The sequence below is a fragment of the Pelodiscus sinensis genome, chromosome 3 (genome assembly GCF_052426305.1).
Source record: "Pelodiscus sinensis isolate ZL-2025 chromosome 3, ASM5242630v1, whole genome shotgun sequence".
In the NCBI taxonomy this organism is placed as follows: Eukaryota; Metazoa; Chordata; order Testudines; family Trionychidae; genus Pelodiscus; species Pelodiscus sinensis.
Genome location: NC_143054.1, coordinates 163,309,954 through 163,381,889, shown reverse-complemented (window position 1 = coordinate 163,381,889; position 71,936 = coordinate 163,309,954). Strand labels below are relative to the sequence as shown.

General features: G+C 44.7%; 1 protein-coding gene across 5 annotated transcripts; it reads left to right on the top strand.

The window, feature by feature from the left end:
• Positions 1 to 42,433: 42,433 nt before the first annotated feature.
• FOSL2 (FOS like 2, AP-1 transcription factor subunit) lies at positions 42,434 to 66,893 on the top strand. Of its 5 annotated transcripts, XM_075925372.2 has the most exons (5): positions 42,434 to 43,931; positions 44,742 to 44,800; positions 55,215 to 55,469; positions 59,542 to 59,649; positions 61,090 to 66,893. In XM_075925372.2, the coding sequence occupies exons 3-5, from the start codon at positions 55,230 to 55,232 to the stop codon at positions 61,597 to 61,599; spliced, it is 858 nt and encodes a 285-aa protein (XP_075781487.1). In that variant the 5' UTR covers positions 42,434 to 43,931; positions 44,742 to 44,800; positions 55,215 to 55,229; the 3' UTR covers positions 61,600 to 66,893. The 5 variants fall into 5 exon arrangements, with proteins under 5 accessions (XP_075781487.1, XP_006115677.1, XP_006115678.1 ...); XM_006115615.5 differs by lacking the exon at positions 44,742 to 44,800 and having other exon boundaries at positions 42,452 to 44,677; XM_006115616.5 differs by lacking the exon at positions 42,434 to 43,931 and having other exon boundaries at positions 44,661 to 44,800.
• Positions 66,894 to 71,936: the final 5,043 nt, after the last annotated feature.

Below are 71,936 nucleotides of genomic sequence, written 5' to 3'. Positions count from 1 at the left end.
TTCCTTGGGGGAGTTTTGCCAACGAGCCTCCGCTGATCAATGAATCACTACCTGAATGAAAGGAGATGTATAGTCCAGGAGCAGATTGCTATATTGAAGCAGGAATCTGCACAGTATCACAAAGAAGAACAAAGTCCGTGTTTGCTCCACGGTAGCTAGCATTTTTCACTTATTCAGAGACTGAGAAATATGGACATGTTATTGCTGGCATGTCAAGAGCTGGAAAAATTTAATCAGCAACACCTTGGAGCTATTAGGCATACCAAGTAGTATGATAAAATCACAAATAATGAAATTCTGCAAAGAGGTTGCACAACTGAAGTACTGAAGCAATGTTAATAAAACTCATCTTCACTGGGCTGGACATATCCCCTGCACAGAGGACTCCATTCTCCCAGGGCAATTGTTGCATAGTGATTTTGTTCTGGGCAAAAGATCAAGCAGCAAAGGAAATTCAAATATGTCCTGAAAAAGAACCTCACCCAGTGTGACATCAGTATCAACACATGGGAAGCTAACGTGGCAAACAAATCAATCAGAACATCTAGTGCAGAAAGCTGTGAAGAGCGATACGCTACTACAAATAGGTTGGTTGCCTGTCCTATCCTCACCATAATACATGGACCACAGATTCATCCCCACACTCCTTCTCTTCCTAAGATTTGATTCTTTTGGTAACTCAAAAACAATAATATGATATAAAGATGAGACTAAGCTTCCTCTCCATGCTTGATTGTTCCTAGGGAGATACTGGATTTCTTCTGGCCAGGCCAATATTCCCACCCCTTTTATATCCTGGTTGGAGCTAAATTGACAAACCTGCCAGTAATTATCCTGACCCTTAATGCAAGTTTGTAGCACTCGAGTCTAGGATAATTCTACAGAAGAGCCCTGCATTAGAGTCCCCAATTCTGTCACAGTCAACAAGAGAAGGAAGGAAATATGAACATACACCACTGCAGTCTCCCACCCAGCTTATTGAAAGGCCGGTAAATCAAGAATTGGGCTCATTACCCATCCAAGAGTCCATAAAAGCTTTTGATAAACAACCTATTTTTGACATAGAGGTCATCAGGCCCAGATTCTCATTTCTCAAACACTTTATTCAGCTCAGGTTTAAATAGTTCAAGTGATGAGACTTAGAAGACCATCATACAGCCTAATTCATCTATAGGTATCATTTTTTAAAATTATGTTTATATTTATAAGCATTCAAAACGAAACAAGTCCATGCCCCAAAGAGCTTTCACTCCAGCTCAACTTAAATACAATCAATAAAAAATTAGTTGTGGGACTGAATGCAGGGAGAATCAGATCAATCAGTCTGTTTGCAGCTGCTTCAACAAAGCCTCATTAATGCATCGCTGCAGGATGTGTGCAAAGATGCACAAACTGCGTGCATCACAATCTTTTTTACTGTTGCGGTTTTTTTAAGTGCTTACCCTACTTTCTCATAAAAACAACAGAGAACTTGCCAACCTGGAACATCAGGGGGTAGCCGAGTTAGTCTGTACAGGATAAACTTAAAAATCAACAAATGATCTGGGAGCACTTTATAGACTAATAAAACATGTAGATGGTATCATGAGCTTTCGTGGGCACAGCCCACTTCTTCAGATGACCAGAATATTGAGTTTAGGATGTGCAGACCCAAAATAAATAGGGGAGAAGAGATGGGGGAGGAGGGAGGAAAAAAAGGAAGGTGTGGGAAACAAGGAGCAGAGGGTATGAAAATATCAAAGGGAAAAACAAGTAGGCAGAACTGGTAATCTATAAGCACCTGAAGATTGGATAGTCAAAAAGAAGCAGATAAGGATCAAAGGATAGCAATTATATAGGAAGGGTACTAATGCAAGAATCTGCACAGACAAAGAGCTGTTGGCACCTTCACTGAATGTTAGGTTGACAATGTCCCAGCCATCCGTTATCTCAATTATCAGTGGAGGAATTGAATTTGTGGATGAATTGTAATTTCAAAGCCTCTCTGTGTATTTGGCTTGTAGAATTGGTTTGTGACAAGACAGCCACCTGGAGATCTTTTAAAGAGTGATTAGGTAGACTGAAGTGTTCTCCAACAGGTTTCTGTATTTTCCCTTTACGTATATCTGATTTGTGTCCATTGATTCTTTCCAGTAGGGACTGTCCACTTTGTCCAATATGTATAGCAGTGGGGCATTGTTGGCATAGATCAAATTGCTGCATGTGCACTTGAATGATCCTCTGATTTGGTAGCTTATGTTGTTGGCTCCAGTGATGAATTCACTTGTATAGATATGTGGGAAGAGTTGGCACCGCAGCTGATTGCAGGGCTGGGTTCCTGGATGCTTATGATGTGGTTGTGTAGCATGGTTACAGGAATTCGTTTCAGGTTGGGGGGTTGTCTGTAAGCGAGAATAGGCTTTTCCCCCAAGGCCTCTGAGAGTGAGGGATCATTTTCCAAGATGGGTTGTAGATTGTGGATAATGCGCTGGAGCATGTTCGGGAAAGCAAAGTACATCTAGGTACCTGAGTGGTTCTCAAAGCCTCACAAAGAAGAACAGCTCTGTTCAAGTCTTCACTAATCTGCTCAGCATCCCTGCCCCCAGGCCAGAAGCCAGAGCTTTGGGCAGTTGTGGGGGGCCAAGAACCCTCCACCTGCCCCAAACAGGGAATCTAGGGGCAGGGACACAGGCTGAGAGCTGCTCTCAGGCTCCCCCACCCCTGGCAGGCTTTGGCTTTAAGCTTAGCCAGGGTGTCAGGGCTTCTATGGAAAAGGAGGAGTAGGGGTAAGGCCTTATGATCGTCCCTTCCACACAGGGATTTATACTGATATAACTGTCGTGAATAACTATCCAGTATATTTATCCTAATATAACTGGTAAAACGATCCTATATAAACAAGCCTTAACAAAGTGTGACTGGCCAATGTAGAAAAGGACCTACTTAGAGCCTACTGTAGATCATAGCCAGCTAACATATTTTTAAACATCACTGCCCTTGTTTCCACTGGTTGCTAAGTGACGTTTCAGAACAGACCAATTCCACAAGCCAAATACAGAGGGAAGGGTTGGAACTACAATTCATTCACAAGTTTAATTCTCATGCCAATGGTTTGAATCAAGATACCGGATGGCTGGGATGTTATCAACCAAACAAACAATGAAGGTGCCACAATGGTTCTTTGTCTTTGTAGATTCTGGTGTTAAAACTCTTCCTCTCTAATTGCTAACTAATGGTCCTTATCTGCTCCTTTTAACTATCCAGTTTTTAGGTGCTTATAGACTATGGCTACGTCTACACTGTCATGATTTTGCGCAAATACTTTTAATGCAAGAGTTTTTGCATTAAAGTATTTGTGCAAGAGAGCGTCTACACTGGCATGTGCCTTTGCGCAAGAGATGTGCTTTTGCGCAAAAGCATCCATACCAGTGTAGAAACTCTCTTGCGTAAGAAAGCGCCGATGGCCATTTTAGCCATCGGGCTTTCTTGCACAAGAAATTAATGTTGCCCGTCTACACTGGCCTCTTGCACAAGAACAGTTGCACAAGAGGGCTTATCCCTGAGTGGGAGCATCAGAGTATTTGCGCAAGAAGCACTGATTTTATACATTAGAACGTCAGTGTTCTTGCGCAAGTACTCACGGCCAGTGTAGACAGGTGGCAAGATTTGCGCAAAATGTAGACACAGCCTATCAGTTTTGCCTGTTACATACCAGCTCCGTTTTCCCTTTGCTATTTATACACCCACCGCCTCCTTTTGTTTCCCCCCTCCCATTTTTTTCCTTTCCATCCCCCATACCATCCTCTCCCTTCTCCCCTATTTATTTTGATTCTGGACATACAACACTCCAGTCATCTGAAGAAGTGGGTTGTGCCCACGAAAACTCATGATACATCTACATGTTTTGTTAGTGTTTAGAGTGCTACCAGACTATTTGTTATTTTTTAAATTTCAGAACATGTTATCTATCTAACGCAGGTTAAATAACACGTTTTAGGACACAAACCTATTTTCCTCATCTAACTTGTCCATAATATAGCCGATGTATTGTTTTTGTTGAGGGTATTTTACTTTGACATTCTTCATTTACTTCCAGACAGCAATTCTAGGCTGTAATTCCACTCAAATCCTCATGTTTAAAGCTAAAGGAAACCAAAGTGCTTTTCTACACAGGCCAGGTAGGTAGGTAGGTAGGTAGGTAGGTAGGTAGATAGATAGATAGAAGGGACGTGGAAGTGATACAAGGACTGGAAGGACAACAATAGTGCAGAGATGCAAAGAATCAAAATGTGGCTAAATGGGGTATGTATTTATTGTATATGGATGTTTATATTGTAATCAGATTTTAAAAAATAACTGTTTGGTTTCAGAAGGCAGTTGGACAAGGAGCAGTGGCCTAACCTAGAGAAGCGGTGTAAGGCAAATAGGAGAAAAAGTTCTTAATGCTAAGAATGAGAGGGCAATAAAATGAATTCCCAAAAGAGATGGCAATGGTACCATCACAACAGCAATTCAAGGGCAGGATAGAGGAACTTGAGGTAGTGAGTCCTGCAAAGTGCATAGTGGGTGGTGTCAGAATTAATGACCCATAGGGTCTTTTCTGGTCCCTCCTATTTATCTGTGAAAGTTACTTTTCTGCCACCCTTACCATAGTAAGCACCTCAGAGTCCTCTTGTCTGGTACGTAATCTGCAGATTAAACACCCAGTTTGCCAAACTCTCCGTGCTATTTTGCATGGGAGTTCTACAGGGGGAGCAGCTCCAGAATCCAGTCAACAGCTAACAGACACAACAGTGAGAACTAACTAAATAGTAGCTAACATGATTGGACTCAACACAAGTCATTGAGCTCATTATAGGAGCAACTGGATGAAATTCTGTGTTCCTCTACCAACTGCTCAAAAATAGCACTATACTCCTCAGCGGCTACATGATTGGCAGACTTTTGCTCACCGCTGATATCTAATTTACGGATCCCACGCCGATCCTTAAAATTACGCAACCAACCTTCTGAAAACACACATGATTCGCTAATATTCATTTGACTGTGAAACTGTTTTGCTTTTTCTATGAGCACTGGCCCAGTAATGGGCTTACCTTCAGAACGCTTTGCACTGAACCACTTAAACAAAGCTACATCCAACTGTGCCATCTTAGGCATTTTCAGAGTTTGCCGTAGCTCAGTACATTTAGTAGGTGCTTCACTTTCAGCAACAAATGCTCGCAATTTATCCTTCTGTTTCATTGTCATAGATTGTCAAAGATCCAACGTTAAATTTACTCATGATAACGTTCCGATTTATGCCTCTTTCTAGCATCTTTATAATTTCTAATTTCTGGTTCAGTGTCAGGGTTATATGCTTCCTTTTTAAAGTTTTCTTACCACAACTACTAGCACCTTCATTCACTTTTGACTCCATCACTATGTACACTCTAATGGGCAAAAATATTCAAAAGTCAAAACAGCACTCTCCAGTGGGTCACAATGCTAATGGCAGACTGACTCAATGCCTTCCGGTTCACTGGGTTCAACTGCTGCCTCTGGTTTTTTGCGCAAGCTCACTCACTTGATCTTTTGATCCTGGACTATCGGTCTACTGGTAAAAGCAGCAGGGACAGGGAGGGGAGATGCTCTCTTGTGAGTTTCAGCAGCAGCCTGTCACCTGCGGATCTACCAGTTCCCACCCTCCCCCCCCTCCCCCCGCAGTAGAGAGGAAAGTTACATTAACTGTGTGTCGGCTGTGGATCCAGCCGGAGTGACTGTAACTGACCAGAACGTCCTGAATGCGGCTGCTTTGGCACACCCTCGCTCCCTCCTCCTCCCCCTCCCCCTCTCCCACCGACCCCTACCTTCCCCTGCTCCCCCCTCCTGGCAGTAGAGAGGAAAATTACATTAACTGCGTGTGGGCTGTAGATCCAGCCGGAGTGACTGTAACTGACCAGAACGTCCTGAATGCGGCTGCTTTGGCACACCCTCGCCCCTTTCCCCTCCCCCTCTCCCACCGACCCCTACCTTCCCCTGCCCCCCCTCCTCCCAACAGTAGAGAGGAAAATTACATTAACTGCGTGTTGGCTGTGGATCCAGCCGGAGTGACTGTAACTGACCAGAACGTCCTGAATGCGGCTGCCTGCCTGTCACTGCCTCTCCTCTTCCGCTCGCAGGCTCTGCCTCCCTGCAGCAGGAGGGAGGGTTTGGCACCCCCCCACCCCCTCCCCCGCTTCTCCTCCGATGCGACCCACCCCTGCCAGAGTACCTCCTGATAGTCCGGCATTTCTGATAATCTGGCACCACCTGGGTCCCAACGGTGCCGGATTATCGGAAGTCTACTGTACCTAATTGCCAGCATCTCAGAGGCAGGTAAACTCTTGTTCTGTTGTGTTACTTTCTACACTGCTACCTCTTTACTTCTGTCCTACATTTCACTTTCTTGGCTTTCCATAAGATCCTGGCACTAACTGCATTGTCTCAGCACAACGAGATAAAATGTACGTTATCTTGTTCCATCTTAAGCGAAAGAAGCCAACCAGATGATGTCCCTGACTGGAATGTGAGTCAGGGTCATCAACTTGCCAGACAAAGTATTCCCTTGTAATCTACTAGCCATCCAGTGTTCTAAAGACACCAGTCAAGGCCATATTTCCCTCATCTCCTCTTTCCAGTCATACAATCATAGAGGATTAGGGTTGGAAGAGGCCTCAGGAGGTCCTCTAGTCCAACCTCCTGCTCAAAGCAGGACCAACCCCAATGAAATCATCCCTGTGGTTATGTCTACACTACCCTTCTAGTTCGAACTAGGAGGGTAATGTAGGCATACCGCACTTGCAAATGAAGCCCGGGATTTGAATTTCCCGGGCTTCATTTGCATAAGCGGGGAGCCACCATTTTTAAAACCCCGCTGGTTCGAACCCCGTGCAGCGCGGCTACACGGGGCTCGAAGTAGGTAGTTCGAACTAGGATTCCTATTCCGAACTACCGGTACACCTCGTGGAACAATCAAGGACAATAAAGCCATTGCGGAGAAACTAAATGATTTCTTTGCTTCAGTCTTCACGGCTGAGGATGTTAGGGAGATTCCCAAATCTGCACTGTCCTTTGTGGGTGATGAATCTGAGGAACTCTCCCAGATTAAAGTGTCATTAGAGGAGGTTTTGGAACAAATAGAAAAACTTAATGTCAACAAATCTCTGGGACCAGATGGCATTCATCCAACGGTTCTAAAAGAACTCAAATGGGAAATTGCTGAACTATTATCTGTGGTTTGTAACCTAGCCTTTAAATCGGCTTCCGTACCTAATGATTGGAAGGTAGCTAACGTGACACCAATATTTAAAAAGGGCTCTAGAGGATAGAAATGGTGTCCCTGGCCTCTGTTTGTCAAAGGCCAGAGAAGGATGGCAGGAAACAAATCGCTTGATCATTGTCTTCGGTCCACTCCCTCCGGGACACCCGGTGCTGGCCACTGTTGGCAGACAGGCTACTGGGCTAGATGGACCTTTGGTCTGACCCAGTATGGCTGTTCTTATGTTTTTTTGTAACACTCCAAATGTGGCCTCACCAGTGCTGAATAGAAGGGAATTATCACTTTCCTCAGTCTGTTTGCAATGCTCCTATTCATTTCTTGTTAGCCTTCTTGACAACAAAGGCACACTATTGACTCATATCCAGTTTTTCGTTCATTGTAACACCAGGTCCTTTTCTTCAGAACTGCTGCTTAGCCAGTCGATCCTCACTCTTTAGCAGTGCTTGGGATTCTTCTGTCCTACGTGCAGGACGCTGCACTTGTCCTTGTTGAACCTCCTTTCTTTTGGCCCAATTTGTGTAGGTTACTCTGGACTTTATCCCTTTGTTCCCTGCCCCCTGCTCTGCCTCCCAGCCCCAGCAATCCCAATCTCTCAGTGCTCCAGGTATCCCAATCCCCTGGCTCCCTGCACCACCTACCAGCACTTGTGTTCACAATCCCACCCATCCTGCTCTGCAACTCAGGCAGGCAATACCACTCCCCCTTCCACCTGCTCCTCCACCAGCCTTCCTGCCCTGTTCTTTCCCTCACAGATCCTGCCTCCACAGCTAATGCCCATGGAATTGCCACACACACAGACACCCAGCAGGGGATGGGAGTGCAGGTGCTCAGGCAGCATAGGGCACCAGAATATCATAAGGACAGCCCTGCTCCAAGTGTTTCAAAATGGAGTCCTTGAGGACTCGCTCCATTATTTTTCCAAGGACTGAGGTGAAGCTGACTGGTCTGTACTTTCCTGCATTTTTCTTCTTCCCTTTTTTAAAGATGAGCCCTACATTTGCCTTTTCCATTCATCCGGGACTTCCTCCAGTCACCACGAGTTTTCAAAGATATAACCAGTGGCTCTGCAGTCACATCAGCCAACTTTCTCAGCACCCTCAGATGCCCCATGGCCTTTTGTATGTCCAGCTTTTCTAAACAGTCCTTTCACCACTGACGGCTGTGCACGTCTTCCCAGGGCCGGCCAGGGCTTCCCAGGGCCCCCGGGTGCCCGGCGCATGCATGGCATCGCCCCCAGGCACCCGGCGCATGCGAGGTGCCACCCCCACCCAGCCCGGCAGCCCCGCGCTGCGCCCCCTACAATGGGGTGCCCCTGGCGGTAACCCGGTTGGCCCGTACCTTGGGCCAGCTCTGCGTCTTCCCCATACTGTGCTGCCCAGTGCAGCAGTCTGGGAGCTGATCTTGTCGGAGAAGACTGAGGCAAAAAAAGCCATCTGGTGTGAAGTGAATATCTTCAGACACCCAAAGAGAGAGTAAAATTTCAATCAAAGAAAGATTCTTCGGAAAATAATAAACTCTAATATTGTGTCTTCAAAAAGAGAGAGATTTCAGCAGCTTTAATTACATTTGTTTTGAGTAATTGCTCAATTTAGGTTTCAATATAAATGCTTGTCTCCTAATGGCTGCCACATTTCTACTCTCACAGTGCTTGTCTCCTCTCCCTTTCTGGACACCTGGGCTGCGTCTAGACTGGCAAGTTTTTCCGCAAACGGGAGCTGCTGTAGACAGCTGCTTTTGCGGAAAAACTTGCCAGCTGTCTACACTGGCCGCTTGAATTTCCGCAAGAACATTGACTTCCTACTGTCTGAAATCAGTGCTTCTTGCAGAAGTGCTATGCTGCTCCTGTTCGGGCAAAAGCCCTCTTGCACAAATGCTTTTGCACAAGAAGGCCAGTGTAGACAACGCGGTATTGTTTTGTGCAAAAAAGCCCCGATCGCGGAAATGGCGATCGGGGCTTTCTTGCGCAAAACCGCGTCTAGATAGGCACGGACTCTTTTCCGCAAAAAGTGCTTTTGCGGAAAAGTGTCTGTGCCAATCTAGATGCTCTTTTCCGCAAATGCTTTTAACGGAAAACATTTCCGTTAAAAGCATTTGCGGAAAATCATGCCAATCTAGACGTAGCCCTGTAGTACCTGGGCTGACTGACTAAGGAGCAGGTGTGGCCGATTGGATGGGACATCGGACAGAGTCTCAGGAGGCCTGGATTCATTTCTTGGCTCTCCTGCTAGTTTGCTGAGTGACCTTGGTTATGTCATTTCCCTTCCCTGTGAATTCCCATCTCCTTTGCAAAGAATGCTGAGAGACATAGATGAAAATGGCTGCACAAGAGCTAGGTATTACTACAGGGCGGCAGTCTGCAGGTGAGTAAGTGCTTTGCATAACTAATTACAGACTATCTGTCCTACAGGAAACCAGCAGCATTTCCTGGGCAGGCCCAGAGCACAATACTTCACATGTAGAGGAAGATACATAAGTTAACTCTGAAGTGCTATAGGCAGCAGCTATACAATGCAATATCTTCAGAGATTAAAAAACCTTTAACTCTTCCAGCCACACCATCATCTTGCAGCTTTGTGATGTGTGTGCACCATGGTCCTTTCCAGGAACCAAGTGCAGCAGTAGCTCTGGGATTCAGCCAGTCTATAATGTAAGTTTCCTCCTCACTAGGTGACCCTCTAATGTTGCATCCATGAAAGAAGCCAGGATTTATGATTCTGGCAAAAGGAATCTTGTGATTTCAGGTTATTCAAATTAACACAGCACAGTTTGCTTGGGAAACACAGGACTGAAAAACCTGCACCAAATAGCAGCTCTCTGTGATGAATCCTTTCCAATCACGCAGATACCCGTGGCAAAGCAGAGCGGGGGGACGACTGGCAGGGAGCTAGTTACTGCACATTGATTCTCTGTCAGCACATGTGCCCATTGGACCCATCTCTGGAGCGGCTTTAACCTGTGCCAGCTAACAGCAGTCCCCAAGGGTCCATTCACCAGCTGAGCATAGTCAAAGCACTAGTACAAGAAGCAGGGCCAGGTCCCACCTCTTTGTCTCTCATAAGTGACCCAAAAGGGAAGGAATTCAGCAGAAAATCTGGCTCTCTGCATCCTTACTCAGTTTGCACCTAGCCTTCACTCAGGAAAAAAAATCCCATGGAAGCCAATGCAAATTTGCCTGCGTAATGATTTCTTAATAACTTGAGAACTGAACCACTGTTTTGTAACACATTTCATAAGCATGTGTTTACAAGAAAGTTACATTTTGGGTCTCAGCTCAAGGAACTGTGCCCCCTTTAAAACAGGCTGGGATGTGGGTGTGAGGCTTTCTTTGAACATTAAAATGAGTAGTGAAAGTCACAGGGCTTTTTTCCTTTATACAATTGAAGCTGAATTTGAGCAATAACCCTTCTGATTTCTGTGGAGGAGGGGACATGACGTCTTGAGGTAAACCACACATCCCGTAACCACCAGTGTCGTTTGTACAAGCTGCTTCTCTGCAGAAGTGGCAGAGTTGCTTTTCAGCAAAAGTCACACATTTGTAAGAGAGGAGTAATTCCAGTCAAATAGAGATTGGGCAGCAAAAAGGAAGAAAGCTTAACCACAATAAAGCCACCATCGAACCTGAAAGGAAAAAGACGTCAGCAGCTGAGGGCAGGGGCTCTCCTTTTCCTGGTATCTAGCTCACTATAATTATGTGGAAAGAAATTGTGGGTGGGACTGTTACTAACTAGCTGAACTTTGTAACCTAACTCATACACCAGATTACAGTATGGATCCAGGGGCCAATCCTGTGAGGTACTGAACTCATTGACTTCAATGGGAGTTGCGATTGCTGAGCACTTTTGACAACCAAGAAATGTATTTGGGTGCTGTTACCGGGCAGGCCCATCTGCTTCTAATTGTTAGTCTCCTTAGTGATGGGTTTGAGCCTAGGTCAAGGGTTGGATCAGGCAACCAAGCATCAGATGGCATTAGACCAGCGTTTCTCAAACTATGGGCCACGGCCCAGTACTGGGCCGCAGGAAAAAAATACCGGGCCTCAGTGGAGTGCCTGTGTGGCGCCGGGTCCCCCAAACCCTTGGCCGGCCTGGGCAGAGTCTGCAGCTGGATCGTCCGGCTCCCGGTAGAAGCGTAGCTAGGGGAGGTCGGAGGAGAGTGGGGGAGGAGAAGGAGGAGGAGGAGGGGAAAACTGGCCATCGGCAGCAGCACTGGATGAGGGAATCGGGGCGGGCTTTGGAGATTTGGGTCGGGGGGCAGCCGGCGGAAGCAAAGCTGACCAGGGGGCAGGCAGCTGACTGGGAGATTGGGAGGAGGAGTAGGGGAGAAGCGGCCACTGGAAGCAGGGCTTGCCTGGGGCATCGGGACTGTCCGGGAGAGATTGGGGGGCTGGCGGAAGCAGGGCTGCCGGGGGGCGCAAGGTTGGGGGTCGGGAGCTGGCCGGAGAAGATGTGAAGGGGGGGGAAGCAGCCGCCGGAAGCAGGGCTACATACGGGCAGCGGGGCTGGCTAAGGGAGATTGGGAGGAGAAGCAGGGGAGAACTGGCTGTCTGGGAGGGGGTTGGGGGAAGTGGGGCTGGCAGGAGGCACAGTGCGGGTAGCGAATCAGCCAGCGGGGAGCGGGACTGACCCGACCATATGCGATCTCAGGGCACTGCCCCCTTCCCTCTCCTCCAGCAAAGCATGAGTGAGTTCGGCCCGGGGATTTTATTGTGCCCCCTGCGCCCTCGAGTAGTTGCGAACTGTCTGGCTGGTAGACACACTCATGCAGTCTGAGCACATTTACCAGCCAGGCAGTTCGAAACTACAAACTGATACATCTAGTAATAATAAAACTTATCTAATGAGAAAATACCAGACATGTTATATGTCTGGTACTTTCTCAGTTTGTTTTTTATGTGTTTATATTTTTGGGCTGCAAAAAACAGTACAGGAAAAAAAGGGTTCCAACTAAAGTAAAAAGTTTGGGAAACCCTGGTCTACCCAAGCGACGAGGAGTCCTGTGGCACCTTATAGACTAACTGAAGTGTAGGAGCATAAGCTTTCGTGGGCAAAGACCCACTTCGTCAGATGCATGTAGTGGAAATTTCCAGAGGCAGGAATAAATATGCAGGCCAGGATCAGGCTGGAGATGAAGAGGTGGATCCAATCAAGGAGGATGAGGCCCACTTCTAGCAGCTCATCTGGAGGTGTGAATTCCAAGAGAGCAGAAGCTGCTTTTGTAGTTAGCAAGCCATTCACAGTCTTTGTTTAATCCAGAGTTGATTGTGTCAAACTTAAAGATGAACTGTAGCTCAGCAGTTTCTCTTTGAAGTCTGGTCCTGAAGTTTTTTTGCTGCAGGATGGCTACTTTTAGATCTGCAATTGTGTGTCCAGGAAGATTGAAGTGTTCCCCTACAGGTTTTTGTATGTTGCCATTCCTAATATCAGATTTGTGTCCATTGATTCTTTTACGTAGGGATCCACCTCGTCATCTCCAGCCTGATCCTGGCCTGCATATTTATACCTGCCTCTGGAAATTTCCACTACCTGCATCTGACGAAGTGGGTCTTTGCCCACGAAAGCTTATGCTCCTACACTTCTGTTAGTCTATAAGGTGCCACAGGACTCCTCGTCGCTTTTGCAGATTCAGACTAACACGGCTACCCTTCTGATACCTGGTCTACCCAGTTTTCTGTCTGTCTTACACTCCATTTATCTGATCCATATTCCTGAACTTGCTGGCAAGAATATTGTGGGTGACCATATCAAAAGCTTTGCTAAAGCTGGCACTGGGGGCTTTGGGAGGACCAGAAATAACTTATTTGAATATTCATCATTTGACTAATGAATATGCAAATATGCAAATGAATGTTACCATGAACAAAAGTTCGTGAATGGATTTACTGGTCCCCGTGTCAAAAAATTTGGGAACCCCTGCATTAGACACTAGAGGTATTGCTTTCTGAAGAACAGGTCTACTGTAGGGAAGTTCTCCTATATGGTAGTAACTGCTAGGAGCCCATCTGCAGTGGGTTATAGAGATGACCAGGGAAACCGCTAGAAAGGAAAGAGGCAGGGGAGGTCTGAAGTCAGACAGGTACAGCTTCCCTCTCAAAGGGATCTGAAGAACTGACAGAGAGCTGGGGCCAGAAGCCTGATGCAAGAATGAATAGGAAGCCTGAAGAAGGAATCAAATCTGTGATACAGAAGTGACTGAGAGGTCCTTGAGAGGGGCCCAAAGGCATTGGAGAACCAGAGCTTAGGGTGAAAACTTGAGGGCTCTTGTCTTGTTTGGCTTTTTTGGTTACCCTGGACGAGACCGCAGGCTCCATGATTTGGCCAAGGTGCTAAATCATTTTGAGATAGGAGAATTGGCACATCCCAAAGCAGGAGATGGGAAGTGCCTGGAGCTAGGAGAGAGGAAATCAAGGCACAGCGCACCCAGGTACTAGTTGATCTTGATACAAATGCCTAACTATGGATTTGAGTGCCTAACTAAACACCTAAGTTTAACCTGTTAGCTACAAGATTGACTAGCCCCAAGTTACTGCAAGCTGGGCAGAGATCCTACATCACCTGCACCCAGTGCTCTGCCCCCCATCCCTAAGTCTGTTTAAGCAAGCCCTGGCAGAGACGTGTGGGAGTTGCCCTGAGGTACGTTGGCAGATCTCCGTCTAACCCCATGCTTAGAAAAACAGAGGGTCTACAGATAGCTACAGATGAGAATTGGGAAGCACTGGCAAAGTTATATGGGAATTTGTGAAATTGGAGTAGTTTGGCGAGCTGCAGGGTCTGGGTTCAGGTGCATTGACAGACTTGTGTTGCAGAAGGTTGTGCCGTACGGGGCTTTGGGGAATGCCTGGATATTTACTTTCATAAGTACTGTGTTTCCTTTCCCAACACACAGAGCCGAGGATTCTAATCCCTTTACAATTCGTCTGAAAGGGTGATGATTTCAAGCATGTGTGAAGGAGTCCCCACGGTGCAATCTGGATTGTGGGATCACTCAGCTCTCTGTCCTCGCAACCTGGGATATCCCTCTCATCCTGTGATGCTGTTATTAAGCCACAAACCTCTGGCTGGTGCTGCACTTACACAGACATCCACAGGCAGGGATACACGTAGCTGAGTTACAAGAATGCTTGGCCAGCTACTCATGGGCCAGCAACAGAGAGGCTCTCCAGCCAGTTCCTGCCAGCTCCCAAGCCTTCTAACCCAGAACTGTACTGTCTTGTCCCGGTTAAAAGACTGACGGCTGCGTCTAGATTGGCATGATTTTCCAGAAATGCTTTTAATGGAAAAGTTTTCCGTTAAAAGCATTTTCGGAACAAAGCATCTAGATTGGCACGGACGCTTTTCCACAAAAGCACTTTTTGCGAAAAAGCGTCCATGCCAATCTAGACGCGCTTTTCCGCAAAAAAGCCCCGATGGCCATTTTCACGATCAGGGCTTTTTTGTGGAAAACAAATCTGAGCTGTCTACACTGGCCCTTTTGCGCAAAAGTTTTGTGCAAAAGGGACTTTTGCCTGAACAGGAGCAGAATAGTATTTCCGCAAGAAGCACTGATTTCTTACAGTAGGAAGTCAGTGCTTTTGCAGAAATTCAAGCAGCCAGTGTAGACAGCAGGCAAGTTTTTCCGGAAAAGTGGCTGATTTTCCAGAAAAACTGGCCAGTCTAGACACAGCCGACCAGTGTAGAAGTTCATTACCCAGTCTGCCCCTCCTTCAACATGGAGAGGACACAGATTAGCCTTTGTAAACTGAGCTGAAGTTTCCCAAGAATTAAACCCAAACACGCTGTTTTAGGTAAACTGTAATACAAATGTCATGTTAACTACACAAAGATTTGAAGTGGTTATAAATAGGCAACAAGATCAGAGGTGGTTACTTAAGAAACAAAAATGCATTCACTATCTGAATTTTGCAAACTGAAGAGAATTTGAATCAAGCAATGGCTCACGCTGGTAGATGGTACAAGCAGGTTCCAGAGCCTCAGTATACAAGCCGGGATTCTTCCAGCCTATGATCACCCTCTCCAGGTCAAAATCTTTTTCCTTCATATGTTTGTTTCGGGGGTTGAGTTTTGGGGAAAGTGGGGGAGGAAGGAGGGAGAGATCAAGTGATGATGTCACTTCCCCTCTTTTATAGTTTCTTCCAGCGTACTGGAAAGATCTGTACTTGTGAAGGGGGAGTTGGCCTCTTCCTGACCTGATCCACAACCTCCCAAGTGTGCTACATCCCTCCTTCCCCCTCCACCCCAGAACCTCCTTCATGCCACTAAACAAGCTGATCATGGTGAGCAGGAGAAGCTGTGTGGGGAGGTGCTGATTGGTGAGGTTAGTAGGGAGAGCTAATTGGTAGTTGCCATTGGTTGCTTTTCCCCATGAGTGCTCCAGCACAGGGGCACCCACAGAGTCAGCGAGTAGGCCTGGGATAGAGGATTCTTTCCCTGACTGGTGTTGATGAGCCATTAACTGCTGTCTGGTTACTCTACACCTGAAAGGCTGATTTTGGGTGTTCCCATCCTCCCAACACATCTCAGTCCCACACACAGCAAAATTTCATAACTGCACATACAATGACGGCACATACAACCCAACAGGATCTTAATGTCCAACAGATGAAGACTTTTAAAACGATATCTCACAAGGCATACTTCCTACAAAACTTTTCATAATTATAGGACAGTAGTTGATATTGGGTTTCCAGGGTGCTGCTTTGTGGTACAGGATGACATGAAGACCATTGTGTTGGTGCAGAACTAGCTCTCATTGTCACTATTTCTGTGGATAAGAGGTGTGAAAACTATTAAGCAAGTGCAAAATCTAGGGCACTCTTATTTTAATGTCAAACAACTTAGATTGTGTCATTCGAAAGCAAAACCCATCACACTCCAAAAAAGGCTCAAAGTTTACAATGGCATTTCTATGGAAGGATTTCTACTGTCTTTTGTTACCATGAGAACATTTAAACAAGAATGAACACAAGGAAGTAGAGGAATGATGGGTTAGTATCTCGCTCGTCTTTCTACTCCCTGAGTTCTGAAATGAAACTGAACCCCGGGTCACCTCAGCCTTGTCAAGCTGCCAAGAAAAAGACACAGTAGGTGCTTCCAGCCTTTTCTGTTCTCTCTCATCATGCAGGCTTTAAAGAGCCTTGCAGCAGAGCTAGCTGCACGGCCAGCAAATGCGTTGATGGTATCTGATATGCCAGTGCGTTGCCTTCTGTGCAGGGATGGTAGGTGGCTGAACCTAATTGTGTTGTCTTAAGGGCTCTGGCAAGCATTCAAGAACAAAAGTGAAGACAGCCAGTTCCCATTCGTGGGCATGTCCCTACACTTTATGTGGCAAACCTTGTGATTTAGTAAGTGTAAGCCCTGCACCCTACGGCTTTAAAAACATTTTTTACAAAAACTGACAAGACTTCTAGCAAAATGAGGAAAAATATAAGGAGAAATGGCTGTAAATTCAGATCTGGATTTTGAACATTGCAATCTGAGAACTTGGTTCAGGGCCATTTGAGAAAACCCAGGGATCTAGACTTGAATTTTTTAAAATCCCCTAAGGTTTGGGAGCATTTGCACCCATCACTGATGATATTTTACATGAATAAGCCTTTCTTCCCAAGGCAAATGCATCCCTTTCTGCATTGAAAGGTAGCTGTCCATCATCTGTTCGTAGCGTGCTATGCAACAATAGAAAGGCAAGAAACATTGGCCAAGTATACCATAGCCGAACCCCAATCTTACTCTAGGTGCCATAGCATGTTTGCAGCCTGATTTTGAATACTGGCCTCCAATTTTGTGCCTAGATTAATTGTGAGCACAAAAATGTAGGCTCAACTAAGTGAGTGTGCCAATGGTAAGACTTAGACTGGGTCTCTAAAACTAAGCTAGGTCAACTTAAACTGCCTTGCACTAGCCTAGTTGTGTATGTGCCTAACTTAAATTTGTTTCCTCCTGATGTAAGTGCCCCCTTATGGCAACATGGTGACACTATCTCCCCACACAGTGTTGATGGCAGAGCTATGGTAGATGTACTGCCATCAACACAGCACAACTGTAAACACTATACCTGCCCATGTCAACTGAACAGTCCTCCAGCAGCTCTCCTGCAATGCCCCACACTCACTGCTCTGGCCACTTTGTGAACTCCTCTGCTCAAGGGCCACTGAGACCAGAAACCCTCTCTCCTTCCTATAAAGCCCAGCACATTTGTGAAATACCTTTTTCTGATTGCCCCGCTTGGCGATCATATCTAGTGGGTCTCCACTGTTGTGTGCAACTGCCAAGCTGACCTTGCTGACTACACACGCTAGACACACTTCTGCCTGCAGGATGAGATGGGAGATATTGACTCTCCTAGACTGTGGGAAGAAGAGACTGTGCAGGCATAGAAATGTAAAATGCAAGGGGGTGCAGGAGAAAGGGCAGGACAGGGACCAGCAGAAGTGCTGTGTAAAATAGAAGGAGGTGTGGCAGGACTCGGAGTACCAGAAGGCCATGGAAGCCAACACTCAATCCAGTGCCAAGCTACAGACTTACCCCTTTACAAAGAGCTGCATGCCACGCTTGGGGAAGACTCCATTGTCCTCGCACAGACAACTGCCGGTACCTCTGAGGAGTCTGCGAGACAGATCCCTGCCATGAACAGTGAGCACAAGGAAAAGGAGAAAGACGATGGGGCAGTTAGAACGTAAGAATGGCCATACTGGGTCAAACCAAAGGTCCATCCAGCCCAGTATCCTGTCTGCCGACAGTGGCCAATGCCAGGTGTCCCAGAGGGAGTGAACCGAACAGGTAATGATCAAGCAATCTCTCTCCTGCCATCCATCTCCACCCTCTGACAAACAGAGGCTGGGGACACCATTCCTTACCCATACTGGCTAATAGCTATTTGTGACCAAAGTGGGGTCCATCTATGCCATGATCCAGGACCTGTTTGAGACTCCCGTGCAGTCGAGTCAGTCCTAGCAGTCGAGCTTGTAAGTATGCATGGGTGTGCCCTTGTTACAACAATGCACACAGCTATTGACTTTTCATTAATTTACTCCTACTAGGAGAGGTCACATTACCACCCAAGAAGTAGAGATGTTATTGGCTTTTCATTTCCGTGTAGAGTTGGGTGTAGGGGAGGGCATGTGGAGCAATTTATTTATGTGCACAGGGATGTTCCTTCAATCCTTTTGAGAATTCTTGATTACTCTTTCATGGAGGTACTCTGCAGTCCTCTGCTGAAGGTTTCTTGGGATGGCAGCATTACTGCTTCCTCCACAGGAGGTCACTTTCCCATGCCAGTCCAGGATAACTTTGCCAGGCAACAGGAGCATACCTAGACATATACAAAATGCATAGTTGTGTAGGGCATCCAAACACTGGGGCACCCAAATGAGTGCTTGTATGCCTGAGGCTTGCCCTGACACCTCCACTGCTCAGTTCCTCTCCTGCCTCTCTCCCTGGCTGCTCTCTCTTGCTGGCAGCAGAGTTTTTCTCTGCCCCCTCCCATGTGTTCCTCTCAGCAGCCAGCTGTTAGGGGGGTAAACAGGAGCCTTCAGCCTCTGTGGCTCCACTCTGGCCCCAAGAAGCTCCCAAGTCCCCAGCGGAAGCCACGTGGTGGGGGCAGGGAGAAGGAAGCTGTAAGCCGCAGGGCCCCAGCAGAAACCACGTGAGGGGGAAGGAAGCCCCAGGCATCCTTCCAAGAGGGGAAGGGGGACCTCAGTTGCATAGAGCTCCATAATTTGTAAGGACAGCCCTGCCAGGCACCCCTGGAGTACACAAGCTGACAGCACATGGGCACAGGCAGCTTTAGGACACCAGCAACAGCTGTGCCAGCCATGTCTTTGTTACCCTCAGGAGTGAGCGATTAGCTGGAATCATTGCTGCCTGTGGAAAATGGTGCCAGTATTCAGTGCCCTTGCCCTATACTCATAGTAGTTTCATGCAACTGAGCAATTCCCTCCTTATTTCCCCTGCTACTGGCGAGCCATACTCCCCATGTCTGGTGCTGTAAGTGGCACCATGCAGATGCACTCCAAAGCAAAAGTGTCAAGAAACATGCCTTGTCTAAAAACTTTAGGGAAGTGTGCACAGGAGGTCCTGAACCGTAACTTTCATTTTCCATTGTGACAATACTGACAATGGTACCTCTGTGTGTTTTATCTGTAGTTGCTGCCCTCCACACCCAGAGCACCTGAGTCAGTTAAGGAGGAAAAAGGCAGGGACTTGGGCTGATATGTTCAATGAGCTCTTGCAAGCTAGTGCTGGATCAGTCCATGGGCATTAGGCCTGGAGGCTGAATACTTCAGGCTGTATGGAGAAGGAAACAATGGACAGGAGCATGTCCCAGGAGACCTGGCAAGAAAAAGAAAGGCAGATGCCCTGCAACATTATGAGGCTTCTCCAGAAGTAAATACAGATGCTGCAGACTCTTGTGGATCTACACATCTTCTTTTCATCTCTCAGTAATGCCTCGGTAGGTCCATTCACACTCCTCACTCATATTTGCTTTGCAGAGAGATTGGTATATACCTTTAAATGCCCAGACACTTAGCAGGGGCACACACATCTCGGATCATAAATCTCACTCAAGCTAAACAAAATCCTTCTGTGATTTTTTTTTCTTGTTGCTCCCTGGTCTCACCCTCCCCCCCCCTTGCTGTCCTCAGATAACTCCACTGCACCTCCTCTCTACAGCCCCTCTCCCCTTTAACATTGTGGTATCAGGAACCACATCACTACCACTCCTGGCTAAAGGAAGGACAATCGATGCCCTGTGATAGCTATGGATGCTATATATGTAGCCAAAATGGCCATGGTCATTCTTTCCCTGTGTTAAATTCGTTTCCATTAATGTATTGCATTTTGATGCATTTGATTTTAGTTTGCCCAGATTTTTCTTTGCATTGGTTTTCTGACTCTGTTCTTTGAAAAGTCATTCATTCATCTTTGTCACTTTACAGCAACTCTACAATGCCTAGCAGTAAAAAGCCGTGAAAGCCCACACTTCCTTGTTATTGTGCTGTGGGACAGGACTCAGGATCAATGACAAATACAATGTAAAAATTATAGATGTACAGCAAGCACCACAAATCTAAAAGATGGATCAATACAGTTCCTAACAGACTCACAAAACAGCAGGACCTGGTAGAGCACAGTCCAGCACAACACTTTACTGTGTCTCGCTATCAGCGTGCTCTTCCAAGGACTCCCTCAGCAGTATAGCTCCACTTTGAGCTCTTCTCATAGCCCTTGTATCTGGCTGCTCAAACTCTGCAGGGACCTGCTCTACTCCACCTCAGCAGCAACTTTTCTACCTCACAGATCTGCAGGACACAACAGGCAGCTATAACCATTGGGATATTTTTCTCACAGAGATACAATCTTGTGAGTAAATAATGCCAGAGATCCCTTCCGTTTGCCAAAAGCACATTCAGCCATCATTCTGCACATGCTGAGTCAGCACTTGAGTCTTTCCTTGGTGCTTCAAGATGGCTGCTGTACGGCTCTATGAGCCAGGGGAGCAAGGGGCAGGCTAGGTCCCTCCCAGAATCACTACTGGCATTTCAGCATCATCCATGGTAATCCTCCAGTCAGGAGGCTTGCAGCTTCCCAAACAATCCCATGTTTTTAAATATATAAATGTCATGCTCATTCCATGAGCATCTAGCACGGGTGAAACAATACTGGGACAGTTAGCAAATAGCTTCAAGAACTTCTGGTAGACAGGAGAGGTCCCAAAAGCCTTAAGGGAAAACATAATACTTATCTTTAAAGAAGAGAAAAAAGAGGACCTGGCAAATTATAGACCAAGCAGCCTAACTTTGATATCTGGAAAGATACTGGAACAAATTATTCAACAATCAATGTACAAGCACCTGGAGGAGGTTATCATCAAGAACAGCCAGCATGGGTTTGTCAAGCACAAATCATGCCAAACCAACCTCATTTCTTTTTCGACAAGGTTACTGGCCTCGTGGATGGGAGAAGCCGTAGCTATGATACATATTAATTTTAATACGTCTTTTGACGCAGACAACATGACACAGTTCAGCATGACATAAGCAAAGTAGGAAAATGTGGTCCAGATTGAATTACTTAAGGCAGGTGTGCAAGCGATGGAAAGAACATAATCAAAGAACAATGGTTTGCTGTCAAACTAAGGGCATATGAATGGGGTTCTGCAGGAGTCAATCCTGTGTCCACTCTGGTTCAGTATTAACATTAATGAAGTGGATAATGGTGTGGAGAGTATGCTTATAAACTCTGCAGATGACACCAAGCTGGAGGAGTTGCAAGCACTTTGGAGTCCAGGATTAGAATTCAGAACAAACTTGAAAAACTTGAGAATTGGTCTGAATTTAACAGGATGAAATTCAATAAAGACAAATGCAAAATACTTCACTTAGAAAGGAAAAGTCAAATGCATAACTACAGAATGGAAAGAACAATATGGCCAGGCAATAGTACTACAGAAAGGGATATGGGGGTAATAATAGATCACAAACTGAATATAAATCAAAATGTGATGCAGCTGGGAAAAGGGTGAATATAAATTCTGGTGTGTATTAACAAAAGTCTGTGATGTAAAACATGGGAAAAAATTGTCCTGCTCCACCTGGCTCTGGTGCAGTCTCTACTGGAGTATTGTGTCCAATTCTGGCCTATACATTTTAGGAAAGATGTGGACAATTTGGAGAGATTTCAAAAGAGAGTTACAAAAATGACAAAAGGCTAAAACACTGGGCATGTTTTGTGTTGAGAAGAGAAGACAGAGTAGGGCTGATAATAGACTTCAGATATGTTAATGCCTGTTATAAAGAAGATAGTGATTAATTATTCTACATGTACAGTGAAAGTAGGACAAGTAGTAAAGGGGATTTAGATTAGATAATAGGAAACATTTTGTAACTATAAGGGTAGGTAAGTTCTGGAATAGGCTTCCAAGCAAGTAAAGGGGATTAAATTGGACATTAGGAAAAGCTTTAGGGTGGTTAAACACTGGAATAAATTGCTTAGGGAGGCTGTGGAATCTCCATCACTGATTTTTAAGATTTTTAAGAGCAGGCTGGAGAGACATCTGGAATTTCCACTACATGCATCTGACGAAGTGGGTCTCTGTCCATGAAAGCTTATGCTCCAATAAATCTGTTAGTCTATGTGCCACAGGACTCCTCAGCACTTTCGCAGTATTCAAGATGTGGGCATGCCATGGTTTTATATAGAGGCAATAAGATGTTCTCTGTCTTACTCTCTGACTCTTTTTTAATGATTCTTCACATTCTGTTTGCTTTTTTGACTGCCGCTGCACACTGAGTGGATGTTTACAGAGAACTATCCACAATGATTCCAAGATCTCTCTCTTGAGTGGTTATAGCTAAATTAGTCCTCATCATATTGTTTGTATAGTTGGGATTATTTTTTCCAATGTGCATTACTTTATATTTATCAACATTAAATTTCATTTGCCATTTTGTTCCCTAATCGTTAGTTTTGTGAAAGCTTTTTGAAGCTCTTCACAGTCTGCTTTGGTCTTAACTATCTTGAGCAGTTTTGCCATCTCACTGGTTTACCCCTTTCTTCAGATCATTTATATACAGATTGAAAAGGACTGGTCCTAGTACGGACCTTTGGGGGACACCACTAGTTACCTCTCTCCATTCTGAAAACTTACCATTTATTCCTACCCTTTGTTTCCTGTCTTTTAATCAGTTATCAATCCATGAAAGGATCTTTCCTCTTATCCCATGACAGCTTACTTTACTTGGACCTTGTCAAAGGCTTTCTGGAAATCTAAGTACACTATATCTACTGGATCTCCCTTGTCCACATGTTTGTTGACTCCCTCAAAGTACTCTAGTAAATTAGTAAGGCATGATTTCCCTTTACAGAAACCATGTTGACTTTTCCCCAACGAATTATTTTGATCTATGTGTTTGACAATTTTATTCTTTACTATAGTTTCAACTAATTTGCCCAGTACTGATGTTATATTTACTGGTCTTAAATTGCCAGAATCACCTCTAGAGCCCCTTTTAAATATTGGCGTCACATAAACTATTTTTCAGTCATTAGGTACAGAAACTGATTTAAAGGACAGATTACAAACCACAATTAATAATTCTGCAATTTCACATTTGAGTTCTTTCAGAACTGTTGGATGAATGCCATCCGGTCCCACTGACTTGTTAATGTTAAGTTTATCAACTATTAAATTTACCAAACTTCCTCTAATGACACCTCAATCTGGGATAATTCCTCAGATTTGTTACCTAAAAAGAATAGTTCAGGTTTGGGAATCTCCCTAATATCCTCGGCCATGAAGACTGAAGCAAAGAATTCATTTAGTTTCTCCTCAGTGACCTTATCATCTTTGAATGCCCCTTTGGCATCTTGATCGTCCAGGGGTCCCGTTGGTTGGTTAGCAGGCTTCCTGCTTCTGACGTACTTAAAAAACATTTTGCTATGACTTTTTGAGTTCTGGTCTAACTGTTCTTCAAACTCCTTTTTGGCTTTTCTTCTTATATTTTTACACTTAATTTGACAGAGTTTATGCTCATTTCTATTTTCCTCACTAAGATTTAACTTCCACTCTTTAAATGATGCTTTTTTAAATCTCTTACTGCTTCTTTTATTTGGTTGTTAAGCCACCCCAGGGCTGTAACAAGGGTGAGGCAAGTGAGGCACTTGCCTTGGGTGCATTGCTGAGGGGGCACAGAAAAGACAGCTACTCCGCTATCTTCACTCATGTCTTATGCCATGTCAGCAGCCCCGCCTGCGCCAAGGACAGTCTTGCCCCAGGCACCAAATTAGCTAGTTATGACTCTGAGCCTCGGTGGCACTTTTTTGGTTCTCTTACTGTGTTTTTTAATTTTGGGTATGCATTTATGTTGGGCCTCTATTATGGTGTCTTTGAAAAGTCTCATGAGGCTTGCAGGGATTTTACTTTTGTCACTGTAACTTTTAATTTGTGTTTAACTAACCTGCTCATTTTTGTGTAGTTCCCCTTTCTGAAATTAAATGCCACAGTGTTGGACTGCTGAGGTGTTTTTCTTACCACAGGAATGTTAAATTGTATTACATCATGGTCACTATTTCCTGGCGGTTCACCTGTATTTACCCTTTGGACCAGATCTTGCACTCTATTTAGGACTAGATCAAGAATTGCCTCTCCCCTTGTGGGTTCCAGAACCAGCTGCTCCTAGAAGCAGTCATTTAAGGTATCAAGAAATTTTATCTCTGCATCCCGTCTTGAGTTGACATGTATCCAGTCAATATGGGAATAGTTGAAATCCCCACTATTATTGAGTTTTTTATTCTGATAGTCTCTCCGATTTCCCTTAGTATTTCATAGTCACTATCACTATCCTGGTCAGATGGTTTGTAATAGATCCCTACTTCTATATTCTTATTATTAGAGAATGGAATTACTACCTACAGAGTTTCTGTGGAATATTTTGGTTCATGGAAGATTTTTACTTCTTTTGATGCTATATTTTCTTTCTTGTATAGTACCATTCCCCCAGCAGCATGACCTGTTCTGTCCCTCCAATATATTTTGTACCCTGGTATGACTGTGTCCCATTGATTGTCCTCATTCCACCAAGTTTCTGTGATGCCCATTACATCAACTACTTCCTTTAATATGCACTTACGCAACTGTCGTAGCTGGAACTGCGTATTTTACATTGATTTTCTCTGCCAGCGTAGACCTGAACTTAGTAACCTTCCCTTTTGTTTTACAAATGGTGTTTAGCCTTTTCAAAGCAGAATCAGTCGTAACTTAGTTATTGGAAGAACAAGTGAGAGAGAGGGAGGACAGAAGTCTATGCCAAGAGCAAGTGGGCATGCATTTTAAGTAATTACCAATGGACTGATTACTTTTCCAAGTAATTAAACATTATGAAAGGTTATTAGCATGCTGACAATAGACAGCTTTGACATCTGCCAGTTCAGCATGATGGAGCAGACAACTAAACAAAAGAGAACAGGATTCCATAGCATTTACAATTCCACTATGTGCTCTTAGCCATGCTAGTGCCAGAAAGAAAGGTCAACTGTGATAAGCATGGTTCACACCAGCACATGTTTCAGTACATAAAAAACCAAGAATCCTTTCTGCTGGCACAGGAAGGTCAGCATTACACCTCCCTGCACCGGCCTGGCCCCCCACTCTGCCTGAAACAGACTCTCCCCAAGGCTGGGCAAGCAAGCAGGTATCCTGCAATGAGCAGCTTTCATTCCAGAGGAGAGCTGCAGCATGTATGCAGAGAGTCAGCACAGCCCACAGTGCCACCCACTTCTGGGATTGCTCTGATTCTGTAGCGATCCTGGACTCTTCCTCACCCTGCTGCTGGTATAACCACTTAGCACCACTGCAAACTCTCCGAGAGTGCACTGAAATGTGGTGAATATTCAATCAGAAAATATCATTTCACTACCACTTCCCCAACACAAACACACCCACACATTCGGTGCCCTTGATCTCTACAGAAATGCACCACATATTAAACTCATCACTATCTCCCGAAAGTATATCTTGTATCTTCTGAAAAAAAAGGAAAAAAATATAACCCCATTCCCAGTCACACAGGGTACATCTACACGGCAGCATTATTTCAGAATAACTGACATTATTCCAAAATAACATAGTGTGTGTCTATACTGCAAGCCTTTATTTCGAAATAATGTTGAGCTGGAAGACTTCTTACTCCGACTCCTGTAACCCTCATATTATGAGGAGTAAGGGAAGTCAAAGGAAGAGTGTTCTTTCTTCAATTTCCTGCTGTGTAATCAGCGCCAAAAGCAAAATTAAGCTGTTTCGACTTAAGCTACGCAATTGATGTAGCTGAAGTTGTGTAGCTTAATTTGAGTTTTGCCCTGCTGTGTAGACGTACCCACAGAGACTGATTGCCGGAGAGGCCTACACATTTCTAAAGAGCCATTGAATATAATCTCTCTCCTCCTCACTCTTCTCTCCCATTTTTGCTTGTGAATTAATGACAGCAGAAGTATTAGGGAATTTGTTCTTCTCTCATCCTTTGCGTACAGATGGTGAGTGTCTGTGCTATCACAAGTCCTAATTGATCTATCTAGTCAAGGCTCATATGGCCCCATACTGGCAGGTGCTGAGCACCTCTTGAATATGATCTGCTTTATCGTGTAGCTAGTTGAAGTTTGCCTTTTGCCTTCCTGGACCAAATCTCTTTGCACGAAATATCAGACAATTACATGGGAGTCTTTCATAAATTGTGGTCTGACTCTGATCTCATGCAAGTGTAAATCAAGATTCTTGCCGTGGAGGTCCATGGAGTTACACTGGTGTAAAATCACTGGAAGATCAGAGTCAGGTCTTATATGCAATAATAATCCCAAGCATTTATGTAGCACTCCACATGTCAAAGAACTGTACAGACATTATCTATTAATTCTAACCATACCCCACTCTGCTCATTCCCCTGATCACACTGCCTTATACCTGTAGCTTGGTTGCACATCCTTCTTACACCAAATATACACATGGACACCTACATTGATGAAATACTACATAGGCACCTCAGGAAAATAGGTGCTTTTGGAAATCTCCTCCTAAATGCCAGAGAGGCACAATTCCCTCTGGCTTTCAAAGTTTATGGGCCAAATTCTGCTGTTAGTGACATGAGTGTCAATTCAGAGTATAATGCCCTTAGAGATACTGTGGTGTCACTAAGAGTACAAATGGGCCCTTTGTGTCTACACAATGGCCCAACAGTATTTTTGCCACATATGTTAAAATGCCAGGAAATAACCTTGGATATTAATGTATATCTAGCTAACCCCTGGTAAAATACTGCTGTTCCACCTAACTGATTGTGGTTTTCAGCTATGTGTTTTACTAAACTACAAAAAACACAATAATTATTGTTTCTTTTGTTTATAACTCTAAACAAGAGAGCTTTGCCCCTGACTTGCAACTTTCCATGAGCCGTCTTCATTTTTCTTGTTATCCAAGCCTCAATCTTTAAAAATAGCATCACCACCTAAACCTTTAGAGCATATGATCATTTATTCTAAATTTGCTATCCTTTTAGCATCTGCATGGTAAATGCTATATCTCTCACTTCACCAGAGATTGAAGGGGGAAATAAGTGGTGGTACTTTACTTGCTCGTTTACTTTGCAAGCAGCATGTTGCAGGGATTGAGTCATCTGTGTCTTGCACAGCACTGATCATGCTGCTGGCATATAACCAATAACAAAATAACAGTTTCTACCCACATTCCCAGAAGAGCTCCATGCTATCATTAGAAAGATCAGCTGCATTTAAACTGTAATCACTAGGCTTCAGAGTAAACACATATAGAGAAAAATGTAAATTATTCATATCTCTCAAAGATCAATTGTTTCAGGCTGACACTGGGCTAAGGAAAATGGTAATGTATTGGATCACATTTGGAAGCATTATTCACACGCATAAGAATTAGAATTTAGACCAGTATTTTCAAAAGTGGGCAGCTACTAAAACATTGGCCTGATTCTCAAGTGTGCCGACCTCACTATAGCCTAACTTTACACTGTCGCTCTTTAAAATCTTAATCATCACTTTTTAAAAATTGAAATTTTACCTTTTCTCCTAGAGTGAGATCATGTAGCTGGGCAAGTCTGCTACTGTGGCGAGGCCATTTGGACTAATTATACTACTGCACACTGACTTCTGACCCATAATGTTACAGACAGTAGAGCTTGGGCAAATTCAATGATGCTGATGTCAGTGGGGTTGCAGTAACAGAAGAATTTGCCCCTATGTATATGGGATTATTCTGTTTCACAGGACAAAGCTGTAAGGAAATTATCTTGTTCTGTGTTAACTTCTCTTCCCTCCTCTTCTCCACCCCATCACCTCAGATGCACTCTCATTTTACTTAACATAGAAACTCACATGTTCATATGGTGCTTTCATTTCCAAGTTGACTGCACAAATCCAACCCAGGTGGGTAATGACTAAAAGTTGTTACCATCTGTTCTCCTCATTGGTTCCCTAAGGCAAATGTGTGGATGGTCTCAGTCCACTTTCCATTTCTCGTATTTGGTCCTGCCATGAAGGCAGGGGACTAGACTTGAGGTCCCTTCCAGTTCTAGTGTTCTATGATTCTGTGAAAAAGAAGAGTAAGGAGTGAGTTGATTGCAGTCCGTAAGGGTATGTCTACACTACCACCCTAGTTCGAACTAGGGTGGTTAATGTAGGCAACCGGAGTTGCAAATGAAGCCTGGGATTTGAATTTCCCGGGCTTCATTTGCATATTGCCGGGCGCCGCCATTTTTAAATGTCCGCTACTTCGGACTCCGTGCCTGCGGCTACACGCGGCACGAACTAGGTAGTTCGGATTAGGCTTCCTATTCCGAACTAACGGTACACCTCATTCCATGAGAAGTAATGGTAGTTTGGAATAGGAAGCCTAATCCGAACTACCTAGTTTGTGCCGCGTGTAGCCGCGGGCACGGAGTCCGAACTAGCGGACATTTAAAAATTGTGGCACCCGGCAATATGCAAATGAAGCCCGGGAAATTCAAATCCCGGGCTTCATTTGCAACTCCGGTTGCCTACATTAACCATCCTAGTTCGAACTAGGGTGGTAGTGTAGACATACCCACAGTGTTTACAGGGGGAACATTATTTGATAATGAGCTTGTCAATCTAGCAGTGAAAGGTAGAATACCATTCAGTGGCTGGCAGTTGAAACTAATTCACACTGGAAACGGGGCATACATTTTTGACAGGGAGGGCGATTAACCATTGGAATCATTTACCAAGAGTCATGGGGGATTCTCCATTGCTGACCATTTTTATAGCAAACTGGGATGATTTTCTAAAAACTCAGCTCTAGGAATTATTTGAGGGGTAGTTCTCTGTCCTGTGTGGCCCAGAAGGGCAGACTAAAAGGTCTCTTCTGGCCTTATGTTATAAGAATCTGTAATTGCCCAAACTGAAACCATCACTTCCACTAGCATTACTCTTCCCCTTTTTGACAGACAGGCCAAAGACTAGATACGCCAGGGAGACTGAATTAGCTACTCACTCACTGAGACGTCCCTTCCGGGTCAGGACTAAGTCATGTTGATAGATCTCTACCTTTGCCCGAACAGCAACTGTTAAACAAACAGAGGACTTCACCTTTCAAGGCTTTTACCAGCTCTAAGTTCACTACCATAAAGAAGGGACCTTTCACAGGCACCATCAAAAACATTTTCTGTCGTTTTATTATTGCATTTGAAATGTCCCTTCTGATTGATCCCTAAGTTATCTGTGCTGAAATCCTTCTCTTGAGCCTCCCTTCCACATGAAGCCATATGCTACTGATCAATATTCCTTTCCAGAGAAAGTACATCTCAGTTATCCTTCACACATTCCCCTGAGTGCTTGTGTCAAACTCTCTCACATCAAGGGAGGGGAAGGTAATCTGCAGAAAGGTCAGAGACTGCCTGTGCTAGCTTTCAGCATAGACATTAACTCTGTGGTGCCTGACTTCTGCTGTGCTTATCCTGCTCTTCATTCTGCTTCTTTTCTCTGTTCTTTTTCTCCACCAGTGTAAACCTGGCCTTGGTAACCTTCCCTTTTGTTTTACAAATGGGCTGAGTCTACATTGGCATGATTTTGTGCAAAAGCACCCACTTTTGCGCAAAAACATGCTGCCTGTCTACACTGGCCATGAGTTCTTGCGCAAAAACACTGATGTTCTAATGTGTGAAATCAGTGCTTCTTGCGCAAGAACTGTGATGCTCCCGCTCAGGAATAAGTCCTCGTACACAACTGTTCTTGTACAAGAGGCCAGTGGAGACAGTCAACATGAATTTCTTGTGCAAGAAAGCCTGATGGCTAAAATGGCCATTGGAGCTTTCTTGCGCAAGAGAGCGTCTACACTGGCACAGATGCTTTTGCGCAAAAGCACATCTCTTGCGCAAAAGCACATGCCAATGTAGACACTCTCTTGTGCAAATACTTTAATGCAAAAACTCATGCATTAAAAGTATTTGCGCAAAATCTTGCCAATGTAGACGTAGCCATGGGCTACGTCTAGACTACATCCCTTTTTCATAAAAGGGATGTAAATTAGATGTATTGCAATTGCTAATGAAGCTGGGATTTAAATCTCCCCCGCTTCATTAGCATAAAAATGGCTGCCGCTTTTTTCGGCACGGAGCTTTGCCGGAAAAAAGCGCCAGTCTAGATGCTGATCTTGCAGAAAATAAAGCCTTTTCTGAAAGATCCCTTATCCCTCTATCTTCATTAGCAATTATCTTCATTAGCAATTGCGATACGTCTAATTTACATCCCTTTTACGAAAAAGGGATGTAGTCTAGACGTAGCCATGGTGTTTAGCCTTTTCAAAGCAGAATCAGTCATAACATTATTCTTCATAGGATACTTTGGAAGGGGGGAATAACATGGGAAAGGAACATTGGTATCACCATCTTAGATCAGACCCTGGGCCACCTAATACAGTATCCTATCTCTGAGAGTGGCCAGCACCTGATTAGAGGAAGGTGCAAGGACCCCAGAGTAGACAGCTCAGGGATAATCTGTCCCCTAATAGGTAAAGATGGTTTAAGTCCTGAAGCATGAGATTTTATATCCGTTCTACTGGAATATAGGGATTGGAGTCATAGTGGGCCTGATTCTGGGAGGTACTGGGCACATCCTGTTCTATGGGAATTTCTGATACTCAGCATGCCTCAGGATCAGGCTCTTACAGAGGATGTTATAATACTGCATATAAGAGTGTCACTTTCTGAACCAGGGCTGTTTCTGCAGTTCTCTACTTCTGATTATATGTCAATCAATTTCTTCCCCACTGATGAAAGAATTTTAAAAAATACAGTGTTTAACTATTAATATATACATAATTGGTATATTTAATTAACCATTGGAACTCTCTGCCACAAAACAGCTCTGAGAGCAAACATTTACCATTATCCAGAACAGGGTTAGATGCCTGCTTCCCTACTGGCCTGTATCTTGTGCAGTCATTTATATATGGGTAAAGTAGTGCAAAACACTGACAACTCAAAATACTCCACTCCTATGTAATAGAGACTGCATCCTATATCCACCTTGTGCTCACTCACCAGGGGAGAATCAGGCCCAAAGGCTGCAGTGCTTTGACACTATTAGGCCTGGTCTACCTTAGACCAAACAGGTTGGCTTAAGGCAGGTCTACTCAACTTCGGAAGCCCCAGGGGTCACAATGATACTCACGGCACATGCCGACAGCCGCAACGTAAGTGTGGTTACACATACATGCAAATATATATGCAAATAGCTTATTTCACACTGACAGGCATGAATACAAAGATTAAGGCAAGACTACACCACACACAGGCCTCATTTAAGTCAGTTATGCTGATATTAATAAAATGCAATATTTACCTGATTTCCATCCATCTGACAGCACTTAATGAACTATGACAGTCCAGGAATTTAACTACTAAAATGCATATCAACAGAAGACCATTATATGGACTACTTTTTTGTTTTGGCTCCCACCCTCAGGCCATGTGTTGGGCCCCGCGTAAACCCAAACCGCACTGCGTGCTGCGTGTTGAGTAGCCCTGGCTTAAGGTATGCCATCCAGCTATGCAAAATGCATAGCTGGGTTCGTCTCACCTTCAGCCAAGCTACTGCAGCGTCTACACTGCAGGAGGCCGACGAGAGCACATGTTCCTGTTGGCTTCCCTTGTGCCTCGCAGAATGAGGAGTAAACAATGCTGGCGGGGCTGCCCTCAGTGTTCCATTTGGGGATCTACACTAGACCCACTAAATCAAACACTAGAAGATTGATCTCTGGAGGGTCGATCTTTTCCTTAGTGTAGACAATCCCTTAAGTACTTTATAAGGCAAAGTCTGACCCTGCTGTCAGGGAAGTCAAATGGGAATTTTGCCTCTAACTTTAACGGGAGCAGGAGCAGGTCCCAACATTGTGAGTTTAAGAAAGAATTCTTCTTTCAACAACAAAAGGCTGTAGGAAGTCCTGGAAGTTGTAGTTTGCTCTGTAGTTTTGTTGGCTGCACTAGTTCCATTCAGGGACTATCTCAAGTGGAAAGTTAGGGAGTGTCTGTCACTTTCACACTAGAGAAAGACCCTGGGGAAATATGGCTCCTAGAGCTGCAACTATGAACTCAACTAGCCTCATGAACAGGTGCATCACATGGGCAAATCAAAGTATTTCTGGGTCTTCATAGCTGTGAGGGCCAGGAGAAGGGTGGGTTGGAGTTTTTCTTTGCTATCCTGAATGTGCTTTTGAGATTTTCCCCCACCTGATGCTAGTGACCTAAGCACCCTGCTGAGAGAGTCATGCTCAGACCTGCCTGCTCCACAAGACAGAGTAGCAGCTCCCCCAGGCATTAAACATCCCTTCAGAGCCAAGATGGGTGTTTAACTGAGCTCTAAACTCACACCACAGTAATAACGGCAAAGGGGAAAAGGAAGGTCTCCCTTCCCATACAGGAGACTTCCTCACTGAGAAGTTGGGTGATTGGAAGAGATGAAAGGTTGTGTAGAAAAATGTATGTTCACTGTATACTGAAAGAAACCTAGGCCCGAGTCTCAGTTTCTTCATGTGCATAGTGCAAGAGTGGAAAGGGGGCCAGGAAGTGACTTTAAAGGACTTTTGTATAACCCTCTGAGAGTGCCTGCCCAGCTCCCGGGGTAAGTCAGAGCAACCTTGGGTGGCTCTAGCTTATGTTCTGTTTTCCATGGCTGCCCATAGGCCCTGGAAAGCAGAAGATAGCTGCAGAGGCCATATTTTCAACAAGCCCTCAAACCGCCCCTTACAGTGGGGGTTGGGCGCAGGGCCACTATGCTAGTTCTGCATTCGCCAGGGGTATTTTAAGTGGATAGTTTCCATTCCTTCTTGGAAACCATGAATTTGCATATATTTGAGGACTGTAATTTTTTTGTGGCCCAAGTCCTGCAAATATGACCTGCAATGCATATTGCAGTGATTAGGGCCATTGGTATAGATGCGCTGGATTGTGGAACTCTTGCTTATCTGGGTGGCATTCAGTCCCTACTTCAGCAATGTACTTAAGCACGTAAGTAGACTCCTTGAAGTTAGCTGAAATCAGTTCAATTAAATTACTTCTACTTTAACCTGCTTTGGGCCATCGGGGCCTGATGCAGTTAGCTCTAGTTAGTTAGTGGGCACAGCATTCCCATCCATAGGACAAACCAGGGCCTCATAGCCTTTGGGGGTCCCACAGTGGCTTCCCCAACCTGTCAATGAATGGGAGGATCTGGTGGATTACAGGCACTTGGCACAGGGCGACAGCAGGGGTTGCCTCTCCCCGCAATCACCACATGGCCAACAGGAGCCAAAGTGGCCCACCAGCAAGCTCTGCAGTGAGACACTGCCAGCCCACTGCGCTTGGCAGCAAGAGAGATGCCAGGCCCCAGGGCACTCCACTTCTTGCTGCTGCAGAGAAGCAGGGCACAGCAGGGCAGAGCAGTCTTCTCTGGCTCCTGATGCCTGTGAGGTGAAAGGGGGCACCCCCTGCTGACACCATGCCCTGCCCTATAATCCTCACAGCTCCATTGGTTGGGGGAGGAGGCAAGGGGCAAAGCAGGGCTGGAGCAAGCATGGAGCTTGGGGAAGGGGTGGAACAGGAGTGGGGGCAGGACTGGGGGGTGGCTCTGTGGGCACTGAGGGAGTATTGCCCCAGGGCCCCCTCAGGATGGCTCTGAGAGTAGGATCCCCAGACAAGAGGGGCTCTATAGTCTGACTACACGCTCTATGCCTGGTGCTAAGTGTTTACAAAATTGTCCCCATAAATTCTTTGGGGCAGAGACTGTCTTCATTCTATGTTCTTATACACACACCAGGGTTGCTTAACTAATAGCTAACAATTGGTGATGATATGGTAGCTGATAAATGCCCTCCTAGGGTTAACACCAAAATACTCACATCTTAATACTGGGCATAAACACAGGAAAGTAAGCTTGAGACATGTATAAAAGTACTTTTGTTTGGTGTATTTGTGAGTCCAGGAAGGACAGCAGAAGCCCACTGAAAACGATCTTAACCTGCCAAGGGTGCAGCAAAAAATTGGTAATGTAGTAGAGATATGACAAAAGGCCAAACGTTGTTCCAAAAGACTTTTAAATGGTTATTAAAAGGTGAAATGTAAAGTGACAAAACCTCCTTGCCTGAGTTCCTCCTGGAGTAATGAAGTCACAAATTGACACAGCCACTCCAAATTCTCACTTTATTTTCACATAAGAAACAAGGAATAGCCTGGCCTGACTTGGCTGCTCTGATTGGAGGCCTGTGGTCTTTGGCTGAAACCTGAGCTGCAGCTTTCCCAGCAGGTGGTTGAAATGGGTGGGAATGTTGTGTCTGTGTTATTGTGACTTTCCCCCTTTAAGATAAGGGGATTGTTCTTACTGTACAGTTCTTTGTAGGGCTGTCTGAAGGGTTTTTCCCAGCATGTCAAAAAAATTATTCTAGCTGCCATTCCCCCTTGCTACATGGAACTAAAATTGATTATTGTGTCTTTAAAAGGACAGCTGATTTAATGTACAGAGCAGGAAGGGGGAGACAAGAAGCTGGAACTCAGTTCTAGACCCTGCCCCTGACTTGCTGAATTACTTTGAGTAAATTACACCTGGTCCTATCTGGCCAGTTACTGAAAGCTTTTAACTCCCCTTCTTTTAAATAAATGTAAACAATTGCTCTGAGTTCTTTGCTCAGGTTTCTAAACTGCTGCAAAAGCCCAGGAACCAAGCTTCATTTGCCTTACAAAGATCTTCTCCTGCCCTGGAACTTGGGTTGGTCTTAATTGGCCTAGTGCTCAGGCAAGAACAAACCAGGTAGGCATGCATGTTATCTCTTGTTTTTGTAGGGTTTATTGCACAATGCATCCTGGCCTGCGTGCAGGTAGGAATGTGTGTCTGGGACACTGTCAGCCAGGTTTATTTGGAGTTACTTTGACCAAGCAATGTATTACAAAGAACTCATTGCTAAATAGGAGAAGCTACACTGGACTGATTATTTTCTCCTATGAAGGATTTTTCACTAATTACTTGTGTGATCTAACTTTAGTGAGAGCCTGATTCTGCCCTCTAAAACACCAGTATTAACCAGGAATGACTTCAGTGAATTCAATGTAAAACTGGTGTCAGTGAAAACAGAATCAGGCCTCAGACTTGCAGTGGGCCAGGTCCTCAGTGAATGTAAACTGGTGCAGCCCCATCATTGCAGTGCAGATCTGTGTTTCTCACAGCACTTTTCACCTAAGGATTTACGAGTGTTAGCTAATTAAATGCACAACTAATTAAACTTAAAACCTGTGTTTAAAGATGGGTAAAAGCACGTTGTAGCCAGACAGGGTTCCAGTGTGGGTTTGGCTGGTTAAGGCAGATGTGCCCAAATCATGTCAGAACATTGTTCCAGAACAAAGTGTGTCTGGAGTAAAGTACAGCTGTAACGTAATACATGCTGTACACACACTGGAGGTAGCAACATCTAGTAATTAGAGCACAAGACTGGAGTCAGGGGACCTGGGTTCTACATTTATTTCTGAGACTGACTCACCATTTAACCTTGGGCAAGCCACTTCACTACTGTTGCCTCAATTTCCCTGTCTGTAAAATAGAGCTGGGTGAATAACGGTTGCAATTGCTGGCAGTTCTGAAAAAGACACAAAAATTGGCTAGGATTGAACTAGAACAGAAAATGTTCTGAATTTTTAGCAAGCCAAAGCAGTTGGGAAAAGTTAATTTTGAGTCAAATGGGACATTTTAGCTTATAAAAGTCAAGGAACTTGGAAGCTAGAGTCACAAAACTGACAAGCAGGAGAAGGAGAACTTAGTGCTTGAGGCACTCACCTGGGATGTGGAAAATCTGGGTTTGATCCCTAGTCTGGAGCATAGACTTAAACCCAAATCTTCCCCTTTCAAGTGAGACTCCCTAACCACCAAGACTCTTGGGTATTCTGGGAGTGGTTGCTCTCTGCTGTTGCATTTTAAATACATAATTTAGTATTCATTGACACAGAACATAAGAACAGCCATACTGGATCAGACCAAAGGTCTATCTAGCCCAATTTCCTGTCTTCTGACAGGGGCCAATGCCAGGTGCCCCAGAAGGAATGAACAGAACAGGTAATCATCAAGTGATCCTTCTCATTGTAGCCCATTCTGACACTTGAATTTAGATGTTGCCCCTTCCAGGGGGTGTCCTGACCATGCCACATGCTCTCTGGCTGCCTGTTCAAATACTTTATAAAAAATGGAACAGCTTTAACAGGAAGGATGGAGACTCCCACAACAGAAAAACCAATAACCCAGAGATGAGCAGGGAGAGAGACTTAAGCTTGTAGGTGCTGACACTGTGAGTGCTCCTTAGAGCACTAGGGTGAAAAAAAATAGTGGGTGCTGAGCATCTACCAACCGCCAAGCTCCCTTCCCAACCAGCGTGGATCAGCTGTTCTGCTGGAAGCACTGGGAGGATGGGGGGAGGGAAGGGAAGTGGGGTGGAGTCTTGGAATAAGGGGTGTGGTGGGAGTAGTACCGGGGGGAGGGCCTAGCACCCGTTTGGTAGAGAGGAACCCAGCTCCTATTCCTAGGTTCACACTCCTTGCTTCAGGGCAAAGATTCAAATCTTTGTCTCCCACATCTGAGGTGAGTATGCTAATCCCTGAGTTAGTGGAGATGGTGGGAAAGAAGTGGTAGCAACCCTTCTCTCACTTTGTGAATGTGCCTATGTCCTCCTGTGAATTTAGCCTGAACAATCAAATGTTTCATTTTTATTTTGACAATTCCAGGGTTTTACTTTCATTTTGACCAAAACAAATTGCCAAAATTGACACCAATTTGCTAAATGCGTCTGTCAAACCGAAATTTCACTTTTTGTGTGTGCACTGAGGGTGGGAGGCAATGTTTGTGATGAAAAATTTCTCACAGCTCTACTGTAAAAAGAGAAATATACTTATTTAGCTTGTAGGGCTCTTACAAGGCTAAGCTGATTAATGTTTGGGCTGCTCCACTGGAAGGCACTATAGATACCCCATTCTGCAAAGACATGGGATGGTTCTATGTTAGTGGGCCAGACAAACTTAAACAACATCACTTTTCTCCCTTCTTTCAAGAGACTAGGGTTAGCAGATGGCTTCAAAAAAAATGATCTCAGATGGCAGGGCGGGGGGAGAATGAGCCGGCAGGAAGCAGGGCTGGCCAGGAGGGGATTGGGGGAAGCGGGGCTGGCTGGGAGGGGGAAGCGGGGCTGACCTAGGAGATGGGAGGGGGGGAGAACCGGCCGGCAGGAAGCAGGGCTGGCCAGGAGGGGGGTTGGCTGGGGGGAACAAGCCAGCGGGGAGCAGGGCTGTCCAGAAGGGGAGCGAGGGGAGAGAATTGGCCGGTGGGGTTGTCCAGGAAGGAACTGGCCGGCGAGGAGCGGGGTTGGCCAGGAGAGGGTCTGGGGGAGCAGGGCTGGCTGGCTGGGAGGGGGGGAAATTGGCTGGTGGGGAGCAGGGCTAGCCAGGAAGGAACTGGCCGCTGGAAAACAGGGCTGGCCGGGAGGAGGTCGGGGGGAGTGGGATTGGCCGGCAGGGAGTGGGGCTGACCCAGCCCGAGCACACGCAGATCCTGGGGTGCTGCCCGTCCTGCGCATGGTCCTGGAGGAGCATGAGCGAGTCTGGCCCTGGGGATTCCATCCCGCCCCACCCCCACTTCTCTCTACTGCATAGTTGCGTGCTGCCTGGCTGGTAGACACACTCACGCGGTGTGAGCATGTCTACCAGCCAGGCAGTACGCAACTACGTACTGATACTCATAAGAATAAAACTAACCTAATTAGAAAATACTGGACATTTATATGTTCGGTATTTTCTCAATTTATTTCCCGGACAGAAACTTCAAACACTGAACTGTCCGGTTCAACACTATCAAGAGGCAGAAGGGGAACCTGGCAGAAGATGGGATTCCACAAACCTGTGGATCATGAGGGATTCCCAAGAAGCTCCCTTGCCTCTGCACCACCATGCAGTCCCTGCAAGCCATGAACAGCGCCACTCCTGAGACAGCCATGCTGCTGTGACTGGCTCTGCAACCAGCTTTAGGGCTTGGTGGGACAGCATTAAGATACTGTGACTTGAAAGAGAATCTTCTGAACTGTCATTCATGCTTAAATTTGACACTTTATGCCTAAGTTTGAATAAAGACTTTAATTATCTTACCCATTACAAAGATAGCTTCCCCAATTATCACCTCTAATATCATTAGCTCACAGACATTTACCTTTTTGGAAAGTATCTTCTACAGGGCTGGCAAAGTAGGGTGTAGGTGGCATTCCTTTTCCTCACCCGTCAGGCTCCCTGAATGCATTTTTTCCCTCCTCATAGTAGTGGTGGGGAGCAGAGGGGCCAAAATGGACCCGATATCTTGTTGTTATGATATAATAATCTTTGACTTTAATGGCCCTGCTAAATATTAACAAGACCACCAGCTGGACTTCTGAAACATTCAGGAACATGGGGTTTGTTATCCTAGGTCAGAGCACTGATCCAAGGGATCTGGGATCCTGTGTCCAGTTTCTCTATAGCAGCCCAATAGGAAACATTTCAGTAGTCCAAGAGAGATGACCAAACCAAAGGAAACTTTTGCAGACATTTTTATTTCAGTATATCAGTGTGTCTCTCTCTGATCATCTCATAACAACTACAGGCTAATTCTTCTCACATCCTGATCTAATTCTCTTTCTGCTGGTGAAGATCAAGCATGTGTAGCTCATCTGTTTGACGTACAATCAAAAGGGGAAAGGACGTCACAATCTCACAGTGCCTATTAACGCAACTCTCCCTTCCGCCTCCTTACTCCTAATGCAATGCAAATTGGAGGCAGTGGTTTATTTTTGTAGCATTAGCCCCACCTCCTCTAAAGTTAGACGCTGCATGAAACAGACCAGCTAATTTGGACCAAGAATTTCAATTGCTTGGAAAATGAAGGTGCTAAAAACCAAACAATATCAGAAGGAGTTTTTGCTTCTAAACATATGACTTGTCAGGTACTAAAAAGTATCTAATTGATGTGCTGTTTTCAGACTTCCAAAGATGAGCTAAAATTCTTTGTTAGTGCTTCCTGGAGAAAGTAAAGACAAAGTGAAGAAAAGACTATCACTCTTTGAGTGTTTTGTAGAAAAAATGAGCATAATGGGATTTTAGTTTGAATTTAGAAGTCATTTTCCTTAACAGTTAAGGAGATATGCTATATACATCCTCTAAGAGGATTAAGAAAATATACACATTTAATTTTGAACATCAACATTTTATTGGTCACTAAATTAGTATGATTGTTGTATTTCCATTTACTTGAATGGGTATGGTATTATTGTCTTTTAGTGGACTTACTTAATCTTCAGTCCTATACTCTACAAGAGTCAGCATATCTGTTCAGTAGACTGTCTGACATGCCTGGCCATAGTCTGATCTTGACATCTTCCCTTCTAGGATGATTATTAATATAATAGCAGTCTAGGGAATTGTCTGGCATGGTGAATTAGTAATAGGCTGTAATCCTTTTCACCCCCTGGTTGCCAGTTTGACTCCAGCCCAGTTTAGTAGTCATTTACCGTCACCATCTGAGGTTTGCTTGGGAGCCTAAATGAGTTGGTGGTTTTCAGGCCAGTTTCTAATGGAATTGTGCCCACATCATAAAAATCATCACCACCGTTGACACCACAACGTGCAGCCATGACAATGTAAGCAAATGGATTTCAGCCAGCGACAGAATGGGCCTTGCAGACCAAACTTCTCTCCCCCTTGGAGGCCATTCCTGGAGGAGGGGGAAGGAGTATCTTTGAAGGAGTGTGCTATTACATATACATCCTGTGACAAAACTTTATTATTTTTACAAATCACATATAGGTCCCTAAATAATCTTATAGTCTGATTCAGGCAAATACAAAATAGACCATAGTGCGAAAAGTACACATGCAGACAAAAAAAAAATGTTGAGGCAAAAGGGTTAAAGGAGACAGTCAAAACCTGTTGAAATTTTTCATACCCTACATTATCACAGTTTCATAGGATCTGTGAAAGAGTAAAGGTTTTAAGAGAGATTTGAAGAAGGAGACAGCTCTTGGAAGAGACTATTACAACAGAAGGGAGAAAAAATACATGAAGGTGAGAGCAGCAGGAGGAAATAAAGGGAGCATTAAGGAGAGGCTTGGGCAGAGCATATGCAGCTTGGAAGGATTATGGGAGGAAAGCAGGAGGAGCAAAGCTGTGCAGAGCCTGGAAAAGGTAACAAGGTTGGCATCAGCTCGGTGCAGCAGAAGATGACCATGTTAGCTGCAGCAATATGAACATGGGTAGAGAGTGAAAAGAAGGCTCCTTATTGTGAATCCTGACACCCTTCAGAGTACTAGTCATTTGAAAAATTATTTTTTTCCATGTTCCACTCCTTACCACTTCCTCCAGGCTTTAGTGATTTGTTTAGAAAGCTTTAGGAAAAAGTCCTTCCATTGCAGAAACCAAAGTACTCAATACAATGTCACATGCAGGAAACTGTGGGATTTAGTCATATCTAAAGATAATAGGGTCACAAGTGTTTCTATATTTACTATCACAGCTACGAAGGGAAATGCTGATTTGCAGGTTCCTATTCAGACACACCATGTGCTGTGATGACCTGTACTTGCCAAGTCTGGCATACAACTAAGGGTGGTGGTTCTACCTGGGGGGGAACACTGTAATTGCTGGTGTGCAGCACAGTGTATTCAAACAGTGATATTAACCTATTTAGAAACAGAGATGTGTTATAGAGCTCTTTTTAGCTTAAAGCACTTTACAAAAAATAATTAAGCCACACTCCACCTCTGTGCAATGGTATTGGGACATCCACTTTACTGATGGGTAACCTGAGGCATAGAGACATAAATAAGAGCCTAATTCCCAATCACCTGCTCAAAGCACATGACAATACTGTTCTCATCCATCCCAACACTAAGTCACAGAATCTCCATTAAACTAAAGAACTCTCAAAAGGCATTGACTGATGCAATTGCTGGAACAAGTCCTGTCCTATTCTGGTATGTACTCTGGGGAGGTTGCATTGTATGGCTTGACCTTGGTCTGCCCTCCCCTTCCTTGCCTCATCTCTGGTACTCAGTCCAGACCATTGGGATTCCATGCATTTGTTTCATCATCAGCTGCTGAAAAGCAAGTGGCTGAAACTCACTGTGTACTCACTATTAAGCTTCTAAATGCACTCTCCTCAATTTAAAGAACAGGGAATGCTGGTTATGGGTATCTATATATTTTATGAGTTGGGTTTCTGTTGACCATCTCTCTTACATTTTGAAGAACATTATCATTTCTTGTTAGTGTTCCACACCCTTTGTTTTGCTAATGAGATACTAAAAACATTTCATCAGAGAAAAACATGGTTACAAGGAAATCATGCAAAGGAGGACATAATAAATGTCTGATTTTTGTACCATGGGTAGAGCGTTGCTGGGTGGTGTCGCTTAACTGTAACCTTTGTCCTGAGCTGTTACATGTGGTTTGTTTCCTTGATGTACTCAACCTCACTGGGCTGGGTTGTGGTTTGCATGTTTTAGGAGCCAACGATAGAGGCCTGAACTGACAGGAGACATTTCCTTGGTGCTCAGTTTGCACAGGAAGGAGGCCACAAAAATGCCAAATATATCTCCTTCTCCCTTTTCTGGATGCTCCTCAGTAATCTCTCTCACTGGAGATTTTTTTTTCAAGAGCCCTCTGAAGACCTAGCACTTTGCCTGTGGAATTCTCCAGCTGATCTGTCGTTTCAAAGACATTTCCGAGGGGAAAATTGCCCCCCTGCACAGGCACCCCCTATAATTACTCAGTTGGAAACACTGGAGTTGATCTTTGTTCATCCCGCCTCTCTTCCCTGCAGCTCCCTCCCGAGGAGCTGTCATCACCGCAGCTACACGCTGCAGCTGCTAACGCAAAAGGCTTGTGCCGGCCGTTGCATCAGCAAGCAGCCCAGATTCCATGATGCTCTGGAGAGGCTGGGGTTATCCAGCAGCCGCTTTACTGGAAGCCGCGGGAGCAGAGGGAGAGTGTGACGCTGCGTGCTGGACTCAGCGCCGCCCGGATCAGCCGCCAGCCAGCGCGCCCCTCCCAGGCATTACTGGAAGGGGCGGCCCCTCCGCAGCAGGGCGGAACGTGTGTTTCTGCGGCCACTTGGCGGGGGAACAAGGAGACAAACATGCTTTGGTGTCCGGGCGGGGAGAGGCGCAGCCGGTTCTGCTCGTATCCCCCCTCCTGGCGCGGTTGGGTCGCTCCGCGGGAGGACTTGGCTGCAGCCAGCTGGGCCGAGGGGGGAGTGCTGGGAAGGGCGGCCCCTGTTCCGAGTTCCCACTCTCTCCCCCTTCCGCACGTACCGCTCTGCCTTCCCCCCAGCAGCCCTGTGTGTTTACTCGCGCTGTTGGGAAGGGCTTGAGTAAACAAAGCGTGGAGAGCGCCTTTTCCAGGGCAAGGGCAGCGCCTCCCCGGCGTGCGCACGGCGGTTTTACTCGTGACCAGCAGCTACCTTTGGCGGTAGAGCCCCGCAGGCGGAGGAGAGCAGCGTTAGGGTCCGAGCCCTAGGAGGGCGAGGAAACAAATCCGCCTCTAGCGCAGCCGAGCCCCCTACAAAACGAGGTGCCGGGTGTTGCGTCCGCCAGAGAAATGCCTGCACGGGAGCGCGGACTTTCCTCGCCGCTCCTGCTCCAGGCAGCGTGTCCTGCCCAGAGAAGAGCAGCGAGGGGAAGCCGTGCCAAAGCGCACCGCACGCAGGGCCTCGCAGCCAGCCGCCGGAGCGCGCTCTCCCTCCCCTCCTCGGCAAGGACACCGCTGGAGCCAGTGGCACGCACACACACACACACGCTTCAGCGCCCGCCCAAGGACAGCTCGGGTCCGATTGCGCACGGACCGGCTCCCCTCCCTCTCCCCACGCAAGGACAACGCTGGATCCAGTGCACACACGCACCCCACCCCCCTTTCCAGCACGGGGGCAGCTGCGGATCCAGCCCCCGTTTTGGCACGGCCGGGCGGCAAGCGAATGCTGCTTCCCCGCGTCTCCCCTGCTCCGATCCGGTTCCCCTTTAAGCGGGGCCGATCTGGCGCGAGCGAGTAGGGAATCCCTTTCGGGCCGCGTCATCCTAACCAAGGAAACCCGCGCTGGCGTCGTGCAACGCAAATGACCATCTTTGGCAACGTGCGCCAATGGACGAGACTAAAGGCCGCCGCGGAGTGGGGGGAGTGGGTGGGCTCTGACAGTAACAAAGCAGGCGCGCTTGGGCCCAGGGTGCTCCCCCCGCTGCACAGGGGATGGTCTCTCCCCGCGGGGCTCTGAGATTGGTTTGCAGGCAGTGGGCTGGGTTCGGCCAAATCGGATTCTGTGGGCGGGGTGAATTTCCCCCTCCCCCTGCCAGGTGGGCGACTCCCTCTGGTAAGGTGGGGCTTGGCGAGCTGGGAGTTTGACGTGTGTGACTCCACATGGTACAGCTCTCCGAGGAGGGGATGGATAATAGGAGTGTGGAGTTGAACTAATGCCATTGCACTGACTCATCCAGGGAGAGTAAAGGAGCTCAGAGAACAAGATACCAGGAGAGACTCAGGCAGAGAGAAAGAGGGGGGCAGGCGACACGGGGGGAGAAGAGAGACTCACGCGCGGGCAGAGAAGGGCAGGTAACAACTGTAAAGATCAATAATTAAAAGAGCTTAAAAAAAATCAAGAGGCTAAAATCCTGGACTGACTCATCCAGTCCGGCTAGAGCAGGGACCTGGCACTTTTATACAAGACTTAATTAAATAAGCAAAAAAGCCTCTTGATTGAAAACTACAGAGTCAGAGAAGCTTCAAAACCAGAACAAATATTCACAGGAAGTTTGAAGAGGGGAGCAGAGACAAGTTTTAAGCGTGTGTGTTTAGGTCTTTCCCCTCCCTTTTTTTTTCTTCAGAGCAAATGTAATAGATTTTTAAGACTTTTTTTAAAGAGACATCTAATTATACTTTTTGCGGGAAATTTTAAATCCACGGCTTTTATTTTTTTTTTCTGAACGCACCGAAAACCTCAGATTAAAGAGACTGCCTCTGTTCTGTGAAGTGGGAAATATTTTTCGCCAGTCTTGAGTGAAGGAAAAAGTTGAGGAAAGGGCTTTATTTTTAACTATTTAAAAACAACAAATCCTTACGTGCAGCTAGAAGGCAGAAAATAAATTTTAAAAAAAATCAGGCGAGAGAGGCGGAGAAATAGAGCGTGCGTGTGTGTGTGAGAGAGAGAGAGAGAGAGAAGGAAAGAACATCGTGTTTCTCTCCGTCTTCTACCTCGGATCATGTACCAGGACTATCCCGGGAACTTTGATACCTCCTCCAGGGGCAGCAGCGGTTCCCCAGGCCACGCAGAGACTTACTCCAGCGGGACAGCACAACAGGTAGGGGTGGTCACATGCACCTTGCCATACAACTGACATGATCAAGCTTCTCTTTTCCCTTCAGTGCAACTTTCTTTCTGATCGCAACGGAGCACCCTCTGCTGTGGGAGCCAAGGACCGTAGGTAACACAGTTCTACCTTCCACTTTGGGCACCGAGTTTTACTTTCAAACCAGGTCTCTCTCCTCTTCAGCAGAATAAAATACTATAGTGTGGTTGTGTGCGAAATCTGTGTGTAACATCCGTGTGACATTATTGTGCTTTTTGTGGGCCATCTTCCTGTACTAACTTTTTAAAAAATCGCCTTAACTAGATAGTAAAGTTCACTCGCCACACCCAGTCCACTTTGTGAGAGCCTTTATCAGACTTCTGCCTAGTTGGAGATTAGGGGAATAATAGGTACTGCCTATCCTTTGGCACTCCCGAGTCCATTTCGAGTCCACGCCTTAAATGGAGGGGGAAAGCAACTTCTGTCTTTGCAAGAGTTTGGGCGTTTTGGTGTGAGTGTAAATAATGAGGAATCTAATCTACGGATTTACATGACGCCAGGTTAGGAGAGCGAGGCAACTTTTAATCGCCTGTGCGGCTAAGTGTGGGGAGTGTGCGCGTGTTTGCGAGTTGCTTTCGACTTCTTGAAATTCCCGTCTCCGCGCAGACATCCAGTTGCTGCCAGCGGGGGTCTGTGCTGACACGCACACCCTCCTCTTGCCGCGACCATTCCTGCGGGGTCAGTCACACCGCGGGTTTTGCTGTCCTCTGCTGGAGTTAATTTGGGACTGAACGAAGCAACCTGTGTGTGTGAGAGGGAGGGAGACGACAATGCCTGTACTTTCATTTTATGCTTGCTGTGGGGATTGGAAGCTGTGTGTGTTAGTGTGGATTCCTGGTGGATTTCCTAGTGGGAGTAATTACAAAAAAGGAGAGTGTATTAAAATGACTTTAATTTGTCTCTGTGTGTAGGGAAATGTGTATGTGTTTATATATAAATACATGCAGTATGTTGTGCATATACTGTATGACTGCTGCTCTGCACCTTATGTGCATCTTGAATGTATGCAATGAATTTGCCTTGCTTCTCCTTATAGGAAATGTTTCACAGTGCCAAAAATATCAACTCTTACTCTGCTTTCCACTAAAATAGTGTTCTTTTCTATAATTATCCCATGTTCTAGCTGAGTGTACCTACCAACTATGTAATCAATCAGGCACTGAAGATTTTGAAGTCAGAATCCCTGATTTTTTTACTTGTCCTTGGAAGGTGAAGGGAATGCAATGTAACCTGAAATACTGCCAGCTCTGTAGGATTTCAACCAACATTCCACTCAAATTAAATGGTGCTAGTTCCTATTGTTTACATTTATATTTCAAAATCGATGGCATTTCAGTATCTTGATGAGAGACAGGACAGCAGGAAATAGGAGGGTCTGGATCAATTGCTTGAGTAAAAAGTGCAGAAGTGGGTTCTTAATCTTTACACAAGAGAGTCACACTTTAATCTCTGATTTCAGATTGCTCCCAAACCCTGTAGATAAGAAGTGAATTTCAAAGTAGAACAATAGCTTTAAGATAAGAGTGGGGGGAGTGCTCCCCTGCTTCACAAACTCTCCTGGAAAAGACACTTTGTTTTCTGCTCAGATAACTCAGATGGTATGACTGACCACAAACCTGGTATCTATAGGTGTAAGCAATTACAATCAAGAGACTCTTAACTCTTCTTAAATGTAAACTTGAAAAGAACACTAATGGTCTTTGGGTCACAGTTCTGTTTGGGACTTTTCACTTACCTTATTGAAGTAGTTTTTCTTTTTTAGTGTAAAAACTGAAAAGAAGATACTTAAAAAAAATAATTCTGTCCACCCATAGGTGGTAGAGTATCATTGGCTAAGCACAAAGCAAGTGATGGCTAATTCATAGCCTGGTGCAACATGCATGTAGGTTTTTTGTTTTTTTTTTTTTTTGCAATTAATAATAGTATGCTGCCCTATGGAAATCTTGCTTCATTTGTTACCTTTCAGCAATAATAGTTTACAGTTAAGGAATCCTCATGTCAATATTTTTAATAAGTTACCAATAAAATCTGTGAAGTTCTCCCCTGTCTTGTTTAATTAGTTCTTTCCTCCTCCACCATGTTCTACCAAGTAGACAAGTTATTTTGGGAGCTGAACCAAAACAACATTACTTCTTTGACATCAATATGCTATTATTTTTATATATATTTTGATACTCAGTCTCAAGGTCCTTTACTGCAAGGGAGTTAAAACATACAGATAATCTCTTTTTAAGTACACTTTATTTGATTTGGAAGGTGTTTAAAGAATTTCAGCAGAGCATGTCTCTTTCCCCCCATTAATAGTGTCTGTCTGTGAGATGGAATGTGTTTTTGTACCAGCCAGGGTTTCTCCGTACCTAGGGAGTGATATTTTTGCTTGCTTCTGGTATTCAGACATTCCTTAGCTCGCTGATTGCTTCTTGTTGGTATTTACTGTTGATCATTTTTCCTGTTCTTTTGACCCACAGAAGGCAATCTCATACAATGCTCATGGGATTTAGTTACATTTTTCAGATAACTTTTCTTGTTTTAAGGTTCTGGTATTGAATAATATTGGAACTAGAAGAATGGAAGATATTTCCTGTTGCAGTTGCGTGGCTTATATGAATCTAAAAGGCTGGCCATTTTTTTAATGGACCTTTTAATTTTCCTAGGAAAACACCCCAGAAAGACTTATGTGCCCACACAAACAAACACCATGGCTTCTGTGGAAAGGATTACGCAATCGGGCCAGTTACACAAACCTAGCTTATTTCATAACTTGTTTACATCAGCTGGCCTTCTCTCTTCTTTCTCTCCCTCTTTTTTTTCCCACCAGGGTTGCTTCATCTCCCTCCCTCAATTATTATTTATTGCATAATTTGTGCAAATTAACTAGCAAAGTGGGAGACGTATGAAGAAGTCATACGATCATTTTTAAAAATTGCTCTGTATTAAACTTTGCCAACAGTACCAGTCTGTGACATTTCTCACATCAAAGAACTTTTACCAGAAATGACTCAAAGTTTCCCAGCTCACTCCAAATATGCTTCTTTGGTGCCCTCTATAGGATAATCCCAGTAGAAATTCTTCCAGGGATTGTAGTTTGGAATCAGATTATTCATTCATTTTCAGTAAATATGAGGAGGAGGAAGGGGAGGTTGAGAAATTTAACATGCTTGGATTGCTTGGAGCTCTTGTTTTTGGTTTGTGTGTTTCAAATTAAATGCCTACAATAGATCAAGTGAATTTGGAAGAGGCTATGACAAGTGGTTGGGTTGAATGTGTAAATTAATGATGTCTGAAAATGCGCTGTATTTATTTTGTTCCTTGTTTTTCTTTCAACAGTGAGAGGGATTTTATATGAATGCCAGAATACAGTTTGTTACTATTTCAATAGGTCTTAGATCAGGACATGAGTTCAATAAGTGCATAAATGGTTTCTTAAAAAAAATCTGGGAGACTTCTCAGGGCCCTTGTGTATCACCTTCCCCTGAATACTTACAGATTTTGTAGAGTAGGATCAAACAGAAGCACCTAGGAATTGGTCTGTTCCACTTTGTACTGTAGGAAGCTGCGATTTTATTACCAAATAAAAAGCATAACTGGCAAAAATGACCCACAGAAGGCAATCTCATACAATGCTCATGGGATTTAATTACTTCTTTCAGATAACTTTTCTTCTTGTAAGGACCTGTGGTACCTTGGAGAGTAACAAAAATATATATAAAATCATGAGCAAAACCCACTTCAGAGTGATACTCAATATACTATATATATTTTTGTTAGTCTCTAAGGGTACATCTACACAGCAGGGCAAAAGTCAAATTAAGATATGCAACTTCAGCTACATCAATTGGGTAGCTGAAGTTGAAATAGTTTAATTCATCTTTTGGCGCTATGTACACAGCAGGAAGTCGAAGGAAGAACACTCTTCCTTCAACTTCCCTTACTCCTTGTGAAATGAGGGTTATAGGAGTCAGAGTACGTAGTCCTCCATCTCGACCTTATTTCAAAATAATGGCTTGCTGTGTAGACACGCATTTTGTTATTTTGAAATAACGTCAGTTATTCCGAAATAATGCTGCTGTGTATACCTACCCTAAGGTGCCAGAGGACTGTTGATTGTTTTTAAAGTTACAGACTAACACCACTACCCCCCTTTATACTGGCAAAGTTTTCTTTTGAGAAAAGAAGGCTGCATCAGTCATATGTTTCAGTGGAAATCGTCTTTTTGAGCCAAAGCTTTGATGCTTGTAAATGCTATCCATACAGTACAGTGCTGTGACTTTTAAAATGTTATATAAAATAATTCTATTCTTAATAACGAACTTGCCATGTGGTGAATATGGAATTTAATTAGGATAATATAGTACATTTACTCTTTCAGACTTGAAGATTTCCTCCTACATACTATCCCAATGAAATCCTACACCAGCAAGAAAACTATTCCTATGAGAAAAGCTTGCAATATTGGGCTGTTAATTTATCATGAGATCATTGGGTTAGAGGGGATCAACCTTCCGGGGTTCGTGGACAGTAGTGACTCACTTGAAACAGCTCCCCAGTAAGATGAGGAAGGGGAAGTGCAGTCCCCTTCAGCCTGAAATATCACACAGTTACTGTTGTGTATATATACAGGTCTTGGTGACCCACTGATCTAGCCCATCCCTCTCCATTTTGTTATCTTTGCAATGTCTCTGGGAGCTGGAGCTCGGGAGGCTATCGCCCAGTCCCATGTTTTAGATTATAATAGAAACAGACCTTGGCCTTTTTATAATGAAGCAGTGGGAGAGCTAGAGAAGGGTTTGTCTTTTACCAGGGAATGCAATGGTATCTTGATCTGCATGTTGCTTAGGGCAGTGCAAGGGTGATGGCTCTGCAGTATTGCAGTGGTTGTACATTCCAGGAAAGGGTGTGGGGATCTAAAGGGTGCAATATTACCATTTTGCTATTGCTAAACATTGTATATAGTGCCATGAATCTCCATGGCACTTCAGGAACATAGACACCAAAGAACTTGCAGGCTAAATAAAACAGAAGACACCTAATCAGGAGAAGGGTGGGTAGGAGATTACAGCTGATGAGATGAATGCAGGAGGCTAGGAAGTGAGATTTGAAGAAAGTGGAGAGAGGGTGAGGGGGAGTGTGTTTTCAGGAATAGAGCCCAGCATGATGGAAGGTACAAAGCTGACTGTAGGGAAAGGAGAAATAGAGCTGGGAAGAGCAGTATAAGGACTAAGGGGAATGAACTGAAGTACAGGTGAGGGCAAGACTATGCCACCTGTAAGTGAGGGGAAATATTTTGAATTTTCCATAATAAGAAATTGGCACCCAATGTAATTTAAAAGGAGGTGGAGGCGGTCAGAGCCTGCCACTGAAAACTGTGGTACCACAGTGGATGAGAATGGAAAGCATATTGGGAGCCTCACTTGTAATCACTGGTATTCGAGTGGCAAAGGGCATGGGATCTACTAACATTTTTGTCATGGAAAATGAAAGGCAGAGCAGTGTCTGACTTGTAAAGCAGGTGAGTTGATATAGTTGGGAAGGAGAGAGTTGCCACAATGGGGCTTATGGCCTTCCAGCCCTGAGCAGAATGTAGAAACAATCACATTTACGTGTCTTAGGTAATTGTTCATTCATTTTAGAGTCCCAACATGAGTCAGCAGAGAGTCTTTTAAGACACTCTTGTGATAGTGACACATCCTGTAATTTAGTTAGATGGCAAAAGGAAAATAATAACGGAGGATTTTTAGTGACACCTTTCAGAGTTGCCTACCTCACTAGAAATGTTCTGAAGTCATTTTAAGGCATTAGAAAAGAGGCTAGTGAAAAAGGAGGATGCATGTCACAGAAACTAGGGGTGTTTCCTTTTCCCTCTAAGCCTGTCACAGACAGCTTTTGTAGCCAGATAAAATTAATACCCTGGGTTTACAGATGGCTGGCCCGAGGCTTTAGCACAGTCGTCTCCAACCTTTTTACACCCAAGATCACTTTTTAAGTGTCAGAACAGGCGAAGATCTACCGCCCCGCCCTTGCCTTGAAGCCCCGCCCTCTCTATTCTCCTGTCCATCACTTGCTATCCCTAGCCCTTATACTCTCTGCTAAACAGTTTATTTTTAAATTACGCAACATATAAATTAAAATCACATGTTTATAGTTATGAAATGAATGGTCTGTTTTTAATTCATGCTATTTAAATGTCAAATGAAGCATTTACAATTATACATTTTGTTCTCTATTTTGTAAATCTAAAATCAAGTATTGATAATTATATATTTTTTCTTCCAATAACAAAGTCTCAGTGTGACACCCATGACTGAACAGTATCTGCCAGTGTCTTGAAGTCTGGGTTGTAGTCTGAGATTGCTAGTCGTATACAGTCCATCAGATGGGCATCTGTGATCCTGCGCTCAGCCTGGGAAGCTTGCTCCAGCACAGCCGGAGCTAGAGGCAGCCTCCCTGGGCTGAGCGCAGGGCATCTGGGTTGGAGGGAAGAGAAGTGGCTGCCCGGCCAGCTGGCCATGGCGCTCAGCCAGGGTGCACCAAGCTCCACGTGGGCAGGCGCAGAGAAGAAGCTGCCGATCAGCTGGAGCGCGGGGCAGCCTCTTTCAGCTGAAAGCCACAGTCAGCTTGCTGGGGTGTTTCAGCCCTCCCGACCTCTCAGCTCCCACCATTCCTTGCAGCTACTCACCTGTGTTGTTGCTCGATGAGTAGCTGCTCCTCAAATGAGGAAATCTAATGTAAATGTACTGCGCAGGCATGCAGTTCAGAGAGGGCTCAAGAGCTACTCTTAGAGCCCCTGAGATCTATCAGTAGATCACAATCTACTGGTTGGTGACCATGGTTTTAGCACAATCCAGCTATGCAGTGAAATCTCCATCCCCAAGGTAGAACCCTGCTGTAACTCTGTAAAGAAGCCTTTATCTTATTACTGGCCTCAGGGCTGGTTGTGTTTGGTACTGTCACTGCAGCAAGGCATAGTTGTGCTGAGGAGAACTGGATTAGTGTGATAGCAAGGTCCCAGATCTAATGTGAGACCTGATTGAAAAAGTAACTGTCCTTAGACTTGCATTGACATACTGCCTGATCTTCAAGTCCTGGTGGCTTGGGAGAAGTTAGTATCTGACCTTTCATCCAGATAATGTGGTGATTATATGACACGTCAGATATGAACTCCTTCCTGGGAAGAGTTGAAGGTCAGGATGTCTGCCACTGCAAAGATCATTACCCTTAGATTTGTAATAAACTCTTCTGAATGATAATTTGGCACATCTATAATACTTCCCAAACAGGGTTAATTGGCTTCACAATAAGGATGTTAAAATGCGGTTAATTGAGTAGTCAATGGAATTTCCTTCGACTATTCGATAGGCACTTCCACATTCCTCCCTTGAAATGCACAAGAATCCCCAGTGGGCGCTCTTGTGCATTTCAAAACCATGGTGCCTGGGGTCAGCTGGGGAGTTCCCAGCTGACCCCGGGCTCTAGGGCTGCCCCTTTGAATCACGCAGAGGTGGCATTTTAGAGGGGTAGCCAGTCGCACAGCTAATCTGTGGATCAGCTGGGGACTCCCAGTTGACCCCGGTTTTCCCTGCGGCATTTCCCAAGAATCCAGGATCTGCTGGGGAGTTCCCAGCTGACCCTGGGCTCCAGGGCTGCCTCTTTGAATCACAGCGTTTTAAAGGGGCAGCCCACTGCGCAGCTGATCCACAAATGCTTATCAGATAGTCGACTAGTCTTTAATATCCCTACTTCACAGTACCCAAATGAAGATGGTAAGAATCATTATTTCCCACTTCAGAGAGAGGGGGAACATAAGCAAGAAAGGCACAGGAAGTCAGTAGTAGAGCTTGAAGTGGAACCAAGATCATCTACTCTAGCAGCTATTCTTTAACTGCTAGACTAGCTCATGCTTCTTCTTTGACCCTATTGTCCTAATAATTTTGCCTCCATCCCATCCCTGCACTAGTTACACTATATAATGTGGACACATGAAGATGTCATGTCCTGTTGTACAAATATAGCTTACCCCGGTAGAAAAATATGGGAGGAGTGGGAAATAGGGAAGTTAGCTATTGGTTAATTCAATAATCGACTCACTGCATGAATTCTTAGCAGTTAGTTGACTGTTCTATAGTCCCTGCTGGGCAGATCAGCCTGGCAGCCAGTGCAGGGTGGCAGCAGCCCCTGTCCACAGTGAGTCCGAGCTCCCCACGGACAGAGGCTGCTGTGGTAAGGATTTTAAGCGGCGGGTAATTGGCTAATTGTATAGTCAATAAAATTCCATCGACTACCCAATTAGTCGACAAGGGAAGGCGTTCAGTCCCGGCTCATGCTGCTCCCCCCCCCCCCCACTGTGGCTCTGCTGTTTAAATGTAGAAAGAGCTGGGCTGCCTTTGTCTGGAGAGCCTCTGCCCACAGCAAGCTTGGGCCCGCTGCAGCAGATGCTGCTTCATGGCAGCCTCTGATAGAGGCAGCAGTGTGTGTGGCGGGGGGCGGGGGAAGAGAAGTGGCACTGGCTCCTGCTTCCCCACCTTGCTGCAAAGGGAGGGAAATGCAAGTAGTTGACTAGATTAACCGATTAACCTAGGTTATCAGTTAATCGAGTGGTCGACTACTTGTTCAAATCCCTGGTGCAAAAAACAGCTTTGAGAACATTCAGTCCTTGTTGGTTCAGGATCCACGTTCTGGTGGAACTTTTGCTATAGGGTTGGCATCAGGACAGGTTCATTCTTACATTCCTCCCCTTAACTGATTCATTCATTTCTTCTCCTAACTTTCCCCCTTAGTTTGGGGCTCTCTGAAGGTTTAAATTGGATTGTTCAATGTTCTAAATAGCTTTTTTGGGCCCAATTCAGATAGTGTTGAAGTCGTTGGGAATTTTGGCCAGCATTACACAAACTGAGTCCAATGACTAAAGTTCTGGTCCCATAAAAATCTGGAAAATTATTCTTGCAGGGATTGATTTAGGAAAACACTTAAGCACATACTTAATTTCAAGATCATCCTTAATGCTTATATATTCTCCTGAATTGGGGTGTCATAGTGGTGATTTCCCATCCCTCCAGTTTTCTAACTCCTGTGATATCATTTTATTGACCCAAGGATGTGCATTTTCACAGGATCATTTCAAGGGCCACAAACTGTTGTTAGCTATTCACTTTTGGTCCTAAAAGCCTCTTCTGTATTCAAAATTCAGAATGTTTGGTACATGTCATGTCTTCAAAATCTAATCCCTAACCTTTGAGTGTCTATTGAAAGGATGCTTTTTTCTAGGAAGAGATCCTTTCTCTCATGCTTCCCTATCCTGAGCACATCATTGTTTTCCTGGCTGTTTAGTGCCAGCTTATTATCCAGGTGGATTTATTTAAGTCTCACTGAAACTAGGTGTACAAGTATTATGGAAAGGAGATTATTACCTCCTGGCTTGGTTTTACTATTGCCTAATTTTGTCTAGAGTCTAGACAATGCAGAGAGCTGAAAGGAATTTGTCCAATCTAAATCCTGAAACATATTTTATAGGCTGCATTTAAAATATGTACACACACACACACACCTTATACCCTAACACCTGTTTGGTTCCATATAATGAAAGCCCTGAATAATTGTAATGTTTCTCTGTTACCTTTGCAATTCTCTATATGACCCTATAAAGCTACATAATCTGGCCAATGTTCCATATTATATGGGTAGAACTGTTAAAAGGTTCCACTGAACTGTACTTGGTACGGGTGTTTTGCTGACATTCTCTCATTTTTTGTTTGTTTTTTTGTTTTTGTTTGATGGAGAAGTATTTTTCTAAAAACTCCTCAGTTCCCCTTTTAATCTTGGGCCTGACTTTTGTGGAGTGAATGCTGTATACAACACACTTTGCATTGTTTGCAGGGAGGTGAAGTGTATTATGGGAAAGAGAGGCAAAGTTTGGCAGGAGTGGGACTGGAAGGGAGAGGGAAGGAGTTGTATTGGGTTTAGGGGAGAAGAGATTGCTTGGCAGTAAGCCTTTCAGGAGCAAAGTAAACCAAAATGGCACTGAAGCAGAATGGCATCAAGAGATACAAATAATCACCGTGACAAGCAAAAAGGTCCTTCATTTCACAGGTCAACGTACATCCTTCAACATGATAGGCTCCCGCTGTGAGGCTCTTAGTTTTTGTTCAAGTACCAGAAGGTGCATGGGGGCGTGTTCTGACTGCGGGTGCACTCTGCCCCATCCATATCTCAGGAACAAGTGCAAACGCAAGCTATTCTGCATGCAAATGAAATGGCATGTGTGTAAGTGCCAGATGCTGAAGCCTGATCTGCTGGTTGCCACACTAGGCTGTTAATGAAGAGGCGCAGTTGTACCTTAATGGGTCACTGAATCCATCTGCTTCAGGTGTATACGTCCTGGATCTGGTACCTACTTGCATTCTCCCAGTGATTATTTTTGTCCATCATATTGTTTCTGCTTAAACCTCAATTTTGTGCATATACTGATTTCTCTCTCTCTTTTGCCTTCTCCTAGAAATTCCGGATAGATATGCCAGGATCAGGCAGTGCTTTCATCCCCACCATTAACGCCATAACAACCAGCCAAGACCTGCAGTGGATGGTCCAGCCCACTGTGATCACCTCCATGTCGAGTCCCTACTCTCGCTCACATCCCTACAACCATCCTCTGCCCAGCCTATCTTCAGTTGGTGGACATACAGCCCTTCAGAGACCAGGTGTCATTAAAACTATTGGGACCACAGTGGGCAGGAGGAGAAGAGATGAGCAGGTAACCATAGTAGATAGAATGCCTCATCACAACTTGCAAGCTCAGGTTGATTTTTGGATGGGCAACTGCAAGACAACCTTTGGTGCTGCATATGCAGTGAGGCTGATGATTCACTAAATGGTGCTCTTGCCTGAAACTGATTGACACCCATTCCATCTTGATAACTGTGTTTCTGAAAGGGCTTTGTTTTGTGTGATTTCCTGAAAACTAAGGCCCTGACACTTCTGCCTTAACAAGAATCCCATGATATCTTTTGGAAGAGTAAAAAGGTTTTGATCCCTTTATGGCTGACTAAATTCTATTTGGCTAATTATTTTGTCTCCCTAAAATTCCCCCTTCCTTGCATTTGTTCAGTTGGGTAACATTCTTAACTTCCAGTCCTCAATTTGAGATGTGGTAATACGGTGCTTTGTTAAATAGCTGCCAAGTTTCCACTTCAGAGAAAGGTGGTAGGTGAATTAATTCTGGGCTTAACATCGTCCGTGTGTGATGGGGAGACAGGCGGCTATGGGTCTCGTTTCCATTCCCTCAGCTCTAGGAGTGCTGGTTAGAGCAGCCCTGGGGTTGCAGTGACCCTTCAAGACTATTCAGTCAGCTCCAGATATCCAGAGCACAGCAAACTCTGATCACACTCCTTTGCACCGTGCCGTCCAGCCCTGGCCCTTACTTTATAAAGGCCTTTCAGGTCCCTCAGGATACACCACGATGGAGGTAATTTTACTGCTGAGACATCATTATGAGTTGTAGTTCAGCCAACCTCTTTCAAATACTTAGCAGGTCTGGGCCGATCTGTGGCTTCACATCAAAACCAGGTGAAACTTTGTAGTCTAGACTTGGTTTCAGTTTGAGTTTATTTGGCTATAGCCTCAACCAGAGAACTTCTAACAGCTGAGTTTTACATAATCTGATTTTAAAAAATACCAAAGGATTGGAGAGACGAGGGTTGACTCTGCTGAGAGTGCCACACCTTCCCTTCTCCTCCGGGCCAATTCCTTCCTTTTACTAACTGGCCCACTCAGATTCCCGTATTGTGTGCTGGCATGAATGTGAAACTAACTAGAAATGGGCGGTGGGAGGCTTTTACTGCACAAACATATGCTTATTAAAAAGCACCATCTGTGTAGGGGGCGGCTATAGATCTAAGTCAATTTCCTAGTGGGTAGGTGTCCACATCGCAAACCCAGCAACATCCAATCCCTTGGTGGCAGGCTCAGTAAGGACTGAGAATGATCTTGTGATCTCAGCTCATTTTGTCCATGGCTTTGCTGCTCAGAAGGACATTAATGTGACTGGCATGGGCAAGTTTGGACTTCCACTGTTCATGCTGAGTTAAAAGGAACTTCAGCCTTCAGGGCTGTCAAACCAGTGCTTGCCACTGGTGCAAAATTCGCTTCTAAAGAATATTCTAAATAATCTGGATCTCCCTGTGTTACTCTGAAGCTGCAAGTTGTTCGAGTCTTTGCAGAGGAATGCAATGGGATGCTGCACCAGGCCAGCAGTTTAAATGGGAATTGCACAAGATCTGTTTTTAATAAAAGAATAAGCTCTGCTTTTACTTTCATTTTGATTTTCATTTGTTTTATCCTGTCTGGTTTTTGCTCCCAGTGAATGAAAAGTCCCTTAGTCTTCTGCACTAACATTTCCTTCTTTTAAGCTCTATTTTTATAAGTGCATATTTGTTCAAGAAGAGCCTCCAACAGGAGTAAAGCAGGGCATTAGTTCAGGTGCCAAGACTTGAGTGGATTGCCCTTGCTTTCATTGGGTCCAATGCTCTGTTGTCTAAATTGAAGGAAAACTGACACTAGCACTAGAAGAATAATTATCAGCAAATGATTAATATGACACATGTTGCTTCTGTGTTCACAAATTAGCTGTGAAGTGATTCTGATATCCTCCAATTTGATTATTGTTTGACTTTATTTCCTGAAGACTGTCTGCCAGTAATTTCTGGCCTGTGGCTTGTTTGTGAGCAATTCACTGGTCCTTCAGATTCAAGCTGTGCTGTTTAGACAGATGCTGAGTTCGATACCCGATTGGGTGAATGGGACTCCTAGCATCAGATTTCTGCTGTGGGGGTCATGAATCAAATTCAGAATTCATTTTCTGAGAACATTCTGTAATATTTGCTGAAAGTAGGCTGTTTGGGGATGTTTCTGCTGGCAAACCCATCTACTAGCCTATTCATACAGAATTAATACAAAAGGGATATGAGCAATGCAGAACTGGAGACCTTTAAAAACACCAAGGACTCTTTCTATGTTTAGGCCCCAGCTAATGTTACATACGTGCCATATTCTGTGCCAGATGGCCTGAGTTGCCACCATTCGCGATTGTTCATAGAACTTATGAAAGTGGCAACCTGAGCCAGATCATTAAACAGAATTGAAGTTATTGGGAATAAAATTTTGGTCTGAAACATATTTCACTGGGGCTTGTGTTCCTTAATTCCATAGGGTCTTTTGAAAATCCCATCCATAGGCTCTAGCTGAGAATTTAAGCATGTGTTTTAATGCTCTGCTGAACAGGGGGTCATACAAACTATATACATTTTATGCACACACACATATTAACATTTTAAACATAATAAAGCTTTGTGTATGCACAATCAAAATAAAAATCATAGAAATTTATACAGTTAATAAAAGAGTAGGAGCACAATGGGATCAGGAAGAATGGGGGAACACATGCACTTTTAAATGAACTTTCTGAAATGGGAATGATTGCCATAAAATATATAAATAAATAAAAACCCAGAATGAAGTTAGGCAGCGTAAAAAATCATAAAGACCCGAAACTGAAAACTCTGAGTAGCATATTCATTGCATTATTCACAGCCCTGATGGTAGTAAAACTGAAAGTTGTTTTTTTTTATTAAACAGAATGCTTCCATTATGTGTTGGCAGTTAACTTCTTTGCACTTGATCAACCTGAACGCTGACACCAGATTAGTCAGTTTCAGTTTTGTTTCTAATCTGTGGATCTGATTCTTACTGGTTTAGGGCTGCAGGGCAAGTTGGACATTAGTAGACTCGAGTCATGTCAATGCAGGCCAGCTGAGGGTCTGGCTCAGGGTCTTTTGCTGTGTCTCATGTTCTAGTTGTGAGCCCTGCATGGGAGTGATAAAATCCAAACACAAATCTGGCTTTTGTTGGAATTTAAAAATGAGGGCTGGAGCCTAGGCTGGTGTAAATTAAGGGAGCAACATGTACTTTGTTCAGTGTGCTGATTTATATCAGTGGAAGAACTGGGCTGCTATTCATTACAATGGCATCAGTTCTGCTGTGACAGACACTGTCCCCAAATCTAGATTTTTTTGAGCTTAACTTTGATACCAGTGGTTGTCTATTGCCCTTGATCACTCTGGGTTTTCAGCAATGTTACTCCATAGGCTTCTGTGGAGTTGCTCCTGATTTACACCACTGAGAACATAATCTGCCACCTGGGTCTTTTTCTGTTGCTGGCTGATTGCCTGCACGTACAGAAAGTATAGTGTGTTGTCTTGGCTAGTGCATGGAGATTTGTGGCCAGATCATGAGCTGGTGTAAATTAGCAGGGCTCAACAAATAATGCAATCTACTCGCTTGTGGCGAGTAGATTGCAACCCGGAAGAGCCGGGTTCGGGCGATCTACGCATGCGCAGATCGCTGGACAGTGCGGCTGGCGAGAGGGGCTCGCCACGGTTTGGCGAGCCCCGTAAATTAGCATAGCTCCATCAACTTCAGTAGAGCTACTTTGAGTTACTGGGGATCTGGTCGGTGACCTTCTGGCTAACAACTGTGCTTGTGTGGAAAGAAGCCGTTATTCTGTTTCAAGAAAGAGGTACTTAGATCTTTCTCTGGTTTTGCTTAACATACTGCCTCTTGCCACATACTGTGGCGCCTCACTCCTCTTTGACTCTAGCCCTGCATTATGGAGCCAATTCTAGGAGAGATGCGGAGCACCTCCATCTCCTAGTGCTCTCCAACATGGGACTTCTGCGAGGGGCTGTGCCCTTTTATCGAGCCCTTTTTGCTGTGCGCAAGGAAGGATTTGCTCAGATTTTGTTATGGTTGTTTTTGGCATGTGCCTACAGCTGTCACCTGAGGAAGAGGAGAAACGAAGGATCCGGAGAGAGAGGAACAAGTTGGCAGCTGCTAAATGTCGTAATCGACGTCGAGAGCTAACAGAGAAACTCCAGGCGGTATGTACACTGCATGCATCTCTCTACTCCTAGCTAGGCACTCCTTGGTTCGTCTTAAACCATGCATCTCCTCCTGCTAGTGGGTGGACATAAATATACTACAAAGAATGCACAGCATTTCCTTTCAGTAACTGGTTCACTGAGGTTAACTGCTTCCTACTGATGCCAGGAAGTGGAGTCATTCCCTTAGCTCCTGTGGTACAGTTGTGTCCTATTGTATCCCTACTCAATATTTTGGGTTCAAAGCCTATTGATAAGCTGTGTGGGGAGTATTACACTTGTACCCATATACTCTCTCCCCAACTCACTTATTTGTCCAAGTTATCCGCATATATAGTCATTTCACTATCACATCCTCCAAACCCAACCGCTTTTCAGTGCTTGATTGTCAATACAGGTTTTCTCTTTGTGATATCATTTGTTTGTGTTATTTTGAACTGCAGTAATTGGCTAGGTTAACCAGTCACATTTCTGCTAGTGGAACTCCGAGTATACTCTAGAAGGCTCCTTCTACAGGTCCCGTAGACAGGTAGGATTGCCTAGTTAGAGCACTAATCTGAGGGGACTTCTCAGTTCAATTCCTCTGCTCAGCTACAGGGAATTGTGTCCTATGTAACCTTGGGCAAGTCACTGAGGTGCACAGAGAGATGGAGTGTAATATGGGATCACAGCTATACCTGCCTCAGAGGGGCATTATGAGGATAAATACATTAAAGATAGGGGCTGTACAAGTACCCCAACAAGCCACTTGCTCTGCCCCAGAGCCTAGTTGTCAAACTGCAGTGATTAGAAGCCAGCTGGAATTTGCGCGAGAGTCTCTTTCTTTCACTGGTTGGTTGGTGCCTCAATAGCTTGGATAGCATCAAAGGGGGACAGGTGGCTGTAGATGAGCAGAGAGCCAGGAGTGGAAAAGCCGTCCTGTGGAGCTCCTTTACATTACGCTGAATTCCCAAGGCAGTTTTCAGTGTTTGAAATGTGCCAGGTGAAGTGCAGTAATTTTCCCTTGACGCGCAATGGCAGATTAGGCCCAGACGCTATAGCTACAGGGGGAGAAAGGGAAGGGCCACCCTGAAAATGGAATAGAGGCACCATTCTCTGCCTTTCATTACTTGTGCTTCTGCGCCCTGGACCCCATTCCTCACTGTTTGTGTATTCCCCTAGTATCTGTTCATTGTCGTGGTGCACGCCAGCAGTCTTTGCGGTCGTGGGGTGTATTATCTGACTGGCTCTGAAACAATGTTTGGATTTGCCTAAGTGGTAGATCCCCAAGGATTGCTGTGTTTTACTGCTCATAGATGGTCTATGAGAGGATCGTGCAGGATATCTGCTCAGCTTCTCTCTCTGCTTAGCACATTAAGGCCCTGCCTTAGCCCACTGTGCTCTCCCCTTTAGGGTAAATAGGCTGTCCTATTTATTTATTTATTTCTCCTTGGTCTGCAGGAAACCGAGGAGCTGGAGGAAGAGAAATCGGTGCTGCAGAAGGAGATTGCTGAACTCCAGAAAGAGAAGGATAAGCTAGAGTTCATGCTTGTGGCTCATGGTCCTGTGTGCAAAATCAGCCCTGAGGAACGTCGCACCCCACCCTGCCACAGCCTCCAGACGGTGCGGACTGGAGGGAGTGGAGCAGTAGTGGTGAAGCAGGAGCCAGTGGAAGAAGACAGTCCATCCTCCTCTTTGGGCCTTGACAAAGCTCAGAGGTCTGTCATTAAGCCCATCAGCATTGCAGGGGGGTTTTATGGGGAGGAGCCACTCAATACTCCAATTGTGGTGACGTCGACGCCTGCCATCACTCCCGGCACCTCCAACCTAGTCTTCACATACCCCAGTGTGCTGGATCAGGAGTCTCCTCTCTCCCCTTCTGAGTCATGCTCCAAAGCTCACCGGAGAAGTAGCAGCAGTGGTGACCAGTCCTCAGATTCCTTGAACTCTCCAACCCTGTTGGCCTTGTAACCCCCCTTTCTCTTGTGCTCCATTTGCTAGTGTGTTATATCCCCACCCAGGACTGGGTAAGGGGAGAAACCTTCTCCACAATTAAAGACACGCATAAGGGTGTTCAAGCACAAGGGCAGCAAAAGCATGGAAGGGGAAATGCTGCAGCTCTGGACACCTCCTGGAGCAGGAAGAACAAGAACAAATGTAAACTCTCTGGAAGCAGAAACGGCGATGGAGGAAATGACCTGCCCAGACCATCTGGAGAGGAGGAGCTGCCTATGGAACCCTTTGCAGGTGTTGAATGGTCTTGGGAAACACTCTTGTCCGGGACTGGAGGCGAGCTGCAGAAAATCACTAGTCCCCCTTTCCTTTGTGAACTGACCCAATGCTTTATTCTCTGTGCTTAGTTCAGTCTGGTGCGTTGATCTCTCTCACTTTCTGTTATTGATACCATGACATTTCATCCAGTCGATCTCAACCCTAGAGACTTGTTATGACCTTTGTTAATTGACGATGATGTCAGGAGGGGCTGTGGGAAATTCTTGCTGTTGTCAAAGGGGGCAGCATTGGGAGGAACCTCAAGTGCTTGATTGCAGGGATAATGCTTGTAAGAACAGCCCGTGAGCTCAGTGGCCAGGACACTGTGAATGGAGACTGGAGGAGGCTCACTCAATGACGGGAAGATTTGTCTGGAGGAGCTGGAGGATGTGAGATGGATATTTTATTCCCCCTGTGCTGCAAATGCCAGGATAGCAAATTGCCTGGGAATGGGATGCAGAGTGGTGCCCCTGGAAGCCAATAGGAGACCAGAATCTGTTTCCACTAGCTAGTGTCTTTGGCAGCTTTTCTCTTGGAATTTAGTGTTTGTCATTCTGCTGCTGGGCCCTTTGTTTTCTTGGCTACTTGCTGCCCTTCTGTGCAATGCGTCTGCCACCTCAGTGTGCCCGAGTCAGATGCTGTTTCACTACATGGGCAGCCCTCCCTCCTCTGCCCGTGTTTCCAGAACATATCACTGAAGAGGAAGTGCCATTCCAGTGCATCCAGGGAAGAGATGTACTAAGAATGAAAGGGTGAAGCTGCCTTGGTAGCTTCCTCTTGGCACCTGTGCAACAATATGTTGTCTTGCACCTTGATTCCTAGACTCTGTTGGATTTTGCTACTTGTTGGATTTGGGGATTTTTAATTCTGGTACTCAAGACAAGCAGAGGCCCCTGCCCCTAGCAGTGGGTCCTTTGCCTTCTACACAAGGTCTCAGCTGACAGTGTAGAGTGGGCATGGCAATTTAAAATTAATGTTCACTACTGAAAATAGTGATATGTTTAACCTCAACTCCTCTGGAGCCAAGTCCAACTGCTACTGAAGTTGGTGATACTTAAAACACCATGCTCAGGTGCACTGTAGGTTTTTCCAAGATAGTGTGCGTGGATTACGCCCATAGTGTGGTAACTGAGAACTCATTTCAGAGCCTTCAAAGCGTGTCTCCATTAGTCCCACTCCATTAAAGTTGCTGTATCAGCATATCTAACCTATTTAATTGCATGTGGCATAATCTTCTTCGGTTTATCAGCCAGAATCTGGGTATTTTCAGAATTAGACTGGACTATGAGGAATCCTTGGTGCAGTGTGCTATTTTAGGCCCCCGTTCTTTGAGATGCTAAGATCCTACTCCTCTCAGATCCTACTGCCTCCATTGGGATTTGATAGTGCTCATTACCTCAGAGAATCGGTCTATTACATAGCAAGCATGGATTCTATTCAAGACTCATTGTTCTTCAGTTGCTTGTATCGGTTTGAATAGGATTAAAACGGTCTGAATTAGGTTTTGTTTAAAACCAAACTAAACCCAAACATTTACAAAATTTGCCAGGAAGTGAGATGTTCTAGTGAATTGTTCATGAAACTGAAATCTACTGATTGTGGGGTTTTTTTATTATTTGAACATTCCCTATTTTAGGCTAGTGACAGAAACCCATCACTGACCAAAACCAGTGGGTTTCATTGTTGTTTACTGAAGTGCAAAACTAAAAATCATTTACCTTTATTTATGTTAATCAGTTAAGTATTTTTCAATAAGTAGCCCAGAAAGATTCCGATTTTATTTTAAACTAGAAAGTCTTATTTCAGGATAGCTGGCTCTCTTTCCTGCCTTCTCTCACACACCCTTTCCCCCCCTGTCCTCCCCCAGTTTGCCAGAGACTCATTTGGGCTAATCTAAATCACAAACCTGGGGGCACTCCGTTAAAATGTCTCCCATATTTCAGTTCCACTCGTTCAGGGTAGAAGATAATATTAACAAGTGGTGACTCCTAAACAAGTGCACTTTTGCCCTAGGCTAGTTGACCTGACCCGCTGTTCTGTAAGGACCTGCCTATAATTAATAGCTTATTAGCATTCCAAATAGGTACCAGTTTTCCCAGATTTGAGCATTATGAAACTGTCTGCGTGGGAGCAGAAGGATCTTCGAAATTTCCCTGGTGCCAAACTGAATCTGTGGTATCTTGAAAAATATGCTAATCCCTTCTTATGTAACTTCATAAGATTTAGTTGGGGTTGGTCCTGGTTTAGGCAGGGGGCTGGACTTGATGACTTCCTGAGGTCTCTTCCAGCCCTAGTATTCTATGATTCAGCTGATGCTCACAATCCCATTAGCTATTGATTTTAACTAGTGTAAATGGTCAGTTCTGTGTAATTTGAAAGCTTTAAACCATGATATGAGGACTTCAGTAACTCATCCAGAGGTTAGGGGTTTATTATGGGATTGGAAGGGTGAGACTCTGTGGCCTGAAATGTTCAGGAGTTCAGGCTAGTTGGTCTTGATGTTCCCTTCTGATCTTCAAGTCTGTGAGTATCGGCCTGTTTCTGTGTCTCCTCCAAACCATAGGATCCCCTGTCTCCCTACACCACACACACTCCTCTTCCCTGTGACATGGGCATACACTCAAGGGACAGCCAGGCTCCTCTTTAGGTCCAGTTCATTGAGATGTTACCCAGAGGAGCCCCAGCCTCCTCCCTTCCTCCTGCCCTCACTATTCCCCTTTTTTGATCTTTCAGTGAGCACTTCAGAGATGAGGCAGCAGTATCCCTGCTAAGTGGTGATCCCTTAGGCAGCATGTTTGTGACTGTCTGAAGCAGAGGATCCCTTTTCTAATATCTGAAAATACCTTGGACAACTTAAATTCAAAGAAAGAACAAGAGAAGAAAATCCTAGAAGCTCTGCAAACTTCTCCACCTGTTTCTCTTCCCCTCCCAAAACACTTCAGGGAATCCCAGGTTAAGAACCTCTGCTGTTAGGCCACGGGGCTTGTGCATTTCTCTTGAGTAGAGACTTCTCAGGGCAGGTAGCCTTGGTTTTGATTATCCTGTTGCAAATGAGAGACCGCAAGACTTCTCAGCTGCTGTGAACTGGCTCTGGATTAATCTTTTACCACTGTCAGTTTCACCTACTCTCAGAAAGTGACGTGTCCCTTGTTTTGGAACCAGCAATCTCCATGCATACCTGTATCTTGGTGATTCCTAAATGTGCAGCATCTTCAGATGTTGTCTTTGTGATTGGGGGACATATTACAACTAGGGTCTGATCCAAAAGGTTATGTAAATCTCTGGGCACCTTTCCAGTGACATCAACAGGCTTTGGATCAGTCCTCTAGTATCTGGCCCCAGCTCAGTAAAGCACCTAAGCATGTGTTTAAAATAAGTCACTCCTAAATTTGGAGAGCAGCAACAGTTAAGTCAAAGGAAACATCCTTTCAACCTCCAAGTGCTTTTTTTTTTCTTCTGCTAATTTCACCCCCTTTCCCCACCTCTCTCGGTTCTGACATGGTCCCTATCTATTCCTTGCTCTCTGGTGAAGGGGCTGAGTAAGTCAGCAAACGGAGGAGTGATGGGTGTAGGACCAGCCTGTTGGGGGGTCAGTAGTTTGGTTGGTTTTTCTTTTAAAAATGTTATTTAAATGAGCTGTTAAGTTCATCTAAATCCTTATTTTTGCTGCTTTCTGTATGTATGATCCACCTGGCCTTCATCCTAAAAAAGCCTCAAATCTCATTATTTATTGGCAGGCAAACATTTTGTCTGCTCCAGCAGATCTGCCCACCATTAATTTAACATCCTCCCAACTCATGTTCCTGTTTTGTTTTGGTTCCTTTTCAACTCTAAAGCAGGCTTCTGAAATGTTATATATTATAATTTCCACAGTGACCATTACAAGATCATTCTCGTAAGAAGGGCCAGGTCAAACATTTTAAGAAAGGAGGGAACAATTGATTTCCTTATTTATTTGTCATGTTTACATATCATTTTCTATTCCAGACCTAGACATAATCATGAGAGCATTAAAAATACTTTGGTTGTCTGATTTTGCAGGTTAATAATGCTTTTTTCTTTAGTTAAAAACAAAACAAAAAAAATCCAGATTTTTTTTTCTTGTCTGTATAAAATGTATAAAGAGATATTTGTTTCTAAAGATGCATTATCACTCCTTTGTGAACAGTAGCTGGGACTGGGGACAAATCTCCAAGTAAAAGATAATAATAAAATCCTATCCTGTTCTACTTAATTGTTCCCCTCCTGCACCGTATGATTAAAGGGTTACTCCACTTTCTTGTTTGTGGTTACTTGATATTAAAAATGTGTAGAAAATAGGTATCTGATTGTTTTTTGCTCAATGAGAGGATAAAATGTTGTGTATATATTTAGATATACTGTGTAGTTCAAAGTAACATCAATAAGGGATAGTGCATCTTTATTAGAGCGATAAGTTACTAGTGTCACCTGAAGTCTACTTTAAGATCCTTGAAGAAAACAGCCTGATACCAATTCCATTTACATGTGTGTAAATCAGGACTAACTCCCCTGAAATAAGATACGTGGAGTTACGCTGGTGTAAAACTGGCCTGAGACAAATTGGAATCAGGCACCAGAGTCATACAAACATATAGAGATCCACGGATGTTTGGGGTACCATTATCCCCCACAAAAATGTAGATGATTTTTTTTTTTTTTTGTCTGAGGTGAAATAGTTCCTATTAAGAAGGTTCTTAAAGGTGACTGCAAAATTGGGACCCTTTGCTCATTTTGATCATTGTATAGTTCTTGCAATCATGGAAAATCTTGGCTCTGAAGCAATCTCTCTGGTGTTGTCTTTCTGTTCTTGTTATTTTACTGTAATACAGGCCTACAGTATTTGCACTAAAACAAAAAGCTTGTTAGAGAAAGCTTGCTGCTATGAAAGAAAGAACATATTAAAACAGTTTTGCTTTTACAATTTTAAATAAGTAGCATTTTGTAGAATAAAATCAATTTAGATTGGAAAAGAATGAAGTTTCTTTTTTTCCCCACTCCCCCCTTCTTTTCATCCTCCTTTCTTTTCCTTCCATTCCTTCATGGTTTATTCCCCCTCTCCTTTGGTGCTCAGTTGTAATGATTGCCTGTGTTGTTGACTATGCTGCTGGGAGTTATGACACTTGTAAATCCTGTTTTAATTACATTGTGGACACTTTGTATAACGAGAGCTAACTGGAGTCCTTCTCTCTGTTAATTGAAGTAATTAAAAGGCTGTCTTTGCCATGAACAATGAAAAGCTTGCATGTTCCTTCAATCCAAAGAAATGGCTACAGATGTATGTCCATAAAGCATGTCAGGGCTGTTTTCATCAAAAGGGGATGTAATCCAGACAGCTGTTCTGCCCCATTTATCATTATTGCTTTTGAAGCTAATGGAGCAAACCACGTGGGCTAACAGGCAAATATATTGCATTAATCCCTCTCTCTTGTCCTCAAAAAGAAAGGGATGTAACCAGAAAATACAAGATGTGATAATTTTACCACCTTTCAGACAGAAGGATTCAAAGTTTCTGCTGTTGCAACCTGGAGGCTAAATACCATTCATGGGTACCTAGCTAGTCTCTGGAAGCAGCCTGCATTTACCTGTGGATTTATAGATGGGTGAAGTTACCAATGTATTAAAAAACCAGCTGCCTCTCAGAAGGTGGTGTCTGTTTACCCACAAACGGCAACACTATACTACAGTTTAGGACAAGAACAGAAAGATCCTATATCTAGTTGAAAATACAGGAGCAATTTTTGTTAGGCAATACTTAATTAGCCATGTTGGCTTCGGACCCAGCTCCTACAAAGCGGCCCTATTCCTACAGCGTCACTGGATGTTTTATGAGTATGTGCAGTCAGTACTTTTGGTTTTACATCTCCTTTGAAACGCTGGCACCACCCCTTCTTCCATGAAGGAAGCTGTGTTCCCTGCCACACCGTGGAAATGAGTGTTAGGGGAAAGGTTGGTGTGCCAGAATGGCTTACTTTGATAACTGGACATGACAAGCCTTCTGAAGCTGAGGGGAATGCTCAGGGCACTATGTGCAACTAGGAGCCGCCAGGCTTGAAAACAGGGCCTTGTGAGAGCACCCAGTGGCCAGTGAGCAACATCTCAACTACAATTGACACTAAGCAGACACAGAAGCCATGGAGACTGAACTGCCTTAGTAGTGGCCAATGTTCCCTCTAATTTTTTCCACCTGTTGTGCGGAATAATTTTTATGTGCAGAGCTGCACCTCCACTGGAAACATGCTGGTGGCTGTGGGTGCTCTGCTAATCCTGGAGTGGCATTGGAATCTCTCCTGGGTAGTCGCTCAAGCATTCAGCTTGCAGGGTACACTGGTGGTGGCCTCTCCTGGGCAGAGATGATGTGATTGGTGAAGTACTCTGAATGTGTGCATGCAAGAGCCTTGCTTTGACTGCTCTGTTTCTGTTCTGGAGATGTGGAGAGGTATTCAGGGTACTGGCACTTTCACTAGCATTAAAATCAGCTAGCAGAAGGTCATGTTACTCCCATTCTCCTTGCCACCACACACCGCGCACTGAGCCCATGTTTGGTAATACAGAGCTTTACCAGAAGGGTTAGAATTGCTGTTCTGTAAAAGCTGGTTACAGGCACAGGCTTCCCACCATACCTTCCTCCCACCATCCACTGATCAGAGCAGCCTTTTCCCATCATTAGCCCACAGTGGGTGGGATGTCTGCACAGTTACTATAATTTTGGTTCTAAAGGATGAAATTACACAGCAGAGAAAAGTGTCTTCCAGTAACCTTCCTTTCTGTGGGAGGCTAAGCCAACCACATTTACATGGGAATCTTGCTTTCTGTAGTTCTTATTTTAAACCCTTCACTTTATGTGGGAGAAGAGTTCTTCTCAGCTACACAGGTTTGTAGAGCATACAATGGGACCAGGGGACTTTGTATTACCACAAATCACATATTCTCCTAGAACTCAGGAAGCCAGAAGCAGATGTTGCCTCATTTATTATACAGGGCCAGGTCAGAACTTTGTTAGTCTATTAACCCTTGTCTAGTAGAATCACTTTGACTTACTGGCCTCCCTAGAGGGAGCAATAACTAGGGGAAGCTACTACTTTTATTTTGTCTGGTCTCCCATCATAAGAGAGAGCAGGGTCTCCTCTTAGAACTATGGCCATTATCAGTCATTGCTACTGTGCAAGAAAGCACCTGCTTTCCCAACAGCCAGCGTACAATAGCAACGCCAGTTCTTAGACACCCAGAGGCCTCTTTCTCTTTAATTCTAAAGCATAGTTACTTCTCACTGTCTTAACACGTGGGATTTTACCTTGAGCAATGCTTTGATGTTTGGAACAAGGCTTTGGTCTAAAGGGGGTGATGTGTCTATATTACACTGGAGATGGCAGCTTTGACAGCAGCAGCTCTTTATTTTAGTGCTATTGGAGCTGATCGAGGCTGCAAATACATTGCAACCAATGGAAAGTACAAGAGCCATGCTATATTTCAAGACTGCTAAGTAGCACATAGAGGTGCTGGTTGGGGGAGGGAAGACGTCACTCAGCGTGTTGTGTTGTAGTGATGTTTCCACTGCCACATGGGAAGGATGTGACAGAGGAAAAATGTGACCTGAGTACTGCATCAAATACACTTAAATGGAACAACTGATGCATTATTGAAATTAACGTCTTATGCTCCTATTGAAGTCAATGGCTCAATTCCAATTAGTTGTCATGTCAGCAGTAGCAAACCTTTTGTGTTTAATTGTGACAGTCAAATTGGTTACCAAGTCCCTTCTGACCATGTCTCTTTCTACATATGATGACTCAGTTGTTGGCCTCATTCAGTAACATAATTTGGCCTCCTTCGTAATTTGGGAGCAGGCTAGCTGGATTGTCCCTCTGTGTGGATATTCCTGGGTCCTTTTTCTAGGGCTGAGCTTTGGAAGCAAGATCTCCAGTGGGACGTGCAATGCAGTGAGCCCCAAAGCCCCTCTGGAAAGACTCTCCTTGGGAAGGCAGGACAGGGTTTTGAAATCCTTTTGAAACTATCCAAGCAACATAGAAGTGAATTTGTTCCACTTTTCTCCACAATGCGCACATGCCTCTTTCCACCCTCAAGTGTTAGAACTGTTGCACAGTAGGAATCTCCCTGATCTGTAGGCTGAACTATTAGCTTGTCTAGGGTTGGGTGACCATGGTCAAGAAGGCAAGGACTAAGTTGGGAGGAGGCCAAGACAAAATAAATGTTCAGCATGCTGCAGGTTGAAGTGGCTCTTTCATTTCACCTGTTCTATTCCACAAGTACGTATTGCATAGGGAGACAAGGTTTGTGTGGCTATTATTTCTATGCCCTTGGAGAAGACTGAGCATTTCTATGGTATCAGTAATCTGTTCCAATTAGCTGCCTCTGTCTGAGGCCAGGTCCATGCCGGCGGAGAATAGTGATGCAAGATACACAACTTCAGTTATGTGAATTGCATAGCTGGAGTCAACATACCTTGCATTGATTTTTTTTTTTCTGGGGGGGCCCCAATGCAGGAGGTTGACCGGAGAAATGCTCCCATCAACTTCCCTTACTCCTTGCAACAGCAAGGAATACTGTGGTCGATGGAAGCACTCTTAGCATTCGATTAAGCAGGTCTCTTTACTAGTCTTGCTAAATCAAGGCCTAGAAGATTGATCACTGGATTGTCGATCCTTCAGTAAGTGGATACAAGGCCTTATTCGGAGTGACTCAATGTTCTTCCTTCTACGCTCCTTGTTCTATAGCCAGAGCTTGTCCTTCAGATCCTGTGAAGAGGAAGAGAAGGAGCCAGTGGTACGCTGATCACGATCATTCAGCTATGTGTCCCTGACAGATCACTGAAAGAATTATCAAAGGTACAGGATACTCCCACTCTTTCCCCTCAGCCCTGTATATAACACAAAATGGCTGCTCTCTAACTTCCACATTCAGCTACATTCATGATTTAATTCCCATTAATGACACTGGTGCTTAAAAATGAACATCCACACCAAGAGATTTTGTATGAATTTGGGGTAAAGGAAGGTCTGGATCAGTTCTTGTCTTTTGGGACCCCCAACTTTCATGCCTGGGGTGCCGCATAGACCGTTTTGCTAGACCAGGAAAGTGCTTTTGCCTAACTCACATGTAGGCAGTTTAAGCCATGATCAATTCAAGACCATGTGTAAAGTACCTAACTTTGTTTTCCTGGGGCCAAAGCAGGAGGTGCCGGTGCAGTGAGAAGAAGAGATGCTTGCTTCTGCATGAGCACCAGCTGTTAGCAAGACCCACCCCAGGAATAAGAGAAGCCAGCTCACTTAGCTCCTCATCCCAGGCTGTGTGTCAAAGGGCTATGTAGACAAAGAAGATGGGAAAGAATCAAATCTACTGTGCCCACTCCATCCTCTGTAGTCACAGGGCAGCAATTGCATGGAAGACATTGGCAGCCCCTTGTAGCCAGTAGCTTAGTGCTGTGTGTTTGAACAACAGTCACCCTAGGTAAGTGTCTATCTGAAGTGATCCTTGAGATGCTCTTAGTATTCAGGCCCCCAGTCCTCTCTACCACCTGTGTGAGCTGTGGTGATCCAGATGGGGCAGACAGTCCTGCAGGGAACAGACCAGGGGAAGGGGAAGGGGAAGGGGAAGGGGAAGGTGAGTGACCATTCCACAACACTGACACTCTCATTCTTCGATCCCAAGAATGCACAGGAGTTTTGAGGAGAGGAAGGGAATCAGCCCCTCTCCAAAGCCCCTGAGGTGAGGGGAGGGACCTATCCAATGGCAGCATGACGAGAGGTGGGAGCATGGGGTGGAGGATCTGTAGTGCTCCCAAGATCCATGTGGATTATGGGAGAGCCACCAGTTTATGGGCAGAACCTTCAACCTATTCCACAAAGCTGGAGGGCTTGTCGTCTCCGCCTCCAAACAGAATGAGTCTGAGGGGATTCAAAGAACTGAAATGCTGGAAGTTTCTTGCCTCTTTTATGGTCTTACCCTGTGCAGGCAACCATCAGGATCCAAATAATTGGGCCTTTTCTTCTCACTCCCTG

What these genes read in the sequence shown, in the direction of transcription:
- FOSL2 (XM_006115615.5), top strand. Translation starts at nt 44,579, where the DNA reads ATGTACCAGGACTATCCCGGGAACTTTGATACCTCCTCCAGGGGCAGC. An exon ending in GGAGGAGAAGAGATGAGCAG is followed by an intron (nt 55,470 to 59,541) that starts GTAACCATAGTA and finishes ATGTGCCTACAG; the next exon opens with CTGTCACCTGAGGAAGAGGA. An exon ending in TAACAGAGAAACTCCAGGCG is followed by an intron (nt 59,650 to 61,089) that starts GTATGTACACTG and finishes CTTGGTCTGCAG; the next exon opens with GAAACCGAGGAGCTGGAGGA.